Source organism: Oncorhynchus kisutch, linkage group LG17 (assembly GCF_002021735.2).
Source record: "Oncorhynchus kisutch isolate 150728-3 linkage group LG17, Okis_V2, whole genome shotgun sequence".
Lineage (NCBI taxonomy): Eukaryota > Metazoa > Chordata > Actinopteri > Salmoniformes > Salmonidae > Oncorhynchus > Oncorhynchus kisutch.
Genome location: NC_034190.2, coordinates 61,907,016 through 61,978,855, shown reverse-complemented (window position 1 = coordinate 61,978,855; position 71,840 = coordinate 61,907,016). Strand labels below are relative to the sequence as shown.

The following is a 71,840-nucleotide window of genomic DNA, read 5'->3' as shown; positions in this document are numbered from 1 at the left end:
CCCTTGGAAACAGCACCTATGACACCATTTTAAGGCACTTCCGGTTTACACAGGAAGCTGAAAGTGAACACATATCCTCCTTGGGGTAGGCAATTATAGAATTCTGAGTTTTAAGTATTTATGTTAAGAACTGACTTATTTACGGAGTGTTTAGTGAGTGTGTGTTATTTCAGAAAATCACAGAAATCTCGCAGAGCTCCGAAGCACACTTTAAAAAGATTAGTATGAACACGCTGCAACTGGATCTGTAACTGTTTAAAAAAAAAAAACTATTTTTGAACATCACCAATTTGACATTGTACGATTTCTCTTAAATGACGATAGATAAATGGCTGGTTCTTTTTTTATTGACACCGGAGGCTCCTTGACTTTGACGTGAAGCGGAAAAATTATTGCTCTATTTTCATTTTGGCCCTTTAATCCCAGAAAAATGGCCATAACTCAAAAACCGTTGATGCCTAGACGCCATCTTGTTCGGGGCCAACTGCCCATTATGCCAAACCTATGCATAATGACCAAAATTTGATTATTTTATAAAACGGAAACCGAATGTCCGAGAGAGTTCGTTTGATGACTTCCCGGAAGACCTGGCCCTGCCGCACGGCCCGACGCCATCAGCGAATTTTACAAACGTTTTCGGACGTCTAGTAAGGGACCGTACATTTGCAATATGGACTTTCTCACTAACCATATGGCGAATGTTAAAATGTTCCCTTAAGGTATGTAAGGCTGAGCAAGGGCCAGTGACAACTGTTAAATGGCATGGCACTTGGATCACTACACAAACAGGCTGAGAACAAGACTGAAAATAAGAGATCTGAAAGTAATGGCTGGATTGCCATAAAAATGTATTGTGCAAAATCAAGACCAAGTGCAAGAAACCTATTGATTTGGTGACCACTTGACCTTTCCGCCACCATCATGGCTTTTCATTTCCATTTTTACAGCTGCTTATTTTCTAGTTCTAGATTTTATTATATCATTCTATAGTTGTTCATTTATTTTAATTGAAGAGGTTAATGTACAGTGCCTTGCGAAAGTATTCGGCCCCCTTGAACTTTGCGACCTTTTGCCACATTTCAGGCTTCAAACATAAAGATATAAAACTGTATTTTTTTGTGAAGAATCAACAACAAGTGGGACACAATCATGAAGTGGAACAACATTTATTGGATATTTCCAAAAAATTTAACAAATCAAAAACTGAAAAATTGGGCGTGCAAAATGATTCAGCCCCCTTAAGTTAATACTTTGTAGCGCCACCTTTTGCTGCGATTACAGCTGTAAGTCGCTTGGGGTATGTCTCTATCAGTTTTGCACATCGAGAGACTGAATTTTTTTCCCATTCCTCCTTGCAAAACAGCTCGAGCTCAGTGAGGTTGGATGGAGAGCATTTGTGAACAGCAGTTTTCAGTTCTTTCCACAGATTCTCGATTGGATTCAGGTCTGGACTTTGACTTGGCCATTCTAACACCTGGATATGTTTATTTTTGAACCATTCCATTGTAGATTTTGCTTTATGTTTTGGATCATTGTCTTGTTGGAAGACAAATCTCCGTCCCAGTCTCAGGTCTTTTGCAGACTCCATCAGGTTTTCTTCCAGAATGGTCCTGTATTTGGCTCCATCCATCTTCCCATCAATTTTAACCATCTTCCCTGTCCCTGCTGAAGAAAAGCAGGCCCAAACCATGATGCTGCCACCACCATGTTTGACAGTGGGGATGGTGTGTTCAGGGTGATGAGCTGTGTTGCTTTTACGCCAAACATAACGTTTTGCATTGTTGCCAAAAAATTCAATTTTGGTTTCATCTGACCAGAGCACCTTCTTCCACATGTTTGGTGTGTCTCCCAGGTGGCTTGTGGCAAACTTTAAACAACACTTTTTATGGATATCTTTAAGAAATGGCTTTCTTCTTGCCACTCTTCCATAAAGGCCAGATTTGTGCAATATACGACTGATTGTTGTCCTATGGACAGAGTCTCCCACCTCAGCTGTAGATCTCTGCAGTTCATCCAGAGTGATCATGGGCCTCTTGGCTGCATCTCTGATCAGTCTTCTCCTTGTATGAGCTGAAATTTTAGAGGGACGGCCAGGTCTTGGCAGATTTGCAGTGGTCTGATACTCCTTCCATTTCAATATTATGGCTTGCACAGTGCTCCTTGGGATGTTTAAAGCTTGGGAAATCTTTTTGTATCCAAATCCGGCTTTAAACTTCTTCACAACAGTATCTCGGACCTGCCTGGTGTGTTCCTTGTTCTTCATGATGCTCTCTGCGCTTTTAACGGCCCTCTGAGACTATCACAGTGCAGGTGCATTTATACGGAGACTTGATTACACACAGGTGGATTGTATTTATCATCATTAGTCATTTAGGTCAACATTGGATCATTCAGAGATCCTCACTGAACTTCTGGAGAGAGTTTGCTGCACTGAATGTAAAGGGGCTGAATAATTTTGCACGCCCAATTTTTCAGTTTTTGATTTGTTAAAAAAGTTTGAAATATCCAATAAATGTCGTTCCAGTTCATGATTGTGTCCCACTTGTTGTTGATTCTTCACAAAAAAATACAGTTTTATATCTTTATGTTTGAAGCCTGAAATGTGGCAAAAGGTCGCAAAGTTCAAGGGGGCCGAATACTTTCGCAAGGCACTGTATATTTAAGTTATTTATTTTAAGTTATTCATTAATGTTAATAGAATTTTCCATTCAAGAATTTTACCATTAATTACATTTAGACTGTAAAAGATGGCCTTTAGCACATTTCTTATAGAGGGTATCAGTCTTGAATCAAATAGTGAATTTGACTGTATGCAGAATGTTGCATGCATGTCTGCACAGTGTTATATTTTCACAGCTCACTGTCAGTAAATATCGTACAGTAAATATTGGACTACAAGAGAGTTCCAAGCCTGCAAAGGTAGAGTTATTTAAAGCTTTGAATGGGTCGATTGCCTTCTGGAGGAGTGTGGTTACAGTAATTGCGCAGGGTTGGTGTGGCCTGTGGTGGTGGGGCCCAATGTGCTATCTTTTCGTGGTGTCCCAAAATCTCTGGCGGCACCCCTGACTGTACATAAAAGCACTGGAATCTTCTAGACTGTCTTTTTTTTCTCCCATGTGAGAAGTCTATTGAAAGGGACATGATTTACTTTTATTTTGTTGAAAAGATGTGTGATGGAAAATTCCGCAGTGAGTCATACTTTTTTCGCCCTGTGCCTTTTGCTCCCTCCTCCAGTTAGCTACCTGGATAATGGCGGACGGAAGACAGGGTGGTGTGGCAGGTGCCGCTTCTCATAGCAATGCTGTTATTTTACCTAAAACATCAGGTGTACGCCGACCCCAGCTAAGTAACTCATGCAAAGAGTTCAAGCTCAATTATGTGTTTTATCTCCAGTACTTTGCCATGATTGTCAGTTATGTAGCTGCTCTACTGATGATCTCAGTGCGTCCTTGCTGGGATGACACAATAAATCTACTGCCGGAGAATACCAACACCAAACACATTGGTTCACCGTTCCACCGGAGCGGACAGTACACAGCATACCATAATGTTCTGAAAATTGGCCGTCTACCTCGCTCCCTATTCCACTGAACCGTTTAGGCGTAACAAACACAAGTCCAACATTTATCGGAAACTGTTAAACTACCTGTTCACTATCCTCCTGCTCTCCGGGGATGTGCAACTCAATCCTGGGCCTAACATCACCGAGCCAGCGATACTCACCGGAGTGGAAAGTAGTGGATGGCCTCGTCCACTGATCGTTGCCGCTGTGGAAGTGGGTGAGTGCTATGGTCCCATGGTTTCTCTCGACTCACCCGGCTCCAGGATGGACTTTGACTCTTCAAATATACCCAAGTTGCTATATGCGATCCCTAACTCTGTTTCTGGTACGCAAGTTGTTTTAATTAGTTCCCCTCATCCAGTGCAGGCGGGAGGGATTGTTAATTGTGCTACCGAACTGTCCCTAATCAAAACTAAACAAAACGGCCTAAACCCAGCCGTCAGAAAACACAGAAAATGTCATTTCTTTCAATGTGTCAATCACTCTCGAGTCATCTGGGACCCACGAGCTAAGCCCAAGGGACTACTAGGGGGGCACTTGAACATTCGTCATTCCAAAAAGTGATCATATTCAACATCTACTCACAGACTCCAACCTTGACTTCCTCTGCCTCTCAGAGACATGGCTCCATAAAAACTCTCCATATGCTGCTTTGATTGTGCCTGGCTACAATGTTTTCAGGAGAGACAGGAGGGGGTGTGATGATTTACATTAAAGAACATATCCAATGTAAACAAATTGAGTGGTCATGTGATAATGAACTAGAATGTATTGACCTGAACGTTACACTGTCTCCCCAAATGTCTTTTACCCTTATTGGAATGTATAGGCCACCTTCCACCAAAAGTGTGTTTTTTGATCAGTTTAATAACATGCTTAGGGAATGTGATTTGGGGAAAGAGGTCATCGTAATGGGAGATTTTAATATGAATTATGAAGACAAGTCTTGTAGGAAAACCCTCAAACGGATCACTAATACATTTGACCTTACACAGCTAGTTAAAGGGCCAACCAGGGTGACTTGTTGCTCAGATTGATTTGGTGTTCAGTAATAAACCAGAGTGACTAAATCATTCAATATGGTTACTGGGCTATCTGATCATAATATGACACTTATAGCCAGAAAGCTGTCTAAGAGCAGGTTTAACCTCTACTGTTAGAAAGCCAGATCAACTAAGAATACATAAGAGTGAATTAAACTATTTTGAAAATGCAATTAAGGGAATTAACTGGAATGATATCTTGTCCTATACAGACGTGGAAGCTGATAGTCAGGTTTTTCTATCCACAATCCATACTACAATAAATGGTTTCCTAAAGAAAATCAAATCCAAACCTGGCCAAAAGAGCACTCTTCCTTGGCTAAATGGAGAAATCTGAAAATTTATGAAAGAACGAGATTATGCTCTAAAAATAGCCCTAAGATCCAAATTAGAGCATGACAGACGTAGGTTTACCATGTTGAGAAATAAGGTGACGAAAGAAATCAGACAGGCCAAGGCAAACTTTTTTATTAACATAATTGGTTAAAAAAGTTACAGTAACAGGGAGAGACCATAGTAATACTGCAAAAACACTAGAAATCATGGTGAATAACAATCTAACACAGGATGCAGTTGAAATAGCAATAGCCTTCTATTCCTACTTTATTGACTGTCAGGGTACTGACACAGAACCCCTCCACTGGTTTCTTGGGCTTAGTGCTAGTGAATTACGCTCAACCTGTCTTCGTCATAAGGGAGGTTACTGAGTCAAAGGTAAACAAGGTGATTAACTCACTAAAGAACTCTAAAGCCAAATATGTGTTTGGGCTGGACTCTACCTTTCTTAAAAACTACAAAGAGTCACTAATTGGCCCCATTACTAAGGTCACCAACACATCTATTGGTCTGGGGGTGTTTCCAAGGGTATGGAAGTTGGCTATAATAACGGTCATCTTTAAATTGTGCGACCCTACTGACGTGAGAAACTACAGGCCCATTAGTATACTACCTGTGGTGTCAAAGGTTGTTGAAAAGTGTGTAGCAGAACAACTGATTGCCCACCTCAAAAACAGCCCCTTCACATTACACTCCATGCAGTTTGGCTTCAGAGCAAAACACTCCACAGAAACGGCCAACTGCTTTCTTCTGGAAAATGTGAAGTCCAAGATGGACAAAGGGGGTGTTGTTGGGGCTGTGGTTCTGGACCTAAGAAAGGCTTTTGATACTCTTAACCATGAGATTCTCATCACAAAATTGACCAAGTTCAACTTTTCCCCCGATGCCTTGAGATGGATGAAATCATACCTTGAAGGTAGAACTCAGTGTGTCAGAGTGAGCAATGAGCTGTCGCCCACTCTTAGCTATGATGTGGGCGTGCCCCAAGGGTCAATACTGGGGCCCCTCCTGTTCAGCCTGTACATTAAAGATCTGCCTTCTGTCTGTACTGGGTGTGAAGTTCAAATGTATGCAGATGATACAGTGATATATGTGTATGCAAAGAGCAAACAACAAGCTGCACAAGAACTCATTACTGTAATGGTCCAGGTTACAAAGTGGCTCAGTGACTCGTGTTTGCATCTCAATGTGAAAAAAACTGTTTGCATGTTCTTCACAAAGAGGGCAACAGATGCTACTGAGCCAGATGTCTATGTGTCAGGGGAGAAGCTCCGGGTTGTATCTGATTTTAAGTGCCTTGGCATCATACTTGATTCCAACCTCTCTTTTAAAAAGCATGTGAAAAAGGTAATTCAAATAACCAAATTCAACCTAGCTAATTTCCGATTTATACGAAATTGTTTGACTACAGAGGTAGCAAAACTGTACTTCAAATCTATGATACTCCCCCACTTAACATACTGCTTGACTAGTTGGGCCCAAGCTTGCTGTACAACATTAAAACCTATTCAGTCTGTCTACAAACAGGCTCTCAAAGTGCTTGGTAGGAATCCCAATAGCCATCATCACTGTTACATCCTCAGAAAGCATGAGCTCCTGAGTTGGGAAAATCTTGTGCAATACATCAACGCATGTCTTGTATTCAAGATCCTAAATGGCCTGGCTCCCCCTCCACTCAGTATTTTTGTTAAACAGAAAACCCAAACATATGGCAGCAGATCCACAAGGTCTGCCATGAGAGGTGACTGTATAGTTCCCTTAAGGAAAAGCACCTTTAGTAAATCCGCTTTCTCTGTGAGAGCTTCCCATGTCTGGAATACACTGCCATCAGACACACATAACTGCCCCACATATCACACTTTCACAAAATGCATGAAGACATGGCTAAAGGTCAATCAGATTTGTGAACATAACCCCAAAGCTGTGTATTGCCGCTTTCCATATTGTCTGTAGCTTGTGAGGTGTGGAAACACTTTGTTGCTTTTATGAATTTTGTCTTGCTGCTTTTTGTTCTATGTTGCTTTGTCTGTATGCTATGTCTTGCTTGTCCTATGTTTCTCTGTCTGTATGCTATGTCTTGCTTGTCCTATGTTGCTCTGCGTGTGCTCACTGCTCAATGATTGTCTATATGGTAATTGTTTTTAATAACCTGCCCAGGGACTGAGGTTGAAAATTAGCCGGCTGGCTAAAACCGGCACTTTTACTGAAACGTTGATTAATGTGCACTGTCCCTGTAAAAAATAAAATAAACTCAAATAAACTCAAACTTCAATAATTTAGAGTTATTACTAGTTGAATTCAAGGCAGGTGGTTTTTCACAATGTTCATGGGGTTAATGACCTCTTGTTTGTATGGTGCCATAATTTTCTTGATCTCAGTGATTGCCTATCCTGGGTTGAGTCCCTGTGAAATGAAAATAAAATAAGAGGTAAATAAAAGTAGCCTGAAGCGCACCAAATTAGAAACATAACAGAGAGGGATTGGTGATGACTACTTCTGAGCTGCAGGAGTTGTATAAAATCAACTGTGCTGAACTCTACACTAGCCTAATTACTGTCTTATTACAGATGCAGTGTATTCAGATAGTGAGTGTACCTTGGGCCAGGTCTTAATCCAGATCATGGTACGACATCCAGTGCTTAATTTGAACCAGATCCGGCACATCTCAGATTTTACTTTGTTTGTTCCGGCACCTATTTGCCCGCACCGGTACCTCTCGCGGCATGATTTATTAATTGTTTCACTGTTCGCACTGTAGACATTCTAATAAAAGAGATCAGCGTTAAATCAAGTTGCCTCCTCGTTATTTCTCCCACCCCCCAGAAAGACAATCATGTAAAAGCACGGTGATCCTTCTGTGTAATCATCCTATCCTGCCACACTGATTCCAGACCTGCTTTCTTATTTGTACATAGAGGTTATGGGGAGGGCCGGTGGGGTAAGTAACTGATCTTGACACAGGTCTTGGTATTGGTGGTCAGCTGGTGAAGAGGTCCTTACCTAATCACGTTACGTAGCCTAGGCTAGTTGTCTCCCTAATGAATTTGAATTGTGGGAAAGACAAATAAAAAAAGAATAAGAAGAGGCAGTCGAGTTTGATTACATTTTTCAAGTCCACAAATCCAGAGAAAGACTGAATCCAACCCAGAACGAGCCAGATAACTGTCAGTGCCGGAGGAGAGGAGTGAGGGGCAAACTGTTCCTGATGGCGATGCCGTCGTAGCAGCGCTGCTAATCCCACCAGTTCAGCATCACCACCGGCACCTCCACTAGCGAGTCAGACTCAGTGGGAGAGAGACTGGGAGCAGTGCATCTACCGACAAAGTGGTGGATTTGCAGTTCAAGGACAATCAAACATATAACCAATGGCTTTTCATGCAGAATAAAAAATTGGACTGTACAACATACAAAAAGGTATGGCGTTTGGGTCCACGACTGGATGGATTAAACTAGCCAAAGAGTAGGTGGGATGTACAGTAAATTAACATCCTATGCCTCAGACGTAAACAAACAAAGAGCCCTTCAAAAAAAGTGTTTTGTACATGCCCGAACCAAGGTGCATTTGGTGCCAGTAAGCCTTGTAGACAAGGCTAGAGAGGACACCCAGGTTATATTTAACAATTAAAAATAGACACGACAGTCTTCAGAACATCCTTGAAATGAGGATAAACATCACAGCCACAAGCTCGCTCATGGCTTTGAGCAAGAAATGGACTCTCAGGAGTTAAGTGGACTTGCGTCAGACGACAACATTGACGAATACGCTGATTCGGTGTGCGAGTTCATTAGAACGTGCGTTGAAGATGTCGTTCCCATAGCAATGATTAAAACATTCCCAAACCAGAAACCGTGGATTGATGGCAGCATTCGCGTGAAACTGAAAGCGCAAACCACTGCTTTTAATCAGGGCAAGGTGACTGGAAACATGACCGAATACAAACAGTGTAACTATTCCCTCCACAAGGCAATCAAACAAGCTAAGCGTCAGTATAGAGACAAAGTAGAATCTCAATTCAACGGCTCAGACACAAGAGGTATGTGGCAGGGTCTACAGTCAATCACGGATTACAAAAAGAAAACCAGCTCTGTCACGGACCAGGATGTCTTGCTCCCAGGCAGCCTAAATAACTTTTTTGCCCGCTTTGAGGACAATACAGTGCCACTGACACTGCCCGCAACTAAAACATGCGGACTCTCCTTCACTGCAGCGACGTGAGGAAAACATTTAAATGTGTCAACCCTCGCAAGGCTGCAGGCCCAGACGGCATCCCCAGCCGCGCCCTCAGAGCATGCGCAGACCAGCTGGCTGGTGTGTTTACGGACATATTCAATCAATCCCTATCCCAGTCTGTTGTTCCCACATGCTTCAAGAGGGCCACCATTGTTCCTGTTCCCAAGAAAGCTAAGGTAACTGAGCTAAACGACTACCGCCCCGTAGCACTCACTTCCGTCATCATGAAGTGCTTTGAGAGACTAGTCAAGGACCATATCACCTCCACCCTACCTGACACCCTAGACCCACTCCAATTTGCTTACCGCCCAAATAGGTCCACAGACGATGCAATCTCAACCACACTGCACACTGCCCTAACCCATCTGGACAAGAGGAATACCTATGTGAGAATGCTGTTCATCGACTACAGCTCGGCATTTAACACCATAGTGCCCTCCAAGCTCGTCATCAAGCTCGAGACTCTGGGTCTCGACCCCGCCCTGTGCAACTGGGTACTGGACTTCCTGACGGGCCGCCCCCAGGTGGTGAGGGTAGGCAACAACATCTCCACCCCGCTGATCCTCAACACTGGGGCCCCACAAGGGTGCGTTCTGAGCCCTCTCCTGTACTCCCTGTTCACCCACGACTGCGTGGCCACGTACGCCTCCAACTCAATCATCAAGTTTGCGGACGACACAACAGTGGTAGGCTTGATTACCAACAACGACGAGACGGCCTACAGGGAGGAGGTGAGGGCCCTCGGAGTGTGGTGTCAGGAAAATAACCTCACACTCAACGTCAACAAAACTAAGGAGATGATTGTGGACTTCAGGAAACAGCAGAGGGAACACCCCCCTATCCACATCGATGGAACAGTAGTGGAGAGGGTAGTAAGTTTTAAGTTCCTCGGCGTACACATCACAGACAAACTGAATTGGTCCACCCACACAGACAGCATCGTGAAGAAGGCGCAGCAGCGCCTCTTCAACCTCAGGAGGCTGAAGAAATTCGGGTTGTCACCAAAAGCACTCACAAACTTCTACAGATGCACAATCGAGAGCATCCTGTCGGGCTGTATCACCGCCTGGTACGGTAACTGCTCCGCCCACAACCGTAAGGCTCTCCAGAGGGTAGTGAGGTCTGCACAACGCATCACCGGGGGCAAACTACCTGCCCTCCAGGACACCTACACCACCCGATGTCACAGGAAGGCCATAAAGATCATCAAGGACAGCAACCACCCGAGCCACTGCCTGTTCACCCCGCTATCATCCAGAAGGCGAGGTCAGTACAGGTGCATCAAAGCTGGGACCGAGAGACTGAAAAACAGCTTCTATCTCAAGGCCATCAGACTGTTAAACAGCCACCACTAACATTGAGTGGCTGCTGCCAACACACTGACTCAACTCCAGCCACTTTAATAATGGGAATTGATGGGAATTGATGTAAAATATATCACTAGCCACTTTAAACAATGCTACCTAATATAATGTTTACATACCCTACATTATTCATCAAATCAAATCAAATTTATTTATATAGCCCTTCGTACATCAGCTGATATCTCAAAGTGCTGTACAGAAACCCAGCCTAAAACCCCAAACAGCAAGCAATGCAGGTGTAGAAGCACGGTGGCTAGGAAAAACTCCCTAGAAAGGCCAAAACCTAGAAAGAAACCTAGAGAGGAACCAGGCTATGTGGGGTGGCCAGTCCTCTTCTGGCTGTGCCAGGTGGAGATTATAACAGAACATGGCCAAGATGTTCAAATGTTCATAAATGACCAGCATGGTCGTATAATAATAAGGCAGAACAGTTGAAACTGGAGCAGCAGCACGGTCAGATGGACTGGGGACAGCAAGGAGTCATTATGTCAGGTAGTCCTGGGGCATGGTCCTAGGGCTCAGGTCCTCCGAGAGAGAGAAAAAAAGAGAGAATTAGAGAGAGCATATGTGGGGTGGCCAGTCCTCTTCTGGCTGTGCCAGGTGGAGATTATAACAGAACATGGCCAAGATGTTCAAATGTTCATAAATGATCAGCATGTTTGAATAATAAGAAGGCAGAACAGTTGAAACTGGAGCAGCAGCACGGCCAGGTGGACTGGGGACAGCAAGGAGTCATCATGTCAGGTAATCCTGGGGCATGGTCCTAGGGCTCAGGTCCTCCGAGAGAGAGAAGGAGAGAATTAGAGAACGCACACTTAGATTCACACAGGACACCGAATAGGACAGGAGAAGTAGTCCAGATATAACAAACTGACCCTAGCCCCCCGACACATAAACTACTGCAGCATAAATACTGGAGGCTGAGACAGGAGGGGTCAGGAGACACTGTGGACCCATCCGAGGACACCCCCGGACAGGGCCAAACAGGAAGGATATAACCCCACCCACTTTGCCAAAGCACAGCCCCCACACCACTAGAGGGATATCTTCAACCACCAACTTACCATCCTGAGACAGGGCCGAGTATAGCCCACAAAGATCTCCGCCATGGCACAACCCAAGGGGGGGCGCCAACCCAGACAGGATGACCACATCAGTGAATCAACCCACTCAGGTGACGCACCCCTTCCAGGGACGGCATGAGAGAGCCCCAGTAAGCCAGTGACTCAGCCTCTGTAATAGGGTTAGAGGCAGAGAATCCCAGTGGAAAGAGGGGAACCGGCCAGGCAGAGACAGCAAGGGCGGTTCGTTGCTCCAGAGCCTTTCCGTTCACCTTCCCACTCCTGGGCCAGACTACACTCAATCATATGACCCACTGAAGAGATGAGTCTTCAGTAAAGACTTAAAGGTTGAGACCGAGTTTGCGTCTCTGACATGGGTAGGCAGACCGTTCCATAAAAATGGAACTCTATAGGAGAAAGCCCTGCCTCCAGCTGTTTGTTTAGAAATTCTAGGGACAATTAGGAGGCCTGAGTCTTGTGACCGTAGCGTACGTGTAGGTATGTACGGCAGGACCAAATCAGAGAGATAGGTAGGAGCAAGCCCATGTAATGCTTTGTAGGTTAGCAGTAAAACCTTTAAATCAGCCCTTGCTTTGACAGGAAGCCAGTGTAGGGAGGCTAGCACTGGAGTAATATGATAAAAATGTTGGGTTCTAGTCAGGATTCTAGCAGCCGTATTTAGCACTAACTAAAGTTTATTTATTGCTTTATCCGGGTAGACGGAAAGTAGAGCATTGCAGTAGTCTAACCTAGAAGTGACAAAAGCATGGATTAATTCTTCTGCATCATTTTTGGACAGAAAGTTTCTGATTTTTGCAATGTTACGTAGATGGAAAAAAGCTGTCCTTGAAAAGGATGCTCTCGATGGTAGAACCTTTTGAGGATTTGGTGACCCATGCCAAATCTTTTCAGTCTCCTGAGGGGGAAAAGGTTTTGTTGTGCCCTCTTCATGGCTATCTTGGTATGTTTGGACCATGATAGTTCGTTGGTGATGTGGACACCAAGGAACTTGAAATGCTCGACCCGCTCCACTACAGCCCCGTCAATGGTTATGGGGGCCTGTTCGGCCCTCCTTTTCCTGTAGTCCACGATCAGCTCACATTGAGGGAGAGGTTGTTGTCCTGCCAGTTCTCTGACCTCCTCCCTATAGGCCGTATCTTCATTGTCGGGGTGATCAGGCCTACCACTGTTGTGGCGTCAGCAAACTTAATGAGGGTGTTGGAGTCGTGTTTGGCCACGGAGTCGTGTTTGGCCAAGCAGTCGTGGGTGAACAGGGAATACTGGAGGGTACTAAGTACACACACCTGAGGGGCCCCTGTGTTGAGGATCAGCGTGGCAGACGTGTTGTTGCCTACTTCTACCACCTGGGGGCAGCCCGTCAGGAAGTCCAGAATCCAGTTTCAAAGGGAGGTGTTTAGTCCCAGAGTCCTTAGCTTGGTGATGAGCTTCCTGGGCACTGTAGTGTTGAACGCTGAGCTGTAGTCAATTAACAGCATTCTCACATAGGTGTTCCTTTTGTCCATGTGCGAAAGGGCAGTGTGGAGTGCGATTGAGATTGCGTCAGATCTGTGGATCTGTTGGGGCGGTATGCAAATTGGAGTGGGTCTAGGGTGTCCGAGAGGATGCTGTTGATGTGACCCATGGCCATCCACACTGCCCTTTCAAAACACTTCATGGCTACCGACATGAGTGCCACGGGGCGGTAATAATTTAGGCAGGTTACCTTCACTTCCTTGGGCACAGGGACTATGTTGGTCTGCTTGAAACATGTAAGTATTACAGACTCGGTCAGGGTGAGGTTGAAAAAGTCTGTGAAGACACTGGTCCGCACATGCTTTGAGTACACGTCCTGGTAATCCGTCTGGCCCAGCGGCTTTGTGAATGTTGAACTGTTTAAAGGTTTTGTTCACATCGGCTAGCGAGAGCGTTATCACACAGTCATCCAGAACAGCTTGTGCTCTCGTGCATGCTTCAGTGTTGCTTTCCTCGAAGCGAGCATAAAAGGCATTTAGTTCGTCTGGTAGGCTCGTGTCACTGGGCAGCTCGCGTCTGGTTTTCCCTTTGTAGTCTGTAATAGTTGTCAAGCCCTGCCACATCTGACGAGCATCAGAGACAGTGTAGTGGGATTCAATCTTAATCATGTATTGAGGCTTTGCTTGTTTGATGGTTCGTCTGAGGGCATAGCGGGATTTCTTATAAGCGTCCGGATTAGTTTCCCGCTCCTTGAAAGTGGCAGCTCTAGCCTTTAGCTCGATGCGGATGTTGTCTGTAGTCCATGGCTTCTGGTTGGGATATGTATGTATGGTCACTGTGGGAACGACGTCGTCAATGCGCTTATTGATGAAGCCGATGACTGAGGTGATGTACTCCTCAATGCCATTGGATGAATCCCGGAACATATTCCAGTCTGTGCTCGCAAATGGTTTGTGTGTTTTTTTCCCTTAGATGAACTGTCTAATAAGCCAAATATGATTACTATTTGAATCCATGCCATAAACCATACATACATTCATATAACCTATTGACAACTAGTAAAAACACATTGCATGGCCAGGCAGGCAGGGGGTATACCCATTCATAGGCCCTTTTTCATTCCCTTTTTTCTTAATGTTCTTCTTTAAAAAAAAACACTCTCCGTAACTTGTCACCATTGGCCAAGTGTTCAGTAATGCCACGATATTGCAGCCCATACAGGTGCAAACCACGAATACAGCGCGATGCCGGGTTCCAGCCTATATAACTTTTTGCTGTACACCTCAGGCATGACCTCAGATTATGTCAAAATCAGGAGGAGCCTACTGAAAGCTATGTATTATGTCAGAGCCTAATTGCTTATACAGGGTTCGGTTATAGAAGGACATTAGCATAGTTAGTAGGATAGCCATGGGAAGTTGGGGTGCTGAGTGTGCTGCAGCATCCCCTGAATAATCAGAATTAAAAATAATATATTTCTTCACAAAAGTAGTGCACTGGGCCTTTACTTGTCCTGTATTAGCGGACCGATATAGATGTCTGAAGCACAGGCAAAACAAAAAAAAGTAAGCTTTGCTGCTGTGTCAAAAAAGGTAGTTGTATACTTAAGAACAGAATCTTGAATGATTCAATAGGTGGAATTGTAAGACTTGTTGCCCCGTCCTTTTCTCTGTGATCGTCATTCTAATGGAATCCAGAAAGAACACGTTTCTTCATGCATAAGAACAGCCCTTAGCCATGGTATATTGGCCATATACCACATCCCCTCGGGCCTACAGCGGAATAAATGTAGTTGTATTACAATGGTGTAATACAGTTGCTACTGTTGAATTAAAACCATCTGACCATCTCCCTGCATGGGTATTCTGTGCCCACCCCATGTCTTACCATTTGTCAATAAAGATTACTTAAAGGATACTCATTACACTCTGGCTGGTCTGGAGAGGTTTGGTAGACTGTCATTGTAAATAAGAATTTGTTCTTGAAACTTCTTATGGCTTCAGGGGCAGTATTGAGTAGGAGAGGTATATCTATATTTCCATGTCTAACAATTGTATATATCGATATTTATAATGAGTATTTCTGTAAAATGATGTGGCTCTGCAATATCACCGGATGTTTTTGGAACTAGTGAATGTAACGCGCCCAATGTATACTGAGATTTTTTTATATAAATATGAACTTTATCAAACAAAACATACATGTATTGTGTAACATGAAGTCCTATGAGTGTCATCTGATGAAGATCATCAAAGGTTAGTGATTAATTTTATCTCTATTTGTGCTTTTTGTGACTTTGTGGCCGAATTTTTCTGTGAGTTGGTGGTGACGTAACATAATCGTTTGTGGCGCTTTCGCTGTAAAGCCTATTTCAAATCGGACACTGTGGTGGGATTAACAACAAGATTACCTTTAAAACGGTATGAAATACTTGTATGTTTGAGGAATTTTAATTATGAGATTTCTGTTGTTTTGAATTTGGTGCCCTGCATTTTCACTGGCTGTTGTCATATTGATCCCGTTAACGAGATTGCAGCCCTAAGAAGTTTTAACTGACTTCCCTAGTTAAATAAAGGTTAAATAAATAAAAATAAAAAGTAGCCCGAACCACAGCGGCCATATAGGCTACGCTGGGGTAGCAGCGTAGCCTAGTGGTTAGAGCGTTGGACTAGTAACCGGAAGGTTGCAAGTTCAAACCCCCGAGCTGACAAGGTACAAATCTGTCAAATCTGTCCCTGAACAGGCAGTTAACCCACTGTTCCTAGGCCGTCATTGAAAATAAGAATTTGTTCTTAACTGACTTGCCTAGTTAAATAAAGGTAAAATAAAAAAATTTAAAAAACACACAAGATGGTGATCTCCGTTTTGCTCTACCAATCCCACAACACGTACATGTCGGTTGTGTTGCTCTAGGATGCCCACAGGCCTCACAAGATTTGTCTGAAGGTCCTTTGGTACCAGTTTAAAAAATGAATGGAAGTATATATGGAGACTGTTCAGGGCCAAAATAAGGGGTTAAATACATGTAAAAAGTATATATACATAAAAAAATAAGTTTCCTGATCTTTCTTATATCTCTCAGATATAGGACAATCACTTCAGAACAAACCTCCTGTTCCTTGTAATGAATCTGTTGAATCTGTCAATGCGTTCGTATGGGCCAATAGCAGTAAGGTTAAAAATAATGGTTTAATATTGAATATATTGATACTTCAAAGGGTCTTAAAATTCTAAATCAAATAACAAAATTAACCTAGGTAGGACCTTCTTAAAACAATTTCATATAGCTTTGTAGAATTAGACAGGGTTAGATTGTTATGGGTTAAACATTGTGTGCATCCATAGATACCAACCATTAATCTGTGTGATTAAAGGGGGCTGAGTTAGAACGGTGTTTGTAAGACAAGGGCTGACACCGAAGGGCCCGGGGCTGGGTCTTTTGACAGAAACGTCAGCAGTGTCTGAATGGTTTGATCAACAAACCTATCTATGAAAAGCTGAGACTCTCGTGAACCCGCACATTTAAAATGTTTTGCTCTATGACGCTCACAAGTTACACAAGACTCGCTGGAAGATAAAGGGGTTATAGAATATCATAGGAAATCCCAGGACATTGTGTATATAATGCTGTAATAAGCTCACATAGTTGCTGTCGCAAGCTCCACACAGTTGTCACTGACTCGTTGGATATTTGTTTCCCAGTGAGTAAAAGTGTTTTGTACTTACAACATTCATATAAATTCATTTTCACCAGGTTTTTGCTTCGGTGGACCTTATTAATTGTATTGAAATTTGTCAATAAAATGTATGAATGCAACTGTTTATGTCAAAGTGTTTTGTGTTCTATTTGTAGCCCTGTTTGTCCTGAAAATAAAATGGTAAAACACTTCATTGCGAGGCAAAATCTAAGGGCTGGACATGCAGATCGATGAAAGTCAGATCAATGAAAAACAGATTTTTGTTGGGGTCTTGGGTTGGATTTGTAGAATCAGGTGTGTTACTGCTTGGCTGGAGCACAAGTGACTGTTTTGCAAGGTGGATGATAAAATGTACATATATCCAATGCATAATACGTTTTTGACTGTTATGCCAATTGCCTACTATCTAGCTCACACACTGGAAAGTGTATGCAAGGCTTCATTTCTCTGATAAAAGTTTAGAAATTAGTCTAGAAATTTGAGGAATGGGTGGCTTTCATGCACCTGGCAATGTCCTTGTATGGTGTCGTCTACCATTTATATTTTTCTTTCAATGGTACTTGATGTTTTTATGTAATGCAATGTTGGTTAACATAGGTAGTGTGTTCTATTATGCTTCCTGATTTTTTGGGGCATAATTTTGAAGTTGTCCCTAATCTATTCAAAATGTGATGTGCGCAATGGACACTCAGGCAGTTCAGGACATTTGGAATATAGCTAACCGTAGCATCCGATGCTGTCGAGCAGGAGAGAACCTCGTCAGTGTAGTAACCAATAAGGATGCAGTATGTTATATATAGTCCTCCCCACCACACGTCGCGCTTGCTTGGAAGAGTCTACCCGACACACATGGAGCTATAGTGGTGTTTAGGGTCCTGTGTATAATAGTGGCGGCAGAAGAAACTGGACCCTTCAGTCCACTGCAGCACGGGGAGTTAGAAGACGAATCCATTTGAGTAATCATGTCGTGGCTCTTCGGCTGGGGAAGGGGGCCCAGCAAACCCCCGACAGATGAAGCAGAGACCCCTGAAGGAGAAGGGGGATCTTCTGATAAATCGTTCGGAGAGAAGCCCAAGGACAAATGGAGTAACTTCGACCCGACCGGGCTTGAACGAGCAGCAAAATCTGCGAGGGAACTTGACAGATCACGTTCGTACAATAGTTATCACATTGTCATGTCATTTGTTAAAGCTTCTTATTCTTGTCGGAAGTTACCTTTTTGTTTTGTGTGAGTTCAGTATCGCATGCAACTGTACGATATCGTTGCAGAATATGAGCAATTAACCGTTCTGACAACTGCAACAAAGTATCAATTGAAAATGAATCAACTATAGAATGTATGTAATGAACTGGACTCGACTGTATCAACAAAGACTGTCTGCAACAGGCTTTGGTGGGCGTGACAGTGATCGAAAGAACAAAGTGTTCTTCATGGGGATGTTTTCTGACCTGCCACTTGTTCTAGATAACATTCCCGTTCGATGTTTGCAAGCGAGCATGTGGCCTGCATAGACGTATGACCTGCTGTTGCATATATGGGGTTATAAATTTAAGCAGTAAGGCACGAGGGATAGTGGTATATGGCCAATATACCACGGCAACGGGCTGTTTTTTGCCTGGACACAGCCCTTAGCCGTGGTATGTTGGCCATATACCACAAACCCCCAAGGTGCCTTGTTGCTATTATAAACTGGTTACCAACGTAATTAGATAAGTAAAAATACATGTTTTCTTATACCTGTGGTATATGGTCTGATCTACCACGTCTGTCAGCCAATCAGCATTCAGGGATCGAACCACCCAGTTTATAATTAACCATGAACGTCACTTTGGCGCATGCTTATGTATGCCATGACAGTGAAAGTGGTATTATTTGTGAATTAATGGCAATTAATGTTAAATAATTTATCCTGTTCCCCAAATGAACATCTAAACTCATAGTATCAAGTGACCAATTGACATTGAAGTGTCTTAATTTTGTTTCCACCTCAACTCTATAGGCCATGCGAAAGAGGCGCTTGATCTGGCTCGCATGCAGGAGCAATCGGTACAGCTGGAGCATCAGAGTAAAGTGAAGGTGGGACACTTTCAAATGTCTGGTTATGAGGTTTACCCATTGAAATGTTGGGAGCATAAAAAGTGTGCAATTTTCTGATTGAAAAAAAAATACAGTTTACCTAGTCTACTGCTACAAACATTTATGGGTGTGCATTAGCTCATGCTTTTTACTTTTAGTTTTCAAGTGTCAGCCTTCTTCTATTTAGCTGCAGCATTTGTTTTTGTAGAAGAAATCAAGTGTTATCCACTATTGCCTTATGATCTTCCCTGTCCTAGACATTCCGGTACTGTCACCTACATTTCAAAACGGGAACACATGGGGTTCTCATTTCTATATATTCATCCACTTTCTCTCAATCCTCCCTTGATTTTTTTCTTTGGGTCCATATACTTGGCATCTATGATGCTCGGAATAATGAGATTAGGGTTTAAGTATAACAGTTGTCTGTCCTTCAAATTTACTACCTATTCCTCTCTGAAAACATGCTTTAATCCCATTCACTAACAGGAACATGAAGCAGCCTTGGAGCAGCTGAAGGGGGAACAGATCCGTCTCCAGGCCGAGGAAAGGCGGAAAACACTGACAGAGGAGACCAAGCAAAATCAAGCGGTATGGGAGTGGTTGAGAGTTGCTGACAAGTAGTCCTTGACTACATTCCGCTGATGTAATTTACCAGTCAAGTGTAAATAAATCTAGTGTTGCGCTAAGTATGTTGTTATGGGGATAATGTACATTATTTGTCTTTATTGTATTGCATCCTTAATGTTGGCTCATGCTTCAAATGGCGCAAAGGTGTTTTCTGTCTTGTTTCCTCTAGAGGGCACAGTATCAAGACAAACTTGCCAGACAGAGATATGATGATCAAGTCAGGCAGCAGGTAAGCTCTCTGTTCTGATTTCTGTTGAATCTCAGCCATAGCTATAGAGATACCCGATTGGGACCCATGCTGATAGAAACATGACAAGAATGAGAAATATGGCTAAGTGTATGTTCAGCATGTGTTTTGTATTTGCAGCAAGCCCTCAATGAGGAGAACTTGCGCAAGCAAGAGGAATCAGTAACAAAGCAGGAGGCTATGCGAAAAGGTGCAGGAAAATTCCCCATGTCATTATGACACACAGGAGAAGGTTTACTAAGCATTTGCACCTGTTCTTCATCAAGGAAAATTAAACATGAAGAATAGTGAACTGAGACCATTTCATGTTTTTGTCATTGTTTACAGCAGGGGTAGGCAACTCTGTTCCTGGAGTGCCACAGGTACTGCCAGATTTTGTTCCGTCTAGGAATCACACCTGACCAACTGAGCTAATTGATCAGTTCAACCAAGCTGGCCTTCCGGGTCAGTAAATCAAAAACATGAAGTGCCTGCGGTTGTCTACACCTGGTTTAGAGTATATCTGTAGTTCTCTTCTGACAGAAACTGGTGCAAATGCTTTGTAAATCAGTCCCACAGTATGTTTACTAATAGCAGACTCAGTCAAAAACATATTTGAACTTACTTTAGTTCCACTCTCTTACCTAGCCACTATTGAACATGAAATGGCTTTGCGGCACAAGAACGAATTGCTTCGTGTAGAGGCAGAGTCTGCAGCTCGTGCCAAGGTAGAGCGGGAGAATGCGGACCTCATCCGTGAACAGATCCGCCTTAAAGCAGCCGAACACAGGCAGACGGTCCTGGAATCCATCAGGTGAGATGGGAAGGGTCAAAATGCTTCTACACTCTACAGCAGTGTCCCATTATTGGGTCGGGCCCAATGGCGGGTTGCACTTGCAGTTGCTTTTTAGAGGGTCACAGCTTGAGACTGGGCTGTGGAAGACAATCAGTTGTAAATAGCTTTATACATTCCAATTCTTATCACATCTCATATTATGTAATACATTTAATTTGTTCAGCCAGTATTCTGTTATGTTTGGATAAGAACCCAGGAATGCTGTGAATGTTTGGTAGTCATAATGGGAGCAGTCACTGTAATAATTATGTTTTTGTTTTTCTCAGGACTGCAGGAGCAGTCTTTGGGGAAGGGTTCCATGCCTTTGTGTCCGACTGGGATAAACTCACTGCCACGGTAAAAAGTCTCCCCCTTACTACCAATCTTCTATCACACTTTCACCCTACAAGCTGCGATATAGCTTGAATTTCACATTGTGGTTGCTTACCATATCTGAGTCATTGACACACACTGTTTGGTGAATGCCCTGCAGGTGGCTGGGTTCACACTGCTGGCAGTGGGGGTGTATTCAGCGCGGAACGCCACCGGGGTGATTGGGCGCTACATAGAGGCTCGTCTGGGAAAGCCTTCGCTGGTTCGAGAGACCTCCAGAATCACTGTTGCCGAGGCCATCAAACACCCTGTTAAGGTATCTAAAGACGAGATAAAATAGTTCCCTTTCAGGACATAACAAATTGATATGGGATATTTGTTGTCCCTGCTCTTTGAAGTGCACTGAACAAAAATATAAACACAACATGCAACAATTTCAAGGATTTTACAGAGTTACAGTTCATATTAGGAAATCAGTCAATTGACCCTGATCTTTGGATTTCACATGACTGGGAATACAGATATACTTCTGTTGGTCACGTACCTTAACTAAAAAGGTAGGAGCGTGGATCAGAGAACCAGTCCATATCTGGTGTGACCACCATTTGCCTCATGTAGCACGACACATCTCCTTCACATAGAGTTGATCAGGCTGTTGACTGTGGGCTGTGCAATGTTGTCCCACTCTTTTAATGGCTGTGCAAAGTTGTGGGATATTGGCGGGAACTGGAACATGCTGTTGTACACGTCGATCCAGAGCATACCAAACATGGTCAATGGGTGACATGTCTGGTGAGTATGCAGGCCTTCCAGGAATTGTGTACAGATCCTTGTGACATGGGGCTGTGCATGATCTTCCTGAAACAGGAGGTGATGGCGACGAATGAATGGCACGACAATGGGCTTCAGGATCTTGTCACAGTATCTCTGTGCATTCAAATTGCCATCAATAAAATGCAATTGTGTTCGTTGTCCTTAGCTTATGCCTGCTCATACCATAACCCCACTGCCACCATGGGGGGCACTCTGTTCACAACGTTGACATCAGCAAACCGCTCGCATACACAATGCTATACACGTTGTCTGCCATCTGCCCGGTACATTTGAAACCAGGATTCATCCATAAAGAGCACACTACTTCAGTGTGTCAGTGGCCATCGAAGGTGAGCGTTTTACCACAGAAGTCGGTTATGACGCCGAACTGTAGTCTGGTCAAGACCCTGTTGAGGACAATGGGGACGCAGATGAGTTTCCCTGAGACGGTTTCTGATAGTTTGTACAGAGATTCTTCTGTCTTCTGTTGTGCAAACCCACAGTTTCATCAGCTGTCCAGGTGGCTTGTCTCAGAAGATCCCTCGGGTGAAAAATCCGGATGTGGAGGTCCTGGCCTGGCGTGGTTACACGTGGTCTGCGGTTTTTAAGCCGGTCGGACCTACTGACAAATTCTCTAAAATGACGTTGGAGGCGGTTTATGGTAGATAAATTAAAATAAAATAAACTGGCAACAGCTCTGGTTGAGACATTTGTGGCATAGTGTTGTGTGAGAGAACTGCACATTTTAGAGTGGCCTTTTATTGTCCCCAGCACAAGGTACACCTGTGTAATGATCATGCTGTTTAATCAGCTTCTTGATATGCCACAACTGTCAGGTGGATGGATTATCTTGGCAAAGGACAAATGCTCACTAACAGGGATGTAAACAAATGTGCAAAAAATTTGAGAGAATAAGCTTTTTGTGTATATGGAGCTCATGAGACCAACACTTTACATGTTGCGTTTATATTTCTGTTCAGTGTAGTTAAAATGATGCCCATTATACAGTGAATTCGGAAAATATTCAGACCCCTTGACTTTTTCTACATTTTGTTATGTTACAGCCTTATTCTAAAATGGATTAAATTACTTTTTTCCCTCGTCAATCTACACATGATACACCATAATGACAAAGCGAAAACAGGTTTTTAGAATTTGGGGCAAAATGTATTAAAAGTAAAACAGAAACACCATATTTACATAAGTATTCAACCCCTTTGCTATGAGACTCGATAATTGGGCTCAGGTGCATCCTGTTTCCATTGATCATCCTTGAGATGTATCTTCAAATGGATTTGTGTCCACTTGTTGTAAAGTCAATTGATTGGACATGATTTGGAAAGACACACACCTGTCTATATAAGGTCCCACAGTTGACAGTGCATGTCGGAGCAAAAACCAAGCCATGAAGTCGAAGGAATTGTCCGTAGAGCTCATAGACTGGATTGTGTCTCGGCACAGATCTGGGGAAGTGTACCAAAACATTTCTGCAGCATTGAAGGTCCCCAAGAACACGGTGGCCTCCATCATTCTTAAATGGCAAAAGTTTGGAACCAGTAAGAATCTTCATAGAGTTCCCCAATGGTCACTCTGACAGAGCTCCAGAGTTTATCTGTGGAGATGGGAGAACGTTCCAGAAGGACAACCATCTCTGCAGCACTCCACCAATCCGGCCTTTATGGTAGAGTGGCCAAGTTGAAGCCACTCCTCAGTAAAAGGCACATGACAGCCCACTTGGAGATTGCCAAAAGGCACCTAAAGGACTCTGACCATGAGAAACAAGATTCTCTGGTCTGATGAAACCAAGATCAAACTCTTTGGCCTGAATACCAAGCGTCCTGTCTGGAGGAAACCTGGCACCCCCTACGGTGAAGCATGGTGGTGGCAGCGTCATGCTGTCGGGACATTTTTCAGCGGCAGGGACTGGGAAGCTGGTCAGGATCGAGGGAATGATCAACGGAGCAAAGCACAGAGAGATCTTTGACCTCCGACTTGGGAATTCAACCTACAGAATGCACTTTAGGTTGAATATCATATTAACTGTATTATAATACATGTATGAAGTGTTTAACTGTATGTATGTGAACTCTGAACTCTTTTCTACCTTCAGACAACGAAGCGTCTGAGAAGTAGACCACAGGATGCTCTGGAGGGAGTAGTTCTTAGTGTAAGTACACAGTGTACATTCAGTATGGTTCCATACACAGCATGGAATCATTCTTTACATTACAATAAAAGCAGATATTCCTACACACTGATGTCACTGCTAAAGTTAGTTGACCTCCCTTAAGTTGACATTTCTCCTGCCCTCTCTCTGTTGTGTAGCCATCCCTGGAGGAGCGTGTGCGGGACATTGCCATTGCGACTCGTAACACTCGACAGAATAAGGGGCTCTATAGAAACATCCTTATGTATGGACCCCCTGGGACTGGCAAGACCCTCTTTGCCAAGGTATTACATGGCATGCACTATACATGTTAGTATAGTTTAGCATGTACTTTACTAGAATAAGGAAAACATTTCAAAATTGTATTGGTTAGGTGCAGGGTGGCAAAACTGGAAAATAATGTTTTGCTATTAACTTTACACCGGTGTGTATAGTACAGTCGTCACGAGCTGTCCATTGTCAACAGGGTCACACTTAGCCAATAGTTGCTGCATCCACTATTTTACTGAATGATGGTCTGTTACGTTGCCCTGCAGAAACTGGCCCTCCATTCTGGGATGGATTATGCCATCATGACAGGTGGAGATGTAGCCCCTATGGGCCGTGACGGCGTGACGGCCATGCACAAGGTCTTTGACTGGGCCAGTACAAGCCAGCGCGGGTAGGACATTCATTCACTGTGTTGTGTTAAATGTCCAAAATTAAATGTACAGATCCTCTTTGGCACAAATCTTATGGGTGTTTATGTAAAATCAGAGCCATACACTACCTGTCAAAAGTTTTTAGAGCACCTACTCATTCAAGGGTTTTTCTTTAATTTTACTATTTTCTACATTGTATAATAGTAGTGAAGACATCAAAACTATAAACAAACAAATATAGTGGCAAGCAAAAGTATGTGAACCCTTTGGAGTTACCTGGATTTCTGCATAAATTGGTCATAAAATTTGTCAAAGTCAAAACATCTAAGTCATAACAAGACGAACACAGTATGCTTAAACTAATAACACAAACAAATATACGTTTTTATGTATTTATTGAACACACCATGTAAACATTCACAGTGCAGGGTGGGAAAAGTATGTGAACCCTTGGATTTAATAACTGGTTGACCCTCCTTTTGGCGTTTTCTGTAGTTGTAGATCAGACCTGCACAACGGTCAGAAGGAATTTTGGACCCTCCCTCTTTACAAAACAGTTTCAGTTCAGCAATATTCTTGGAATGTCTGGTGTGAACTGCTCTCTTGAGGTCATGCAACAGCATCTCATTCGGGTTGAGGTCAGGACCACTTCAAAAGGCGTATTTTCTTCTGTGGAAGCCTTCTGTTGTTGATTTACTTCTGTGTTTTGGGTCATTGTCTTGTTGCATCACCGAACTTCTAGGTGATGTCCTGTTGAGCTTCAAATGGCCTTACATTCTCCTGCAAAATGTCTTGATAAACTTGGGAAATCAGACTGATAGCAAGCTGTCCAGGCTCTGATGCTCCCTCCACCATGCTTTACAGTTGGGATGAGGTTTTGATGTTGGTGTGCTGTCTTTTTTTACTCCACACAGTGTTGTGTGTTCCTTCCAAACAACTCAACTGTAGTTTCATCTGTCCGCAGAATATTTTGCCAGTAGCGCTGTGGAATATCCAGGTGCTCCTTTGTGAACTTCAGACGTGCAGCAATGCTTTTTTAGGACAGAGGTGGCTTCTACCGTGGTGTCCTCCCATGAACACCATTCTTGTTTAGTGTTTTACATATCGTAGACTTGTCAACAGAGATGCTAGCATGTTCCAGAGATTTCTGTAAGTCTTTAGCTAACCTCAATGAGCATTCTGCGCTGTGCTCTTGCAGTCATCTTTACAGTACGGCCACTCCTAGATAGGGTAGCAACAGTACTGAACTTTCTCCATTTATAGACAATTTGTCTTACCGTGGACTGATGGACATTAAGTCTTGTAGGGATACTTTTGTAACCCTTTTCAGCTTTATGCAAGTCAAGAATTCTCTTTTTTTGTTTGAGGCATGGTTCACATCAAGCAATGCTTCTTGTGAATAGCAAGCTCATATTTTGTGAGTGTTTTTGATAGGGCAGGGCAGCTCTAACCAACATCTCCAATCTCGTCTCATTGATTGGACTTCAGGTTAGCTGACTCCTGACTCCAATTATCTTTTGGAGAAGTCATTAGCCTAGGGCTTCACATGCTTTTTCCAAAATACACTGTGAATGTTTAAATGATGTATTCAGTATAGACAAAAAATATAATAATTTGTTTGTTTTTAGTTTAAGCACACTGTTTGTGTATTGTTGTGACTTAGATGAAGATCATGTAAAATGTTATGGCCAATTTATGCAGAAATCCAGGTAATTCCAAAGGGTTCACATACTTTTTCTTGCCACTGTATGTAATCATGTAGTAACCAAAAACAAATAGACAAATATAAATATATTTTAGATTATTCAAATTGCCACATTTTCCTTGATGACAGCTTTGCACACTCTTGGCATTCTCTCAACCAGCTTCACCTGGAATGCTTTTCCAACAGTCTTGAAGGAGTTCCCACATATGCTGAGCACTTGTTGGCTGCTTTTTCTTCAATTTGCGGTCCAACTCATCCCAAACCATCTCAATATGGTTGAGGTCGGGTGATTGTGGAGGCCAGGTCATCTGATGCAGCACTCCATCACTCTCCTTCTTGGTCAAATAACCCTTACACAGCCTGGAGCTGTGTTTGGTCATTGTCATGTTGAAAAACAAATTATCATCCCACTAAGCCCAAACCAGATGGGATGGCGTATTGCTGCAGAATGCTGTGGTAGCTATGCTGATGGTGTGCCTTGAATTCTAAGTAAATCACAGACCTTGTCACCAGCAAAGCACCTCCACATCATAACACCTTCTCCATGCTTTACTGTGGGAAATGCATTCAGAGATCATCCGTTCACCCACACCGCATCTCACAAAGACACGGCGGTTGGAACCAAAAATCTCCAATTCGCGCTCCAGACCAAAGGACACATTTCCACCGGTCTAATTATCAAAATTTTCCGTATTGACTGACTTTCATGTCTTAAAGTAATGATGGACTGTCATTTCTCTTTGCCTATTTGAGCTGTTCTTGCCATAATATGGTCTTGGTCTTTTACCAAATAGGGCTATCTTCTGTATACCCCTCTACTTTGTCACAACACAACTGATTGGCTCAAACGCATTAAGAAGGAAAGAGATTCCACAAATTAACTTTTAAGAAGGCACACCTGTTAATTGAAATGCATTCCAGGTAACCTCCTCATGAAGCTGGTTTGGAGAATGCCAAGAGTGTGCAAAGCTGTTATGAAAGCAAAGGTTGGCTGTTTGAAGAATCTCAAATATAAAATATATTTGGATTTGTTTAACACTTTTATTGTTACAAATTATTCTATGAGTCCATAGTTTTGTTGTCTTCACTATTATTCTACAATGTATAAATAAATAAAAACCCTTGAATGAGTAGGTGTTCACCGGTAGTGTGTATATAAAGATCATCTGCAGTTGAAGTTGGAAGTTTACATACACCTAAGCCAAATACATTTAAACTCACAATTCCTGACATTTAATCCTAGTTAAAATTCTCTGTCTTAGGTCAGTAAGGATCACCACATTATTCTAAGAATGTGAAATATCAGAATAACAGTAGAGAGAATTCTTTATTTCAGCTTTTCTTTATTTCATCACATTCCCAGTGGGTCAGAAGTTTACATACTCAATTAGTATTTGATAGCATTGCCTTTAAATTGTTGAACTTGGGTCAAACGTTTCAGGTAGCCTTCCACAAGCTTCCCACAATAAGTTGGGTGAATTTTGACCCATTCCTCCTAACAGAGATGGTGTAACCGAGTCAGGTTTTTAGGCCTCCTTGCTTGCACATGCTTTTTCAGTTCTGCCCACACATTTTCTATAGGATTGATGGCAGGGCTTTGTTATGGCCACGCCAGTACCTTGACTTTGTTGTCCTTAAGCCGTTTTGCCAGAACTTTGGAAGTATGCTTGGGGTCAATGTCCATTTGGAAGACCCATTTGCAACCAAGCTTTAACTTCCTGACTGATGTCTTGAGATGTTGCTTCAATATATCCACATAGTTGTACTTCATCATGATGCCATCTATTTTGTGAAGTGCACCAGTCCCTCCTGCAGCAAAGCACCCCCACAACATGGTGCTGCCACCCCTGTGCTTCACGGTTGGGATGGTTCTTCAGCTTGCAAGCCTCCCCCTTTTTCCTCCAAACATAACGATGGTCATTATGGCCAAACAGTTCTATTTTTGTTTCATCAGACTAGAGGACATTTCTAAAAATTTAAAATTAAATTTAAAAAAAGAAATACGATCTTTGTCCCCATGTGCAGTTGCAAACCATAGTCTGGCTTTTTTATGGCGGTTTTGGAGCCGTGGCTTCTTACTTGCTGAGCGGCCTTTCAGGTTATGTTGATATAGGACTTGTTTTACTGTGGATATAGACACTTTTGTACCCGTTTCCTCCAGCATCTTCACAGGGTCCTTTACTGTTGTTCTGGGATTGATTTGCACTTTTCGCACCAAAGTATGTTTATCTCTAGAAGACAGAACGTGTCTCCTTCCTGAGCGGTATGACGGCTGCGTGGTCCCATGGTGTTTATACTTGCGTACTATTGTTTGTTCAGATGAACGTGGTACCTTCAGGCATATGGAAATTGCTCCCAAGGACGAACCAGACTTGTGGTCTACAATATTTTTTATGAGGTCTTGGCTGATTTCTTTAGATTTTTCCCATGATGTCAAGCAATGAGGCCCTGAGTTTGAAGGTAGGCCTTGAAATACATCCACAGGTACACCTCCAAATGGCAAAGGCTAATTGACATAATTTATCAGAAGCTTCTAAAGCCATGACATAATTTCCTGAAATTTTCCAAGCTGTTTAAAGGCACAGTCGACTTAGTGTATGTAAACTTCTGACCCACTGGAGTTGTGATACAGTGAATAATAAGTGAAATAATCTGTCTGTAAAGGATAAATTACTTGTGTCATGCACAAAGTAGATGTCCTAACAGACTTGCCAAAACCTTAGTTTGTTAACAAGAAATTTGTGGAGTGGTTGAAAAACAAGTTTTAATGACTCCAACCTAAGTGTATGTGAACTTCCGACTTCAACTGTATCTATGTGCGTGTCAGATTCAAATAACCATTGTGGGTCAATAGTAAAAATAAAAAATACAAATTTTCTAATAAAGCCATTAGATTTGCTAATCTATTTCTCTTCATTTGCCTCAACTTCTGTAGCCTCCTGCTTTTTGTAGATGAAGCAGATGCATTCCTACGCAAGAGATCCACAGTGAGTCCAGTAACAGAACTAAGCGCATGTTCTGTTTTCAAGAGTCAACATGTCGGCTATTTTGATCACATCAATGACTTTGTTGCAGGAGACAATCAGTGAGGACCTCAGATCCACCCTTAACGCATTCCTTTATCGCACTGGCGAGCAGAGCAACAAGTTGGTACCAACCTAAATAAAAAAACTATGTTCATTTTAAGTGATTTTACACTGGCTAGTTACCATAGTGATTTTTTTTCCTATGTATATTATTTGAGTTTTGAGAAAGTGCATGAAAAAGTTGACTTGACTAAAAAGATCATGGTCTCTCTCCCCAGGTTTATGCTAGTGTTGGCCAGTAACCAGCCTGAGCAGTTTGACTGGGCCATCAACGACCGTATTGATGAGATTGTAAACTTTGCCTTGCCTGGGCTGGAGGAGAGGGAGAGACTGGTGCGCCTGTACTTTGACAGATTTGTACTGGAGCCTGCCACATTAGGGAGACAGTGAGTACACCATTCTCCACTTGTACTACAATGCCACTATCTATGTGGCATAATGATTTGGGTAATCTCTACAATCAATATTCATTAGATGTATTTTTCAACTAATGACTGCTCTGACGAAACAATAGTGTGTTGAGTTGAAGGTTTATTTCACTAACATATATCCCCCTGCAGGAGAATGAAGTTGGCCCAGTTTGACTATGGCCAGAAGTGTTCGAACATTGCAATTCGTGCAGAGGGCATGTCGGGCCGTGAGATCTCTAAACTGGGTGTGGCCTGGCAGGTTAGTACATGTGACCTGTCCAGTTAGTTGTCTTTAGATAACGGGACACAGGATAACATTCAATCCCTGTTTTCTCATCAGGCTGCTGCATACTCCTCAGAAGACGGCGTCTTGACAGAAGCTATGATCGATGCACGTGTTGACGACGCTGTCCATCAGCATGCGCAAAAAATGGACTGGCTCCACATGGAAAGGGGCGCGGAAAGTGCAGGTAAGCACGGGGTGGTGGTGCCAAAGGAGGCGGCAGCAGCGAGTGTAATAGGATTCACACTGGTGCAAGAGGCTGTACCACAGGCCCTGGATTCAGTCCCCACCATCCAAGTGGTGCTCCCTGTCATGGAGGCCATCATCTCGAACGCTCAGGCCGCAGCGGAAGCTGAGCCAGTGAAGGTTAACGAGGCAGCTGCCATTATTGAGGAGGCAGTTACCCTAGTTAACGAGGCAGAGGGTGTTACCCCCATTGTCACTGAGACTGTTGCAGCATTTCCAGCACTCAAGGAGGCAGAAGTGGTGGAGGATCCTGTGGAAACTGCTACTGCTATACCATTGGTGCAGGAGGTAGAAATAATCAAGGATGTGCCCGAAAAGGCTACAGCATCTCTTGTTCCAGAGACTGTAGCAGTGCCTAAGGTAGAGGTCTATGTGACAGCAGAGGTGTCTGTACCCAAGGACACAGAAGCAGAGGTACTTGTAGACACAGCCCCTATCATTAAAGAAGAACCAGCTCCAACTAAAACCACCCAAGAGTTGGATGCTGCAGAAGCAGTCAAGTATTCAGAAGCCATTGTAGTAGAGTCGGAGGCCACAGCAGTTCCTGTTGCCCAGGAGACAGAGGCCGCGGCCACCCCCGTTGTCGCGGGGGCTGCGGCCACCCCCGTTGTCGCGGAGGCCTCTGATTCTGAAACTAAGACCACAGCAACCTCTGTTGCCCAGGAAACTGAGACCCCTGTAACCAAGGAGACAGAGGCCACAGTAACCCATGTAGCCCAGAACACAGAGGCCACTACAGCAAAGGTTGACACAGAAACTGCAGCTGAGGTCCCTGCAACGGTTGTGGCCAAGGAATCTGAGGCGACTGAAACTACAGTTGCCAAGGAAGCAGTGGACCCTGAAATCCCTGTCACCCCCGAGGCAGATGCTAGTAAAGTTAAAACACCTCAAGTAAAGGACCAGGAAGGTTGACGACTTAACCAAACCAAAAGACCCTCCTAAAAAAATTGAATAAATGGTGATGCTACTGAAACACTTTGGTAGGGAGCAAGTAGGTTAAATATTTTGAAGCAAAAATATGTACTGTACTGAATAATGGGTATTTTGTCGTGATTAAACGGCTATTGATCATTCTATCTCAATGGTGTCTTATTACACTTATCTATTGAACTATTTGTTTTTGTTTTTCAAAATTGCATGCCTTTATTTTTCAATTAAAGCACTTTGAAATTGTAATGAAAAGCGGTATAAAAGTTTCCTAAATTATACTTTCAGTTTAAGTTGGATTTGCAAGTTCTTAAGTATATGGGAAATGTAATGGTTACAGGGGTGACCGGTTGTCTGGAAGATTGGAAACAATAAGAAAATGGCAACAGATAAGACTTTAGGCCTGTATACATCTCATTAGCAAATGAACTAGGTTGGTTGAGCACCATGTTACATCAATCCCTCTTAACATGTCTGGGAAAATATCTTTCCCTTACATTATTTTCCATGTGAGGCGCAAAGGCTCACAAAGCAACATCCAGGTATTTTAGTATTTGCAAGTGCAAAATCAAAAAAGAAAAGGAACAGGTGCCCATAAGGTAATAATATATAACCACACAGCATGGTCTCATAGACTAGATGTAACATAGTAAATCTGGGACACTCAGATTAGTATATGTTACATTTGGTATGGTTACTTAAGGCAAAAACTAAAATAGGCTGGCTGGTCGGTGTGAATGTGTGGGTGTATAATGTGAATGTCTAGTGCATTGGAATCTCATCACGGACAATTTTAGCATTTTTGCAACTTTTCAACTACTTACTACTTATTAGCTACTTTGCAACTGCTTAGCATATTAGCTAACCTTAACCCTTTTAGTTTAACCTAACTCCTAACCTTAACCCCTAGCCTAGCTAACGTTAGCAACATATACGTTTTGAAAATGTGTAGCATATTCTTAACATGTAATACGAATTGTAATTCGGGAACATATCATACAAAATGAGTGATGGATATCCACAAATTAATACATACCATGTGAAACATAACATCATACTAAATGGAGTGTCTCGGATTTACATACAGAATGATACAAAATGCTCCGAGACCAGGTTGAACCACAGAGGAAATAAAAGCTACAGATTGAACCTCTACTTGCAAAGTTTTTACATTCATCAACATCGAACTTATTTTGTAGATCATGGTGTCCCGAATATCTGCATATAAAATATAGGATGAGAGGATTGACCACTGACTGATTTCAAATGTAATTCATATACAAATTTCAATGCGTAATTATACAAACCACAAACATGTGTAACAGTTAAAGTCTGTAACAATGTGTAACTACACTGTAATTACTGTACCTGCCTATGTAAGCACAACGTTTAAATACCTAGATATCAAGAAAGTGGTGTTGATCATTCAGCAAAATGGACAAATGTCACACTATCCCTTTAATCTTATTTTTAAAAGTCCCAGACATACCAGAAGTAGCCTCTCTGAGGTTAATTGGTGTTCATGAAATCACATTTCTATTTCTTGATTAATTAAACCACAATTAGGTTTACTGCATGTGGATGGCATATACTAAAATATTCAATTGAACTGAACAGTTGATTTACATTCCATATTTCCTGTTTAAAAACATAACCGCTCACAAGTACAACCTCTAGGAATATTTTTTTTCTCTCCATACATACACTGTTCAATGGTATGGTTACCAATGTTGAGGCAATGACACATTCAAACGTCAGGGGTCACTGTTGTGCTTCAATGGCACTTTTAATAAAACAGACATTTTATCTTCACAACAGCAATGTCTGGACAGAGAGGGAGAGAGGGACTGGGTGAGGGTTCCCACTGCTTCTAGGCTGGTTGCTTTTGAGTAAGTATGAAGGAATTGGATGTAGCAAAGTGGGAAGTGCTATTGGACACAATATTGGGAAGACGAGGGAAGCACTGAACTGTCTCCGTCTTATCTTGACTGGCATTCATTTTCTACCTTCTCATAAATAATAACAGTGCAGAAAACCCTAACCACAAACGTATGCTCCCCTCCCCCTCTTATATTTACAGGTAAGATTAATACATTCATTTAATTCACTAGGTAACAAAACAAATTAATCTGTTTTTAGCAGACATCACACTGTTCACTTCCAGACGGCTGTCATCCTCCTCTTTCCTACGCTCCGTTTATTCTTCCATACAGTCCATCAGCTCTACTCGTAACACTTGACTCACCACACTCACGAACAAACCTACCCTGTGTTCCCACTTCCCCATATTTAGAAGTATTTACAGAAGCAGCAATCTAAACTTCCCATCATAAAATCTTGAAACCCACCCCTATCCATTTACCTCCCTCCCACTTTAGAGAAATACCCTCCCCATAGAGATTATTTTAAATAAACACTGTGCCCCCCATCATCATACCCTGTTCTAAAAGATCATGCCAAGTTTCAACAATGAACACAGAACATTTTTCTATACAGAAAGCACCCTTAAAAATGCTTGTTTTTCCTTCCTACCTAAATGGTGGACATGGACATAGACAAGATTTCAGTGACGACTATCTTCTGCTCGAGTTTGGATTGGTAGGTGCTGACTTGTGTCAGGGTCATCGTAAGAAAGTTTCGGGCCAGGTGTATTATGAACAGTCGGAGGGCAGTTTTCCAGTGTCTCTGAGGCAGCAGTTGGCCTTGGGGCAGTTTGAGGGGCTGGAGGGGGGATTCTTGTTTCAGAGTCAGAGGTGGCGTGGGCTGGGGTGGCCGTTGTGGTAGAGCTTCTGCTTGATGTGGACCATGTTGCCAGTGGAGTCCTCCAACTGTCTGAGCTGGGCGCGTCGACGCAGATCTCGAAGGTTACAGAATGAGGGGAGCCATGACCAGGAAGGGGTGTCTGGGGGACAAGAGGAGAGAGGGAGGTTGTTAGAGGAGTGAAGAAACTAGAGAAGTGAAATAAATGATTAGAACATGTATCGTGGGGTAATAAGAGAATGGGAGTGCATTTGGTTAGGTTTATTAGATGCCCAAAATGTCCTTGATGCTCCCAACAACCTAATCCTTGGTGGTACAATAGTCCAAATACAGAAACACATTTGTTGCCCACACATTCATCTGCCAAACATAGAATTTTACCCATACTGTATGTGGTACACTATATATATAAAAGTATGTGGACACCCTTTCAAATTAGTGTATTCGGCTATTTCAGCCACACCTGCTGGCAGGTGTATAAAATCGATCACACTGCCATTCAATCTCCATAGACAAACATTGGCAGTAGAATTGTTACGTTCGTTGAAAGGATCGGAAAAAGGCGCAGTGTGGTATGCGTACATTCTCTTATTTAAAAGAATGAACACCGAACAAACCAACAAAAATAACAAATGAAACGTGACGCTATACAATACAGTGCTGACAGGCAACTACACATAGTCAAGATCCCACACCAGAAAGTGGGAAAAAGGCCTGCCTAAATATGATACCCAATCAGAGACAATGATAAACAGCTGTCTCTGATTGGGAACCATTTCAGGCCAACATAGATATACAAAAAACCCTAGAGTACCCACCCTAGTCACACCCTGACCTAACCAAAATATATAGAAAATAGAGATATCTAAGGTCAGTGCGTGACAAGAATGGCCTCAATGAAGAGCTCAGTGACTTTCAACGTGGCACTGTCATACAGTGGGATGCCACCTTTCCGACTAGTCAGTTCATCAAATTTCTGCCCTGCTAGAGCTGCACCGGTCAACTGTAAGTACTGTTAATGTGAAGTGGAAATGCGTAGGAGTAACAATGGATCAGCCGCAAATTGGTAGGCCACACAAGTTCACAGAACTAAATCGCGTAGCGCGCGAACATCGTTTGTCCTCGGTTGCAATACTCATTACCAAGTTCCAAACTGCCTCTGGAAACTTCACCATCTGTCAGTCCGATGGACGAATCTGGGTTTGGCGGATGCCAGGAGAATGCTGTAAAGTTTGCTCAAGGAGGAATAATGGTCTGGGACTGTTTTTCATGGTTCGGACTAGGCCCCTCAGTTTCAGTGATAGGAAATGTTCATATTACAGCATACAATGACATTCTAGACGATTCTGCTTTTCCAACTTTTTGGCAACAGTTTAGGGAAGGCCCTTTCCTCTTTCCGCATGACAATGCACCCGTGTGAAAAGAGGTTCATACAGAAATGGTTTGTCGAGATCGGTGTAGAAGAACTTGAGTGACCTGCACAGAGTCCTGACCTCAATCCATCAAACACCTTTGGGATGAATTGGAATGCCGACTGCGAGCCAGGCCTAATCGCCCAACATCAGTGCCCGACCTTAGTAATGCTCTTGTGGATGAATGGAACCAATTCCCCGCAGCAATGTTCCAACATCTAGTGGAAAGCCTTCCCAAAAGAGCGGAGGCTGTTATAGCAGCAAAGGTGGGACCAACTCCATATTAATGCCAATGATTTTGGAATGAGATGTTTAACGAACTGGTGTCCACATACTTTTTCTCATGTAGTATATGTACGTTTCAATTTATATATCCTGTTATACATTAATAATAGCGACTTGAAAAAATAATTTTGGATTTCTTTCCCCAAGCATATGAGTGTGAGGTAAAATTTGTGGAGGGATTTGTCCCTATCAGGCTTAGATGGTGAGGCCCGCTGAGATTGGAGAGAAACAGGAGGGAGAGCCCCAGACAGCACTAGCAAATGTCCCTGAAAAAGGTTGGGGGGGGGGGGGGGGGGAGTAGCTGGAAGAAGGGAGGGAGGAGGGAGTTATTTATAACTGTGAATGGGTATGAAATCCACAAGGACTGTTCTGAAGGGTATCCAAAGGAAACGTCAGAACGAGACAGGTCCTTCTCATTTCAATAAAAGGATGGAGAGATGGAGATGGAGTCAGGAGAAAAATGTAAATGATAATGTAATGCGGAAAGTGGGGTGAGGGCAGAAATGTTAAGGTCTTTCTACGGAGGGAGGGAAGGGGGCGATGGTTTTGCCAAGTCATAATTTTCCCCTTTTGTTATCATATTTTGTTACCCTATTTTGCTAAATCAAATGTCTTTCCACCGATGTCACTGGTGCCAAAGAATATGAATCAGTTATTCATGAGAAATAGACAATAAGAAAGGAATCATCCCTTTCCAAAAGGATGCTGTATAAAGAAAATGGATAGAAAAGGGATTCAATAACTGAATGGAGAGCATATAGGGTATATAGATATAGGGTATATAGATGGAATTAGAAAAAGCAAAAGGAATCAATGTGCACCTCAATGTAGTGTGTGTGTTTGTGTGTGTGTATGGTGTGCATGTTTCTACCTCGCCCGCCATTCCAGCTGCTCTCTTTCACTCTATTAATAGCTCCCAAGAAGAGAGGGTGTGTGTGTGTGCGTGCGTGCATGCATGCGTGTGTGCGTGCGAGAGAGAGAGTGTATGTGGGGGTGGGGATGTGACAGTATCTGCACCCCCCCTCCTTCCTTCCCGCTCCATCAGCCTTACCTTCACTCCCCTTCTCAGGGAGGCTAAACGAGTCTGACCCGCCATCAACGTCACAGCCAAACACCGGTGAAGGGGCATTCCTTCCATGCACAAGGATTCCAGCACAAAGTAAAGCCTAGAGCCACCCTTCTATACCTTGAGGGAATCATTTGAATGTATAATCTGGGTATATTTTTTATGTTGATGTTATGCACAGAATATCAAATGGGTTGATTCTGTGCTGCAAAGCTAAACCAGTTGTTTCTTGCCTAATACTACTAGAATCACAATCTAAGACTGGCAATATATGTATGCTTCAAACTACCAAATTCTCTTTTATCATCAAGAAAAATATGACATGCATCGAAAAAATATGGCATTACTACTTTTAATTTAGTATTTTCAGGACAAAAAATAATGTAATACTGTTGTTTAGTACCCCATCTTTGTGTACTGGTTTCATATTAATCAAAGGTAATTAATTGGCCATCTCTTTCATTTACACTCACTAGACATTTTACACCTATTTTCTGACCGTAAAAGCAGTCATCCAAGTCACATCACCTACATTAGCATTGTCTTATATCTAAAGGATCCATGCCAGCTACAAAAATAGGCCTGTTCTGACATTGAGAGCTGCACAAGATTAAGCTTAGCTGACATAATTGGAATATTCCAACACTTATATAAGAACACTGGATAAATGATTGAATCAGGAGTAGGAGTATGGACAAGAAGTCCTCTAATATGTTCACATTGGCATAGCCTCACCCCCAGTGAGGTCTGGCTTGCTAATCTAACATTGGCAAGACTTGAGACATTGTATATCTTTGTGGTGTGCCCTCTGTATTACGGGTAGGGAATCTTTGTCTCAGTCAATCAGCATGTACTAAACACATGACATCTGAGGGCAGCAATATTTCCACAGCAATATTCATATTAGTTTCACTATGCCTGTACTTTACACACATAATTATTCCCCCTCAATGGAAACAATGTAAGCTTTTTCCAATTTCCTTCACCCACTAATTACCTGCATAACGTCTTAATTCCAATCCATGACCACAACACACTGCATACAGTACTGTACATTAAATATCTTGTGAGACAATTCATTTAGCCTGGAACACACTTTTCCCCTATTAAATTAAAAAACAACTTTGAAAAAACAACTGAGCCCTTATGTCCTCAAGTTCTGTAACGTTTCCCATAACCATCACTTATAGCCAGGTGGGTTGGGCTATCCACCCACCCAAGGAAGCCTGGTTTCAATGAATGGTACGGTGGTCAACAGTAGCCTGTATGTCAATTCTGGCCATTTGCACACCCATGTCACATCCCCACGAAAATATGTAGGAGTAACACTGATCAACCTCATATAATGTAGCAGTCAAAATATTAACGTCAATACCACTTCACTCACCATCTCTCTTTTCACGGAGGTGGGAATCAACAAAACAATACTTCTCTCATCAGATTATTGAAAACATTTCTGCTCATTCTGAGGCACATTTGTCAGGTCATGTCAAACTTTTCCCAGTCAACCGGACCAAGTCTCTTGTTGACTCACCATAGTAGCGGCTGGCCCTCCATGCCCTGACAGCACAGTGCAGCACTCCATCCAGCCACAGTAGGAGCCAGCTGATACAGAAGCCCAGCAGCAGCCCCAGCATCAGGTCCATCTCCTGCTTGGTTACGCTGTCACTGACAAAGTAGTTCTCCGACGAGTCCACCAGAGAATGGTCCCCATCGTATGGGATCACATAGTGGACATGATGCCTGGAAGAGACCAAGCTGGAGGTTAGAAGGTGTTAGTGATGGAGGGAAGGACAAGGACAAGATGAGATGGGGCAAGGGAGGTGAAATTAGGGGGGTGGGTGATGAAATTGGATAAATAGCAGGAATTATCATTACTAGTTTGGTACAAATTGGAGAATAGAAAGGCATGCTGGTGAATAGAGATGAATTAATATCTAGAAACATACTCGAACATCAGTGTAAACAGCTGCGATATGAATATAAATGTCTCATTCCCATTTCCAATTCCAAATAAACACCAGAGTATTATCAAAGCCTTACATAACAGCATACCTAACGTTGCTCTCAAAGGTAGCCTGCATCACATACAATGAGAACCTGTGGTTCACAAGCAGTGATCTGACAAGCTAGCAATTGCTGGTGCCAAATGAAATTACTGTGGATGTGGCCTCAGGCCTGATCCTCAACACAGGGGCCCCTCAGGGTTGCGTGGTTAGTCCCCTCCTGTACTCCTGTTCACCCACGACTGCATGGCCAAACATGACTCCAACACCATCATTAAGACTGCTGACGACACAGCAGTGGTAGGCCTGATCACTGGGCAACGATGAGACAGCATATATGGAGGAGGTCAGAGACCTGGAGGTGTGGTGCCAGGACAACAACCTCTCCCTCAACGTGAGCAAGACAAAGGAACTGATCGTGGACTACAGGAAAAGGAGGGCCGAACAGGCCCGCATTCACATCGACGGGGCTGTAGTGGAGTGGGTCGAGAGTTTCAAGTTCCTTGGTGTCCACATCATCAACAAACTACCATGGTCCAAAAACACAAAGACAGTTGTGAAGAGGGCACGACAACGCCTTTTCCCCCTCAGGAGAGGGAAAAGATTTGGCATGGGTTCCCAGATCCTCAAAAAGTTCTACAGCTACACCATCGAGAGCATCCTGACCAGTTGCATCACAGCTTTGTATGGCAACTGCTCGGCATCTGACCGTAAGATTCTACAGAGGGTAGTGCGTACGGCCAATACATCACTGAGGCCAAGTTTCCTGCCATCCAGGACCTACAGTATATACTAGGCAGTTTCAGAGGAAGGCTCAAAAAATTGTCAAAGACTCCAGTCACCCTAGTCATAGACTGTTCTCTCTGCTACTGCAAGGCAAGTGGTACCAGAGCGCCTAAGTCTAGGTCCAAAAGGCTCCTCTACCACAAGCCATAACACTGCTGAACAATTAATCAAATGGCCACCTGGACCATTTGCATCGTCACTTGACCCCTACCTATATGTACAAATTATCTTGACTAACCTGTACCCCTGCACATTGTATCCCCTGTATATAGCCTCGTTATTGTTATTAATAATATATATATATATATTTTTACTTTAGTCTATTTAGTAAATATTTTCTTAACTTTATTTTCTTATAACTGCATTGTTGGTTACGGGCTTATAAGTAAGCATTTCACGGTAATGTCTACTACACCTGTTGTATTCGGGGAATGTGACAAACACAAATAGATTTCATTTAGTTTGATTCCACATGCACTTAAGGTAGGCTCGGGCAGCATTCAAGCTCAGGTGGCATCATCTGTCTATCTGTTCCATTAAATGTTTATGCTGAGAGGATAAACATTTTACATAAAATTAGTAGCTCTTATTTAAGAGCATTTCCATTGCAGTAAAAGACAACGTAGGCTGCGTCTCAAATGGCACCTTTTCCCTACATAGTGCACTACTTTTCACCAGAGCCTGAATGCAGCCACTGTGTCACTCACTTTCCATTGGCTTAATTCAGGGGAGTCATGCACCCCCAAAATCTGACAGGCCACAAAGTAATTGAGGATATCTGGGGGTTGATCCGGAGAGAGGCCTCCCGTCCTGTAGTTGGAGAATATTGGATTTTTAAAAGACCTGAAATACTGTAGCTTTTTCCTGCAATCTAGAGCCATAATCATTATGCTTAATTCTATGTAAAAACAATTATGTATATTTTTTTGCATATCTAAGCATATCTCTTGGGCTGTCTGTATCCGCCTGACTGAAATAAAATTGTGGCTAGTAGTATTACAGAGAAACAACGACAAAAAAGATTATACGGTGCATTCTGAAAGTATTCAGACCCCTTGACTTCTCCACATTTTGATACTTTTGTTACAGCCTTATCCTAAAATAGATTAAATACATGTTTTCCATCATTAATCGACACACAATACCCCATAATCACAAAGCGAAAACAGGTTTTTAGATTTTTTTGCAAAAATATAAGATCCTATTGTTGACAGTGCATGTCAGAGCAAAAACCAAGCCATGATGTCGAAGGAATGTCCGTACAGCTCCAAGACATGATTGTGTCGAGGCACAGATGTGGAGAAGGGTACCACACAGTGGCCTCCATCATTCTTAAAAGGAAGAAGTTTGGAACCTTCCTAGAGATGTCCGCTTGTCCAAGCTTAGAAATCGCGTGAGAAGTGCCTTGGTCAGAGACATTGCCAAAAACCCATTGGTCACTCTGACAGAGCTCCAGAGTTCCTCTGTGGAGATGAGATACCCTTCCAGAAGGACAACCATCTCTGCAACACTCCACCAATCAGGCCTTTATGGTAGAGTGGCCAGACGGAAGCCACTCCTCAGTAAAAGGCACATGACAGCTCGCTTGGAGTTTGTCAAAATGCACCTAAAAGACCATGAGAAAGAAGATTCTCTGACCTGATGAAACCAAGATCAGACCTATTTGGCCTGAATGCCAAGTGTCACGTCTGGAGGAAACCTGGCACCATCCCTACGGTGAAGCATGGTGGTGGCAGCATCATGTTGTGGGGATGTTTTTGAGCGGCAGGGACTGGGAGACTAGTCAGGATTGAGGCAAAGATTAACAGAGTAAAGTACAGAGAGATCCTTGATGAAAACCTGCTCCAGAGCGCTCAGGACCTCAGACTGGGGAAAAGGTTCACCTTCCAACAGGACAATGACCCTAAGCACACAGCAAAGACAACACAGGAGTGGCTTCGGGACAATCTTTGAATGTCCTTGAGTGGCCCAGCCAGAGCCCGGAATTTAACCTGATCAAACATCTCTGGAGAGACCTGAAAATAGTTCTGCAGCAATGCTCCACATCCAACCAGAGTTTGAGAGGATCTGCAGAGAACAATGGGGGAAACTCCACAAAAATACAGTTATGCCATGCTTGTAGCTTCATACCCAACAACCCTTTAATTGCTCACAAAGGTACTTCAACAAAGTACTGAGTAAAGGGTCTGAATAGTTATGTAAATGTGACATTTCAGTTTTTATTTTTAATTAAGATCAAGGGGTCTGAATACTTTCTAAATGCACTGTGATATATATATATACAGTATATACACTGAACAAAAATCTATAAACGCAACATGCAACAATTTCAACAATTTTAATGAGTTATAGTTCATATAAGTAAATCAGTCAAATTAAATAAATTCATTATGCCAGAATCTATGGATTTCACATGACTGGGCAGTGGTGCAGCCATAGGCCCACCCACTAGGCAGCCAGGCCCATCCACTGGGGAGCCAATCAGAATGAGTTTTTCCCTACAAAAGTGCTTTATTACAAACAGAAATACTCCTCAGTTTCATCAGCTGTTTGGATGGCTGGTCTCAGACGATGCCCCAGGTGAAGGAGCCGGATGTGGTGGTCCTGGGCTGGTGTGGTTACACGTGATCTGCGGTTGTGAGGCTGGTTGGAAGAACTGACAAATTCTCTAAAATGACGTTGGAGGTGGCTTGGAGGTGGCTTAACGAGAGAAATTAACATAATTGTATCTGGCAACAGCTCTGGTGGACATTCCTACAGTCAGCATGCCAATTGCTCACTCCCTCAAAAGTTGAGACATCTGTGGCATTGTGTTGTGTGACAAAACTGCACATTTTAGTGTGGCCTTTTATTGTCCCCAGCACAAGGTGCACCTGTGTAATAATCATGCCGTTTAAATCAGCTTCTTGATATGCCCCCTGGCAGGTGGATGGTCCCGTGCGGCTCAGTAGGCATGGCACTTGAAATGCCAGGGTTGTGAGTTTGATTCCCACAGGGGATCAGTATGAATGAAAATGTATGCACTCATTACTATAAGTCACTCTGGGATAAGAGCGTCTGCTAAATGACAGGCAAAGGAGAAATGCTCACTAACAGGGATGTAAACAAATTTGTGCACAAAATATGAAAGAAATAAGCTTTTTGTGCATATGGAACATTTATGGGATCTTATATTTCAGCTCATGAAACATGGGACCAACACTTTACATGTTGCATTTATATTTTTTGTTCAGCATATACAGTACCAGTCAAAAGTTTGCATCAACACCATTATCCCAGAAACCCTAGACCCACTCCAATTTGCATACCGCCCAAACAGATCCAGAGATGATGCAATCTCTATTGCACTCCACACTGCCCTTTCACACCTGGACAAAAGGAACACCTATGTGAGAATGCTATTCATTGACTACAGCTCAGCGTTCAACACCATAGTACCCTCAAAGCTCATCACTAAGCTAAGGAACCTGGGACTTAACACCTCCCTCTGCAACTGGATGCTGGAATTCCTGACGGGACGCCCCCAGGTGGTGAGGGGTAGGTAGCAACACATCTGCCACGCTGATCCTCAACACTGGAGTTCCCCAGGGGTGCGTTCTCAGTCCCCCCCTGTACTCCCTGTTCACCCACGACTGCATGGCCAGGCACGACTCCAACTCCATCATTAAGTTTGCTGACGACACAACAGTGGTAGGCCTGATCACTGACAACAACGAGACAGCCTATTGGGAAGAGGTCAGAGACCTGGCTGGGTGGTGCCAGAATAACAACCTATCCCTCAACGTAACCAAGACCAAGGAGATAATTGTGGCCTACAGGAAAAGGAGCACCGAGCACGTCCCCATTCTCATCGACGGGGCTGTAGTGGAGCAGGTTGAGAGCTTCAAATGATCCAAACACACCAAGACAGTCGTGAAGAGGGCACGACAAAGCCTATTCCCCCTCAGGAAACTAAAAAGATTTGGAATGGGTCCTGAGATCCTCAAAAGGTTCTACAGCTGCAACATCGAGAGCATCCTGATCAGTTACATCACTGCCTGGTACGGCAATTGCTCGGTCTCCGACCGCAAGGCACTTCAGAGGGAAGTGCGTACGGACCAGTACATTACTGGGGCAAAGTTGCCTGCCATCCAGGACCTCTACACCAGGCGGTGTCAGAGGAAGGCCCTGAAAATTGTCAAAGACCCCAGCCACCCCAGTCATAGACGCTACTACCTCATGGCAAGCGGTACCGGAGTGCCAAGTCTAGAACAAAAAGCCTTCTCAAACAGTTTTTACCCCCAAGCCATAATAAGACTCCTGAACAGGTAACCAAATGGTTATCTGGACTATTTGTATTGTGTGCACCCCCCCCCCCCCAACCCCTCTTTTACGCTGCTGCTACTCTCTGTTTATCTAATATGCATAATCACTTTAACTATACATTCATGTACATACTACCTCAATTGGCCCGACCAACTAGTGCTCCCACACATTGGCTAACCGGGCTATCTGCATTGTGTCCCACCACCTTCCAACCCCTATTTTTACGCTACTGCTACTCTCTGTTCATCATATATGCATAGTCACTTTAACCATACCTACATGTACATTCTACCTCAATAAGCCTGACTAACCTGTGTCTGTATATAGCCTTGCTACTCTTATTTTGTCTTTTTACTGTTGTTTTATTTCTTTACTTACACACACACACACACACACACACACACACTTTTTTTCTCCACACTATTGGTTAGAGCCTGTAAGTAAGCATTTCACTGCAAGGAATACCTGTTGTATTCAGCGCACGTGACAAATAAACTTGATTTGATTTGACTTTGACACCTACTCACTCAAGGGTTTGTCTTTATTTTTACTATTTTCTACATTGTAGAATAATAGTGAAGACATCAAAACTATGAAATAACACATATGGAATCATGTACAGTAATAACCAAAAAAGGGTTAAACAAATCAAAATATATTTATATTTGAGATTCTTCAAAGTAGCCACCCTTTGCCTTGATGACAGCTTTGCACACTTGGCATTCTCTCAACCAGCTTCACCTGGAGTTCCCACACATGCTGAGCACTTGTTGGCTGCTTTTCCTTCACTCTTCGGTCCAACTATCTCACTTGGGTTGAGGTCGGGTGAATGTGGAGTCCAGGTCATCTGATGCAGCACTTGATCACTCTCTTCTTGGTCAAATAGCCCTTACACAGCGTGGAGGTCTGTTGGGTCATCCTGTTGAATTACAAATGATAGTCCCACTAAATGCAAATGGGATGGTGTATTGTTGCAGAATGCTGTGGTAGCCATGATGGTTAAGTGTGCCTTGAATTCTAAATGAATCACCGACAGTGTCACCAGCAAAGCACCCCCACACCATCACACCTCCTCCTCAATGCTTCACAGAGGGAACCACACATGCAGAGATCATCAATTCACCTACTCTGCGTCTCACAAAGACGCGGAGGTTGGAACCAAAAATCTCACATTTGGACTCATCAGACCAAAGGACAGATATCCACCAGTCTAATGTCCATTGCTCATGTTCCTTGGCCCAAGCAAGTCTCTTCTTATTATTGGCGTCCTTTAGCAGTGGTTTCTGTGCAGCAATTTGACCAGGAAGGTCAGATTCACAGTCTCCTCTGAACAGTTGATGTTGAGATATGTCTGTTTGTAACGTTCGTCTAATAAATTAACGGACCAAGGTACGTAGAGTTCCACTACTATTTGAAGCTCCTTTGAAGAATCTCAAATATAAAATATATTTGGATTTGTTTAACACTTTTTTGTTTAGTACATGATTCCATATGCATTATTTAATAGTTTTGCTGTCTTTCACTATTATTCTACAATGTAAAAAATAGTAAAAATAAAGAAAAACCCTTGAATGAGTAGGTGTGTCAAACTTTTGACTGTTCCCCCTATGGGCATGACGCCTCTGGCTTAATTAAAGACAATGACATGCAGACGTGTGTTGGAAACAAAAGTGCAATTGTTGGGGTCTAGTTTAGGACTAGATGTACTGTATGTCCCCGGGTACAGAAAGCTAACAAGCACAAGTATGAAAATATATAATTAATTCAAAGTTAAGAATATTATATGCATTGCACATTGAATATTGAGTAGCAGAGGATTTATCAATATTTAAAAATGACTTAAAATAAACCACACAAAAAACATTGCAATGATAAATGGCATAAATTATGTCACTAGACATAATTGGCATATATTTTTTACAAATGTGTCTCTACAATTCTTCTAAATGCATATATAGGCCTAATATAGCATTACTATGAGAATTTCTTGAAATTAGAGGGAGTGAGAGAGAGGCCCTTCTCCAAATTTTGGCCAATATTATTTTATGATGACAATCCTGATCTTAGTGACACTTCATGACCCATATCTCAGGTTGTTGAACTGTAGGCAGTCAAAAGAACAGTATTCATACAGGGCCAAGACCTGCTACAATGTGACTATGCAGTGATATCACATCAGCGGGGCAACTCAGAACAGATTTTCCTGTCCTCAGTGAATATATTAGATCCAAGCAAGTTAGGAATTCATTTGACTAAGATTCTGCACTGACCAAGAATAACCCAGCACTTACAAAATGTTGCAATATGTATGTGTTCAGACTCAGGCCTCAACTTGCCTTTATCCAGGGCGTAATATCCTAATGAAGTCGATAGGTGTGTATCTATTGGATCAGAGGGCTCTTATTTTAAAACCTGGCACAACACTGTTGCCATACCCTTGGGCAAGCTACAGCACTTAACAGAAATAAAATAAAACTTCCAAGACCAAGGGCCCAATTTTGGTTTACAGTTCCTGTATGTGAGTCAGTCATGTAAAACCTGTACCAATCACATTGCCATTATTTAATGTTTTAAAACACACTAATTGAAGTAGTAAGGAGCCTAGACCACCAATCGACAAAATATGAGGCTACATATAACTTGTATAGGCCTAATCACAACAGTAATAGAAAACCTGGCCTAATTATCATTAAACTAGGCCTAGTTGTTTTATGTTTCATTCCATTTTCAGCCTTCATAATACGGGTTATAAGTAACTGGTTCAATATAGGTATAGGCTAGCCCTAATGTCCTCTCTCCAACAACATTTCCTCATATCTAAATATTTAAAATTATTCCTTAGCCCATTCCTCATAATTCATAACATATTTATGGCTCACGTATGCAGTAAAAGCCAAATAACTGAATAAATCTTAAAAACACCGTCACAAGCTAGGCATCGCAAAAATAAGGCTATCCTTCGGTTAGACACACGCATACTCGAATAAAACCATAGTCGACATCCATTAGGTACATTTTCAAGAGATTAGGCCTATGCATGGAGCATGTTTGGAGGCTTATTAAAACGAACAGTTCAGGAGGAGAAATCATTCGAGAGGCCTATTGATCGAGTATGAGCCTATGATTAGACGGGTAACATAGCAGCTATCTTGACTCTATAGGCTACGCTTTCATTTCAGATGTTTGTATACATCCAAACGAATCACTGTATGCTATTTTTTTTTTACCTTCCACAGTTGCAATGACAGACGCGGTCTTCCCCTCGTAGATGCGGTAAGATGTAGTTGTGAAAGCGATCCAGTAGTGCGTTCATGTCCATTAAACAGGCAATCGCCTGCAAATAACCATTCGAGTCAACTCACATGACAAGCACCATTTCCAACACAGCACCGTTATATGACCTGGCATTAGGCTACAGTCCATATAAGAGAAATCGAAAATACATTTGGAAACCTACTTTACAACCCTCGTTCTAAAATGTTCTTTAGATTGTTTATTTATGATAGCCATGGTATGTATGTAGGCTACTGTCTCAAGTCATCATTATTTTCAGTGATATCAAATGTGATCTGTATGCTATTTGTAATAGCTATAGCTACATTATTAGTCTATAGACTACATACGTTAAAAAAAAATTGTAGGCGTTTAACACACACGATGGGGGGCACAATAAAAAGCAAATATCTTACCATTACAACTGAAGCGCCAAGAATCATAAAAATCATGGTGGTTGTGATCATATGCATCAAAACTTCCAAACACGCCGCCGTTCTCTAGCCTTCTCTACCTGTCCCGGGATGAGACGGTCATTGAGGCGCCCTTACTGCACCGGACTCTCCGTCCCTCCAAACTTGCCAGATTACAGCGCAGTTAACCGGTGCAGGGGGTTGAGCTGGCCCGGTCTCCCTCTGTCCCCCTTTTGACACACGCACTCACGGTCTTCACAGTCTATGCTACTCCCCATCCAGTAATGCGTCGATTTGATGGCGCGGACCGGGTCGTGGATGGGTTTGCGTTCGGTGCCGCGTTTGCTGCCCCTGGAACGGCGAAAATAGGGTGCTGGTAGAGAGGGTGTCCTGGCCTGATTACTAATGCAATTATGTTATTTTCACGGCAGCCTACGTACCGATCTCATATTTAAAACATCGCAGCAAACAGGAGAACGGGTGAGCCGGTCGTCTCACGGGGATGTCCCTGGTTATTTCCCTTCCTCCAAGACAGCACTTCATTAGTTATTATAAATAAGATCCCCCTCCATCGATGGTAGCATTTAATTACTCCATTCAGATGTGTTCAATAATTGCGGTTGCGCTTTTTAGGCTACATCAGTCGTTGTCTTCTTACATGTAAATCGCTTGATAACATCGATGTCAAGCCGAATCGAGATGAAGATCCAGTCGGAACCGGAACAACCCTACCCTCAGCCCAGTAAAGATCAGGCAACGGCAGCTGCATCAACGCCCGGGGCCAGACACGCATGATTATCCCACCTCGTCTTAGCCATCGAGTCAGGAGCATCCACCATCCCTTTTCGTGTGTGGTGTGTGTGTGTGTGAGAGAGAGAGAGAGAGAGAGAGAGAGAGAGAGAGAGCGGGGGGGGGGGGGGGGGGGTTCTGTGTCATTTCTCTGTGAAACACTCAGAGACATTCAAGCAAATCAGTCCAAGAATATGCGCTATGGTTTAACATATATATTTCACCCGCTTTACTGATCACCCCCTCCCCTTCTTCATACCGGTCTCTCGCTCAATAGTCTCTCCCCCCTCGACGTTGCAGTTCATTTTCGGATTCTGTGCCATTTCGCTTTGCTGAATTCCTGATTGCGGCCAACTTCTCATTGGCTGGCACTGTGTGATACAAGATTGCACCTTATGCGCTTTTTGTACCAGCCTTTAAAAAACGACGGCTTTTTTTTAATTTACCCGCATTACAACGGGTAAATAAATGAAGGTTGGGTTTTGATTGGTGATGTCCATTTGCCCACTAAGGGGGTGAACGACTGCGGTCATTGCTCTCTATCCAATATCACAAAAAGTGAGACAGACCTACCCAGTAGCTCCAACTGTTTACATAAGACAACACGTTGCACATTTTTTTACTGGATAAAAATGGCACCAAACACCTTAGTTAGATGTGAAACGGAACAACTCAAATATACTCGAAATTAATTACAGATTTCTTAAATGATCTTTGATTCATTTCGGAGATTTTGAGGAAATGAAATAGGCTTCAACTTCTCATGGGGGACAAATATCATTAACCAAACCAGGAATCGGTCAAGATACACACCTTGAATCTCGTTTTTCTACTGAGCAACATAAAAACACGTGTCAATCGGCATGTTCTGTGGATCTTCAAGGCAAAAACGCGAACTTCTAGCAACACAAAGATTGCAAGTTCGAATCTCATCTCAAACCATGTTTCCATCGACAGTTTTGATGTGAGTAAAGTCATACTGTAAATGCCAATTTATAATTTGTTCTTTTGACATGGTGGGATCTTTGTGTGTTGGTCAAATTAATTATACAACAAATGGTGGTGGAAACACCTTTATGCATAAACACTGATATAACCATCAAAAGTCTTGGAAAAACGTGTCAATAATCAACTGACTGGCTTTCTTGATGTCTATAGTATTGTCTCAGGTATGCAATCTGGTTTCCGCTCAGGTTATGGATGTGTCACTGCAACCTTAAAGGTTCTCAATGATGTCACCATTGCCCTTGATTCTAAGCAATATTGTGCTGCTATTATTATTGACTTGACCAAAGCTTTTGATACGGTAGACCATTCCATTCTTGTGGGCCGGCGAAGGAGTATTAGTGTCTCTGAGGGGTCTTTGGCCAAGTTTGCTAACTACCTCTCTCAAAGAGTGCAGTGGATAAAGTCAGAAAATCTGCTGTCCCGGCCACTGCCTGTCACCAAGGGAGTACCCCAAGGCTCAATTCTAGGCCCACGCTCTTCTCAATTTACATCAACAACATAGCTCAGGCAGTAGGAAGCTCTCTCATCCATTTATATGCAGATGATACAGTCTTATACTCAGCTGGCCCCTCCTCAGATTTTGTGTTAAATGCTCTACAAGCTTTCTTAGTGTCCAACAAGCTTTCTCTACCCTTAACCTTAACCAACAAGCTTTCTCTACCCTCTACCCTTAACAGCAGATATAGCCTGCAGAGGTCTGTTATACTATCCAGGTCTGTGCCCAAACAATTCGAGCTTCTGCTTTAAAAAAAAAACAAGTCTCTCACCGTTGCCGCTTGTTATAGACCCCCCTCGGCCCCCAGTTGTGCCCTGGACACCATATGTGAATTGATCACTCCCCATCTACCTTCAGAGTTCGTACTGTTAGGTGACCTAAACTGGGAAATAGCCGTCCTACAATCTAAGTTAGATGCCCTCAATCTCACACAAATCATCAAGGAACCTACCAGGTACAACCCTAAATCCGTAACCATGGGCACCCTCTTTGATATCATCCTGACCAACCTGCCCTCTAAATACACCTCTGCTGTCTTCAACCAGGATCTCAGCGATCAGTGCCTGCGTGCGTACTGGGTCCGCGTTCAAACGACCACCCCTCATCACTGTCAAACGCTCGCTAAAACACTTCAGCGAGCAGGCCAAGAACCAATATACTCAGTCAGTTAGGAAAGCTGGGAAAGTTAGGAAAGCTGAGGCTAGCCTTTTTAAACAGAAATTTGCTTCCAGGAGCTCTAATTCCAAACCGTTTTGGGACACTGAAGAGGGGAACCCCTCTAGACCCAAACTGTTATAGACCTATATCCATCCTGCCCTGCCTTTCTAAAATCTTTGAAAGCCAAGTTAACAAACAGATCACCGACCATTTCGAATCCCACCGTACCTTCTCCACTATGCAATCTGGATTCAGAGCTGGTCATGGGTGCACCTCAGCCATGCTCAAGGTCCTAAAGGATATCATAACCGCCATCGATAAAAGACAGTACTGTGCAGCCTTCTTCATCGACCTGGCCAAGGCTTTCGACTCTGTCAATCACCGCATTGTTATCGGCAGAACTCAATAGCCTTGTCTTCGCAAATGACTGCCTCACCTGGTTGTCTGGACCTCTGGCAGTCTCTATGGGGGTGCCACAGGGTTCAAATCTTGGGCCGACTCTTTTCTCTGTATACATCAATGATGTCGCTCTTGCTGCTGGTGATTCCCTGATCCACCTCTAAGCAGACGACACCATTATGTGTACATCTGGCCCTTCTTTGGACACTGTGCTAACAAACCTCCAAACGAGCTTCAACACCATACAACACTCCTTCCGTGGCCTCCAACTACTTTTAAATGCTAGTAAAACTAAGTGCATGCTCTTCAACCGATTTTTGCCCGCACCCTCCCGCCCAACTAGCATCACTACTCTGGACAGTTCTGACCTAGAATATGTGGACAACTAAAAATACCTAGGTGTCTGGTTAGACTGTAAACTCTCCTTCCAGACTCACATTAAGCATCTCCAATCCAAAATTAAATCTAGAATTGGCTTCCTATTTCGCAACAAAGCCTCCTTCACTCATGCCATCAAACATACCCTCGTAAAACTGACTGTCCTACTGATCTTTGACTTCAACTATGTCATTTACAAAATACCCCCAACACTCTACTCAGCAAACTGGATGTAGTCTATCACAGTGCCATCCATTTTGTCACCAAAGCCCCATATACTACCCACCACTGCGACCTGTATGCTCTTGTTGGCTGGCCCACACAACATATCCGTTGCCAAACCCACTGGCTCCAGGTCATCTATAAGTCTTTGCTAGGTAAAGCCCCGCCTTATCTCAGCTCACTGGTCACCATAGCAACACCCACCCATAGCACGCGCTCCAGCTTTGCGTTCCTAGGAAACTATGCAGTATTTTGTTTTTTTACGTGTTATTTCTTACATTGGTACTCCAGGTAATCTTAGGTTTCATTACATACAGTCGGGAGGAACTACTGAATATAAGAGCAATGTCAACTCACCATCATTACGACCAGGAATATGACTCTCCCGAAGCGGATCCTGTGTTTTGCCTTCCACCCAGGACAATGGATCGGATCCCAACCGGTGTCCCTAAACAACAACGCCGTAAAAGGGGCAAACAAGGCGGTCTTCTGGTCAGGCTCCGGAGACAGGCACATCGCGCATCACTCCCTAGCATATTACTCGCCAATGTCCAGTCTCTTGACAACAAGGTTGACGAAATCCGAGCACGGGTAGCATTCCAGAGAGACATCAGAGACTGTAACGTTCTTTGTTTCACGGAAACATGGCTCACTCGAGAGACGCTAGCGGAGTCGGTGCAGCCAGCTGGTTTCTTCACTCATTGTGCCGACAGAAACAAGCATCTTTCTGGTAAGAAGAGGGGCGGGGGGTTATGCCTTATGATTAATGAGACGTGGTGTGATCATAACAACATACAGGAACTCAAGTCCTTCTGTTCACCTGACTTACAATTCCTCACAATCAAATGGCGACCGCATTATCTACCAAGGGAATTCTCTTCGATTATAATCACAGCCGTATATATTCCCCCCCAAGCAGACACATCGATGGCCCTGAACTAACTTTATTTGACTCTATGTAAACTGGAAACCACATATCCTGAGGCTGCATTCATTGTAGCTGGGGATTTTAACAAGGCTAATCTGAAAACAAGCCTCCCTAAATTCTATCAGCGTATCGATTGCGCAACCAGGGCTGGTAAAACCCTGGATCATTGTTATTCTAACTTCCGCGACAAATATAAGACCCTCCCCCACCCTTCTTTCGGAAAAGCTGACCACGACTCCATTTCGTTGCTTCCAGCCTACAGACAGAGACTAAAACAAGAAGCACCCATGCTCAGGTCTGTTCAACGCTGGTCCGACCAATTTGATTCCACGCTTCAAAACTGCTTCGATCACGTGGATTGGGATATGTTCCGCATTGCGTCCAACAACAACATTGACGAATACGCTGATTCGATGAGCGAGTTCATTAGAAAGTGCATTGACGATGTCGTACCCACCCACGATTAAAACATTCCCAAACCAGAAACCGTGGATTGATGGCAGCATTCGCGCGAAACTGAAAGCATGAACCACTGCTTTTAACCAGGGCAAGGTGACCGGAAACATGACCTAATACAAACAGTGTAGCTATTCCCTCCGCAAGGCAAAAAAACAAGCTAAGAGTACATAACTATAGAGAACATACAAAAATGCTATAGTAATAACAGATTTAAGTTTACACACTTCCAGAAATGTAATACATGATGGATTATTAGCTTCCCTACAGAAAATACACTAACCTTCACACATCTAGATGGCCAGACAGGGTAGGTGTGGAGCCAGAGACAGAAGTGGGGTCAAACTGTAGACCCCAGTTCCTACATTTGAGTAAAACATTTATTTTATCAAACAAAACTATGCTACATTTAATCTCTGGGACCCTCAGGATGACAAATCAGAGCAAGATTACTGAATGTCAGTACATTATTTACCTTCAGAGGTTAATCAAATCAAATTTTATTTGTCATGTGCGCCGAATACAACAGGTGTAGGTAGACCTTACAGTGAAATGCTTACTTACAGGCTCTAACCAATAGTGCGAAAAAAAAGGTGTGTATGTGTGTAGGTAGGTAAGTAAAGAACTAAAACAACAGTAAAAAGACATTTGAAAATAAGAGTAGCAATGCTATATACAGACACCGGTTAGTCAGGCTTATTGAGGTAGAATGTACATGTAGGTATGGTTAAAGTGACTATGCATATATGATGAACAGAGAGTAGCAGTAGCGTAAAAATAGGGGTTGGCGGGTGGTGGGACACAATGCAGATAGCCCGGTTAGCCAAAGTGTGGGAGCACTGGTTGGTCGGGCCAATTGAGGTAGTATGTACATGAACTTATAGTTAAAGTGACTATGCATATAAGTTAAACAGAGAGTAGCAGCAGTGTAAAAGAGGGGTTGGACAAAGACTATCTGCACCCTATGCAGATAGTCCGGGTAACCATTTGGTTACCTGTTCAGGAGTCTTATGGCTTGGGGGTGAAAACTTTTGAGAAGCCTTTTTGTCCTAGACTTGGCACTCCGGTACCGCTTGCCATGCGGTAGTAGCAGAACAGTCTATGACGGGGGTGGCTGGGGTCTTTGACAATTTTCAGAGCCTTCCTCTGGCACCGCCTAGTGTGGAGATCCTGGATGGCAGGCAGCTTTGCCCCAGTGATGTACTGTGCCCTACGCACTACCCTCTGAAGTGCCTTGCGGTCGGAGGCCGAGCAATTGCTGTACCAGTCAGTGATGCAACCGGTCAGGATGCTCTCGATATTGCAGCTGTAGAACCTTTGTATCAAACCAGTTGCTGTGATAAATGCTCTCGATATTGCAGCTGTAGAACCTTTGTATCAAACCAGTTGCTGTGATAAATGTGTTTTGTCATTGTGCACTATCCTCAAGCAAAGGATATTTTTTAGCTACTGTAATAGCTACTGTAAATTGGACAATGCAGTTAGATTAACAAGAATTTAAGCTTTCTGCACATATAAAACATGTCTGTGTAACGCTTGTCTGATGAAGAAGGAGTGGACCAACACGCGGTAAGTGTTCAAGATTTATTTTCCAAACACTTGAATAAAATAACAAAGAGCAAAACGACATCGAACAGTTCTGTCAGGTGCAGAAACACAAAACAGAAAATAACTACCCACAAAACACAGGTGGGAAAAAGCTGCCTAAGTATGACAACGATAAGACAGCTGCCTCTGATTGAGAACCACACCCCGCCAAACACAAAGAAATAGAAAACATAGAAATAAAGAAACTAGAATACCCACCCTAGTCACACCCTGGCCTAACCAAAATAGAGAATAAAAGCCTCTCTTTGGCCAGTGCGTGACACTATGTCCCGGAAAGTTGGCTGATGTTTACTTCATTCTTGTCACATTATCACATATTGAGCAACAGCTGTCCCGGTTTAGGGACACCAATCCCGCAGAGGTTAACTAGTTCAGTACCATGGAAAGCACCACATCCAACGGATTTCTCCCTCTTTCTCTCTTTGCTTTTTGTGTTGGACCAACTTTCCTGTTCGAAAATGTGTCTTTGAATAGATTGACTTTGCTGAATAATAAATAGTGGCCTATGTACTTAAGAAGAACAACACAATCTAACACTTTTCCTCAATGATATGTATCTGTTCATCCCCTATTCATTCAACTAACTCCCTGCTTTTCGCACTATCCTCTGCTAGGAGCCTGTGAGCCTCCTTCACACGGTCCAGGATCCAATGTCAGTCAACCCATTGACCCACCCTGCAAAGTGTATTGAGACTTTATGAAATGGACTTTAAATAAATTGTGACTTGACTTAAGTCAACTTAACTAATGATTGTACTTGTGTCTTCTTCGGTAATGTACACTATTTGCTGAGATGAGGGTTTTAAATGAACCATTTAAAAAAAATGGTGAATGACTTCACCTTAATTTAACCAGGTAGGCCAGTTGAGAACAAGTTCTCATTTACAACTGTGACCTGGCCAAGATAAAGCAAAGCAGTGCAACAAAAACAACAACACAGAGTTACAGTCAATAACACAATAGAAAAATGGAAAAATCTATGTACAGTGTGTGCAAATGTAGAAGAGTAGTCGAGGTAGACAATAAATAGGCCATAGAGGCAAAATAATTACAATTTAGCAGTAATACTGGGGTAATAGATGTGCAGATGATGATGTGCAAGTAGAGATACCAGGGTGCCAAAGAGCAAGAGGATAAATAATAATATGGGGATGAGGTAGTCGGGTGTGCTATTTACAGATTGGCTGTGTACTGGTACAGTGATCGGCAAGCTACTCAGACAGCTGATGCTTAAAGTTAGAGAGGGAGACATAAGACTCCAGCTTCAGTGATTATTGCAATTCATTCCAGTCATTGGCAGCAGAGAACTGGAAGGAAAGGTAGTGTTGGCTTTGGGGATGACCAGTGCAATATACCTGCTGGAGCGCCTGCTACGGGTGAGTGTTGTTATGGTGACCAGTGACCTGAGATAAGGCAGGGCTTTACCTAGCAAAGACTTATAGATGACCTGGAGCCAGTGGATTTGGCAATGGATATGTAGTGAGGGCCAGCCAACGAGAGCATACAGGTCGCAGCGGTGGGTAGTATATGGGGCTTTCGTGACAAAACGGATGGCACTGTGATAGACTACATCCAGTTCGCTGAGTAGAGTGCTGGGGGTATTTTGTAAATGACATCTCGAAGTCAAAGATCGGTAGGATAGTCAGTTTTAGGAGGGTATGTGTTACGGATACAGGTATCCTGTGTTCTTTTCTCTCCTTCTCCCCTCACAGGTGAAAATCATCACTCCCCAATCAGTCACCAATCCAATCATCAATCAGAAGACACACCTCCTCCTGTTTCCTACCCTATCACAGTTCCTTCTCCATGGTTTAAAAACCCCATCAGTTGTTTGCTCTAGAGCTCAATCTCTCTGTAAATGCCATGTCTGTAGGTCTCTGTGTTTCACTCTCTCTTTGTGTATTAACCTCTCTTTTGTTTGAGCACCTCCATAGCACTTTGTCCTCACCTGTGAGTATTGTTTTTGGTTATGGTGTTTGTGTTTGATTGCTAGTGGGAAAAGGGGAAAACAAGACAAGTCGCCCATGGGCATACACTACCCGTAGGTAGACTTTGTTAAATACACTAGTTAGAACTGGGCGGACCACCCACTGTATTTTTGGTTAGTTAGTTAGCTGTTGTTAAAGTAGGCTAGTCTAGCTTAGTTTTTTTTTGAATACTTATTGTTTCTTTCCTTGGGTCCAGCTCAGCCCCTTTTCCTGCTCACCCCATTACCGTGTGTTTATTAATAAACCCTGAGTTTGACGGTAGATTTCAGTAGTCGTGGTTATTTCGTTCTCACTTTTACTTTGTCACAATTATAATTTGCATGAGTTATGTTACGGGTCTCATTACCATCCCCCCCTAGACTGTCGGGCCAAAAGGGATTCGTAACAGTATGTTAGACAGCAAGAGTGAAGAAGGCTTTGTTGCGAAATAGGAAGCCAATTCTAGATTTAATTTTGGATTGGAGATGCTTAATGTGAGTCTGGAAGGAGAGTTTACGGTCTAACCAGGCACCTAGGTATTTGTAGTTGTCCACATACTCTAGGTCAGAACTGTCCAGAGTAGTGATGCTAGTTGGGCGGGAAGGTGCAGGCAGCAATCGGCTGAAGAGCTTGCACTTAGTTTTACTAGCTTTTAAAAGCAGTTGGAGGCCACAGAAGGAGTGTTGTATGACGTTGAAGCTCATTTGGAGGTTTGGTGTCGCACAGAATGGTGTCGTATGCGTAGAGGTGGATCAGAGAATCACCAGCAGCAAGAGCGACATCATTGCTATAAACAGAGAAAAGAGTCGGCCTGAGATTTGAACCCTGTGGCACCCCCATAGAGACTGCCAGAGGTCCGGGCAACAGGCCCTCCGATTTGACACACTGAACTCTATCTGAGAAATAGTTGGTGAACCAGGCGAGGCAGTCATTTGAGAAGCCAAGGCTATTGAGTCTGTCGATTTAGAATGCGGTGATTGACAGGATGCCTGGTTTGAGAGAGTCGAAAGCCTTGGCCAGGTCGATGAAGACGGCTGCACAGTACTTATTTTTATCGATGGCGGTTATGATATCGTTTAGGACCTTGAGCGTGGCTGAGGTGCACCCATGACCAGCTCGGAATCCAGATTGCCTGGAAGGTACGGTGGGATTCGACATGGTCGGTGATCTGATTGTTAACTTGGCTTTCGAAGATTTTAGAAAGGCAGGGCAGGATGGATATAGGTCTATAACAGTTTGGGTCTAGAGTGTCTCCCCCTTTGAAGAGGTGGATGAACGCGGCAGCTTTCCAAACTTTGGGGATCTCAGACAATACGAAAGAGGTTGAATAGGCTAGTAATAGGGGTTGCAACATTTTCGGCAGATCATTTTAGAAAGAGAGGGTCCAGATTGTCTAGCCCAGCAGATTTGTAGGGATCCAGATTTTGCAGCTCCTTCAGAACATCAGCTGTCTGGATTTGGGTGAAGGAGAAGCGGGGGGGCTTGGGCAAGTTGCTGCAGGGGGTGCTTAGATGTTGGCCAGGGTAGGGGTAGCCAGCTGGAAAGTATGGCCAGCCGTTGGAAAAATGCTTATTGAAATTATCGATTATCGTAGATTTATCAGTGGTGACAGTGTTTCCTATCCCCAGTGCAGTGGGCAGCTGGGAGGAGGTGCTCTTATTCTCCATGGACTTTAGTGTCCCAAAACTGTTTGGGACAAAGCAGTGAGTGCTCCAGGATCAAAAAATGAGGATCAAAAAATGAGTGCTCCAGGATGCAAATTTCTGTTTGAAAAAGCTACCCTTAGCTTTCCTAACTGAGTATATTGGGTCTTGACTTCCCTGAAAAGTTGCATATCGCAGGGGCTATCCGATGCTAATGCAGAACACCACAGGATGTTTTAGTGCTGGTCAAGGGCAGTCAAGTCTTGGGGCATGCTTATTTAAGATGAAGAGGAAAGTACTTTTGAAGAGCAACCAGGCATCCTCTACTGACGGGATGAGGTCAATATCCTTCCAGGATACCCGGCCCGGGTAGGCCAATTAGAAAGGTCTGCTCGCTGAAGTGTTTTAGGGAACGTGATGAGGGGTGGTCGTTTGACCGCGAACCCATTACGCACGAAGGAAATGAGGCAGTGATCGATGAGGTCCTGATTGAAGACAGCAGAGGTGTATTTAGAGGGCAGGTTGGTCAGGATGATATCTAAGAGGGTGCCCATGGTTACGGATTTAGGGTTGTACCTGGTAGGTTCCTTGATAATTTGTGTGAAATTGAGGGCATATAGCTTAGATTGTAGGATGGCCGGGGTGTTAAGCATGTCCCAGTTTAGGTCACCTAACAGTACGAACTCTGAAGATAAATGGGGGGGACGATAAATTCATATATGGTGTCCAGGGCACAGCTGGGGGCTGAAGAGGGTCTATAACAGGCGGCAATGGTGAGAGAATTGTTTCTGGAAAGGTGGAATTTTAAAAGTAGAAGCTCGAATTGTTTGGGAACACACCTGGATAGTATGACAGAACTCTGCAGGCTATCTCTGCAGTAAATTGCAACTCCGCTCCCTTTGGCAGTTCTATCTTGATGGAAAATGTTACAGTTAGGGATGGAAATTTCAAGATTTCAAGATTTTCCTAAGACAGGATTCAGACACGGCTAGGACATCCGGGTTGGCGGAGTGTGCTAAAGCAGTGAATAAAACAAACTTTGGGAGGAGGCTTCTAATGTTAACATGCATGAAACCAAGGCTTTAACGGTTACAGAAGTCAACAAATGAGAGCGCCTGGGGAATGGGAGTGATGCTAGGGGCTGCAGGGCCTGGGTTAACCTCTACATCACCAGAGGAACAGAGGAGGAGTAGGATAAGAGTATGGCTATAGGCTAAAAGAACTGGTCGTCTCGTGCGTTCAGAACAGAGAGCGAAAGGAGCAGATTTCTGGGTGCGGAAGAATAGATTCAAGGCATAATGCACAGACAAGGGTATGGTAGGATGTGAGTACAGTGGACGTAAACCTAGGCATTGAGTGATGATGAGAGGTTTTGTCTCTAGAGGCACCATTTAAGCTAGCTAAGGCATATTGAGCAGGGCTGGAGGCTCTACAATTAAATAAGACAAAAATCACTAACCAAAACAGCAGTAGACAAGGCATATTGACATTAGGGAGAGGCATGTGTAGCCAAGTGATCATATGGTCCAGTGAGTAGCTAGGCGAGCTGGAGGCACGGCGATTCAGACAACTAGCAGACCGGGGCTAGCAGGCTAGCAGATGGGCCTCAGGGACGTCGCAACGGACGAGCCTGTTGAAACCCCCTCGGACGGTTACGTCGGCAGACCAGTCGTGATGGATGAGGCTTCGTGTCGGCAGCAAAGGGTCCAGGCCAATTGGCAAAAGAGGTATTGAAGCCCAGGAATTGTCTGATGGATTTCTTCAGCTAGCCGGGAGATGGGCCTAGCTCCAGGCTAACTGGTGCTTTCTTCGGGACAGAGACGTTAGCCAGGAGTAGCCTCTTGGATAGCAGCTAGCTAGCTGAGATGATCCGGAGTAAAGGTTCAGAGCTTGCGGTAGGATTCCAGAGATGTGGTAGAGAAAAAGCAGCCCGATATGCTCTGGGTTGATATCGCGCTGTGCAGACTGGCAGGAATTGACCGGGCTGAGGCTGGCACATGTCTGAGTTAATGGTGATGACTGCTAGCAGTGGCTAACTGACTACTAGCTAGTAACAATGAACTGTATAGGCTACACATAGTAAAAGGGGCATCATGTTAACCTTGTTGATCCTTACCTTCTCATATAGGGCTACGGTAATGAGTAGAGCAGGTATAGTACATCCCTTTACACTTTAAACAAAGCAGATAGCTACTTTATGTACAAGATGTCAATGCATAAACAAATACACAAGAAAATACATTCCTAGCTTGTAAACCAGAACACATCGTTTTAGTTTCTAATGCCAATCTCTAATACACCTAATACACCTGGGAAGGTTATTGTTATATAGACCGTCTTCTTTCATTCCAATGCCTGCTGATGCACTTTTTGGTCCAGAGGCTACATCTGTGACAATGTCTGATGGTATTCTCCACAGCAAACACTCTCTGTCCTCCTCAACCCACTCCTCCTCCACAAGACTCGTTCCAACTGCAATCTGTCATAAGGAGGAGAGGACTGGAAATTAGGGCCTGCATTGTGGGGCATCAAAATATAAGACATTTTCACTTTATCCTGAGTCATACACTGTAACACACAAATTTCTGACATTAACATGATTCAGAGCTTGTTCGTTTGATGACTGTTGACCGTCATGTACCAACCAAATTTTCATATCTCAGTTGGTAGATATGCAAAGTTGTTTTATAGCACAGAAAGCTTGATCTGAACTTAACCACAACTTTAATAAGTAGGCCTAGCCTACACAATGACCAAAGATATGTAACTGTTGTAAAGATGATTGCCAAGGGGTTGTCTTTCCCTGTTATTGTGCCCCACTCTATCCCCAATTTCTCTACATCAACATTAGCTAAACCATTCTTGCTTAGTGAAAATCAAGTAATTCATATTTATCAACACAGTTGAAGTAGGGGTTTTATTGTTAGCTGAACGTTTTACGAACAGGTCATTTTCAATAAAATGTCACAAAAAGGTGTAGTGGTCGATTTCTCTGTTGTGAAACAAGGAGACCCATAGCTTTTCTAAAACCATTGACAACTGCGTGCTGTTTTCAAGGGATTGTCAAATACATGTTAACTATTTGGTTGTAATATCATCACCTCCTGAAGAGCATAGTCAGACCTACACATTTCTGATTATTCCATGCAAAACAATTGCACACATTTAGCTCTATCATCAGTTATACAACATCAATTGATCATGTTATTTCAGACATGTAGGGTAGCCTCATGATATCTCTTAATATAGGCCACCATTAATTGGATATTTGAGTGATATTTAATACAAGTGAACTATACCTGACAACTATGAGTGGTTTAGGTTCATTTCACATATTTTGTGGGCTCTGCCCATCAAACAGCAGAAGGGCCATTTACCGTGGTACATAGCCGCGGGAAGTAGGGGTGCTGAGGGTGCTACAGCACCCCCTGAAAATCATAATTTAAAACGTATATTAATATAAAGATATATATTTTTCTCACAAAAGTAGTGCACTGGGCCTTTACTAGTATCAGCGGACCAATAAAGACATTTGCAGGATTCAGTAGTTGGAACTGTACGAGTTGTGGCCCTGTCCCTTTCTCTGCTATTGTCATTCTAATAGAATTCAGAAATAACAAACCCCAATCCTCAAAGGTGCAAAGTGATGGACAAAGACACAAAACATCCACATCAAATTAAATAATTTCTTGATCAAATAACATGGAAAATATTACTATAACATCCTTACAAACCACTTAATGTACATTACTGTATTGTACATAGGCTGGTCATCTAGGTTTGGTACCTGTAGACCTGAGTACGTTGAGACATCAAGTGGATTGTGATGATATGTGGCTCAGTTGGTAGAGCATGGTGCTTGCAACACTGGGGTTATGGGTTTGATTCCCATGGGAGACCAGTACTAAAATGTAGGCCTTACTACTGTAAATTGCTCTTGATAAGAGCACCTACTAATATGTAAAATAATTGAATAGACCGTTTCAGTTAACACATAGAAATAAGTTTCAATTGCTAAATATTTAAAGGAAGTGGAAAACATATCAAGCAAATATTTTTTATATTCCACAAATATTATCAGATTAACTGTTTAGTACAAATAATTATCAGACTCAAATTACAAATGCTGGTAAATACTCAAATACATTTAGTAAAAAACATTTTCACAAAAGTAGTTGTTTTAACAGACCAATATTGACATCTTCAGTGCGGGCATTTTCTATTATGCATCATTGATGTTTACTCATCATGAAAAGCATGCAATTACTTGCAGTATAACTCTGATGATACAGCTAAATGTGCGCAATTGTTTTGCATTGAATAATCGGACATTTGTCGTTGCTGATTATGCTCAATAGGTGACGATATTAAAACCAAATAGTTATAACATGTATTTAACAATCCCTAGAAAACGGCAAGTAGTTTGTCAATGGTTTTAGTGGAGCTGGGGGTCTACTTGCAGCCAAATCAAACGTATTGTGACGTTTTATTGAAAACGACCTGTTGATCTGATTTGATGCACTCACACTTCCGTACTCGGAGATGGTGGCGCTGAACACCAATTGTAAACAAGCTCATGAGTCAGATCTTATTTAGGTAAAAATAACGTATTACAGGACGTTCGTTGAGTATCATCGGGTGTTCTCTGTGGAATGTGAGTAACTTGTTGTTTTCTGATGGCTTGACATGTATTCACTGTTGTGGTTAACTCGAAATCAGCGAGAACGAGACTGGAGCTAGCCAACTGGCTAACAAACCTATCCAGTAGTATTAGCAGCTAACGTTTGCAAACTAGTTACCTAGCTAAAAAGTCGGCTAACCTAGCTTTCTTGCAGTCATATCCAGCTGACATAACAGTTGCTCGTAAGCTAGCTAGTTGCCGATCAGCGAATGCAATTAGCTATATCTAGCTACGGCAACGCGTCAACTGGCCAGTCCACTAACGTTAGGCTGAACACATGAAATTTTTAACACCGCTTTTTTATTGATAACTTGTTCATTACATCCGCCGTGCAGCCCAGTTTCACAATATTACCATATGTCCCAGCTGCTTGAAGTAATCACGAAAAAACAGGCCTTATTTTGGTGCATTTTTCACCCTGCCAGCTTCTATTAGTTCTATTGAACACCGTGGCACCAGTTCGCCTCCTGAACGTTCTATTCAATTAATTTGCTATGGCCTCGCGCTAGTGTTCCAGTTTAGCCAACGTTCTTTTGACGTTTTTTCAGCCTTGGGTGAATTTAGACTCGTTCTATTGTCCAGCCTACTGACGCAGCCGTAGGCTCGCTCAAGCTTGTCGAAATCAACCCGTCACAGAATTAGGCATTAGAATATAATATATACTAATATAATTAGTAGTTTAATAGGATCTCTATGCCCTGTCAGCTGTTGCTGTTATCCAGGATGCCAGGTCTACCAGCTAGCTAGCATGACAGGTCCTTGATCATGACTCTCTCCATTACATTACACATACTTTTGGTCATGTAGTGTATGTGGGCACCTGCTCCTCAAACCTCTCATTCCAAAATCATGGGCATTAATATGGAGTTGGTCTCCTTTTGATGCTGTAACAGCCTCCACTCTCCTGGGAAGGCTTTCAAATAGTTTTGCAACATTGCTGAGGGGACTTGCTTCCATCAGCCACAAGAGCATTAGTGGGGTCAGGCACTGATGTTGGGCGATTAGGCCTGGCTCGGAGTTGGTGTTCCAATTCATCCCAAAGGTGTTTGATGGGGTTGAGGTCAGGTCTCTGTGCATGCCAGTCAAGTGTTTCGGCACAGATCTCTGACAAACCTTTTTTGTATGGACCTCGCTTTGTGCAAGGGGGCATTGTCATGCGGAAACAGGAAAGGGCCTTCCCCAAACTGATGCCACAAAGTTGGAAGCACAGAATTGTCTAGAATGTCATTGTATGCTGTAGCGTTAAGATTTCCCTTCATTGAAACTGAGGGGCCTAGCCCGAACCATGAAAAACCACTCCAGACCATTATTCCTCCTCCACCACCAAACTTTACAGTTGGCATAATGCCTTGAGCCAGATTCGTCTGTCAGACTGCCAGATGTTGAACCGTAAATCGTCACTCCAGAGAACGCGTTTCGACTGCTTCAGAGACCAATGTTAGCAAGATTTACACCACTCCAGCCGACGCTTGGCCTTACACATGGTGATCTTAAGCTTGTGTGCAGCTGCTCGGCCACGGCAACCCATTTCATGAAGCTCCCAGCAAACAGTTCTTGTGCTGACGTTGCTTCCAGAGGCAGTTCTGTGAGCTTGTGTGGCTTCCCACTTCGCAGCTGAGCCATTGTTGCTCCTAGATGTTTCCACTTCACAATAACAGCACTTACAGTTGACCTGAGCAGCTCTAGGAGGGGAGAAATTTGACGTACTGACTTGTTGGAAACGTGGCATCGTATGATGGTGCCACTTTGAAAGTCACTCAGCTCTTCAGTAAGGCCATTCTACTGCCAATGTTTGTCTATGGAGATTGCATGGCGGTATGCTCTATTTTTATACACCTGTGAGCAACAGGTGTGTCTGAAATAGTTGAATATGCTAATTTCAAGGGGTGTCCACATACTTTTGTATATATAGTGTAAGTCATTTTGATGAAGGTGTCTTCTCTATGGAGTAGTTTTGTTAACCGCCCAACGCATCGCTTGCGGTATGGTTTTGGAAGCATAAGAATCTTATCTTTTTAGATGGGGAACTGATTGCCCCCCATCTATCTTCAGAGTTCGTGCTGCTAGGCGACCTAAACTGGAACATGCTTAACACCCCAGCCATCCTACAATCTAAACTTGATGCCCTCAATCTCACACAAATAATCAATGAACCTACCAGGTACCTCCCCAAAACCTTAAACACGGGCACCCTCATAGATATCATCCTAACCAACTTCCCCTCTAAATACACCTCTGCTGTCTTCAACCAAGATCTCAGCGATCACTGCCTCATTGCCTGCATCCGTAATGGGTCAGCGGTCAAACGACCTCCACTCATCACTGTAAAACGCTCCCTGAAACACTTCTGCGAGCAGGCCTTTCTAATCGACCTGGCCGGGGTATCCTGGAAGGATATTGATCTCATCCCGTCAGTAGAGGATGCCTGGATATTTTTTAAAAATGCCTTCCTAACCATCTTAAATAAACATGCCCCATTCAAGAAATTTAGAACCAGGAACAGATATAGCCCTTGGTTCTCCCCAGACCTGACTGCCCTTAACCAACACAAAAACATCCTATGGCGTTCTGCATTAGCATCGAACAGCCCCCGTGATATGCAGCTGTTCAGGGAAGCTAGAAATCATTATACACAGGCAGTTAGAAAAGCCAAGGCTAGCTTTTTCAAGCAGAAATTTGCTTCCTGCAACACTAACTCAAAAAAGTTCTGGGACACTGTAAAGTCCATGGAGAATAAGAACACCTCCTCCCAGCTGCCCACTGCACTGAAGATAGGAAACACTGTCACCACTGATAAATCCACCATAATTGAGAATTTCAATAAGCATTTTTGTACGGCTGGCCATGCTTTCCACCTGGCTACTCCTACCCCGGACAACAGCACTGCACCCCCAACAGCAACTCGCCCAAGCCTTCCCCATTTCTCCTTCTCCCAAATCTATTCAGCTGATGTTCTGAAAGAGCTGCAAAATCTGGACCCCTACAAATCAGCCGGGCTAGACAATCTGGACCCTTTCTTCCTAAAATTATCTGCCGAAATTGTTGCCACCCCTATTACTAGCCTGTTCAACCTCTCTTTCGTGTCGTCTGAGATTCCCAAAGATTGGAAAGCAGCTGCGGTCATCCCCCTCTTCAAAGGGGGGGACACTCTTGACCCAAACTGCTACAGACCTATATCTATCCTACCGTGCCTTTCTAAGGTCTTCGAAAGCCAAGTCAACAAACAGATTACCGACCATTTCGAATCTCACCATACCTTCTCTGCTATGCAATCCGGTTTCAGAGCTGGTCATGGGTGCACCTCAGCCACGCTCAAGGTCTTAAACGATATCTTAACCGCCATCGATAAGAAACATTACTGTGCATCCGTATTCATTGATCTGGCCAAGGCTTTCGACTCTGTCAATCACCATATCCTCATCGGCAGACTCGACAGCCTTGGTTTCTCAAATGATTGCCTCGCCTGGTTCACCAACTACTTCTCTGATAGAGTTCAGTGTGTCAAATCGGAGGGTCTGCTGTCCGGACCTCTGGCAGTCTCTATGGGGGTGCCACAGGGTTCAATTCTTGGACCGACTCTCTTCTCTGTATACATCAATGAGGTCGCTCTTGCTGCTGGTGAGTCCCTGATCCACCTCTACGCAGACGACACCATTCTGTATACTTCCGGCCCTTCTTTGGACACTGTGTTAACAACCCTCCAGGCAAGCTTCAATGCCATACAACTCTCCTTCCGTGGCCTCCAATTGCTCTTAAATACAAGTAAAACTAAATGCATGCTCTTCAACCGATCGCTACCTGCACCTACCCGCCTGTCCAACATCACTACTCTGGACGGCTCTGACTTAGAATACGTGGACAACTACAAATACTTAGGTGTCTGGTTAGACTGTAAACTCTCCTTCCAGACCCATATCAAACATCTCCAATCCAAAGTTAAATCTAGAATTGGCTTCCTATTTCGCAACAAAGCATCCTTCACTCATGCTGCCAAACATACCCTTGTAAAACTGACCATCCTACCAATCCTCGACTTTGGCGATGTCATTTACAAAATAGCCTCCAATACCCTACTCAACAAATTGGATGCAGTCTATCACAGTGCAATCCGTTTTATCACCAAAGCCCCATATACTACCCACCATTGCGACCTGTACGCTCTCGTTGGCTGGCCCTCGCTTCATACTCGTCGCCAAACCCACTGGCTCCATGTCATCTACAAGACCCTGCTAGGTAAAGTCCCCCCTTATCTCAGCTCGCTGGTCACCATAGCATCTCCCACCTGTAGCACACGCTCCAGCAGGTATATCTCTCTAGTCACCCCCAAAACCAATTCTTTCTTTGGCCGCCTCTCCTTCCAGTTCTCTGCTGCCAATGACTGGAACGAACTACAAAAATCTCTGAAACTGGAAACACTTATCTCCCTCACTAGCTTTAAGCACCAACTGTCAGAGCAGCTCACAGATTACTGCACCTGTACATAGCCCACCTATAATTTAGCCCAAACAACTACCTCTTTCCCAACTGTATTTAATTTTAATTAATTTATTTATTTTGCTCCTTTGCACCCCATTATTTTTTATTTCTACTTTGCACATTCTTCCATTGCAAAACTACCATTCCAGTATTTTACTTGCTATATTGTATTTACTTTGCCATCATGGCCTTTTTTGCCTTTACCTCCCTTCTCACCTCACATTGTATATAGACTTGTTTATACTGCATTATTGACTGTATGTTTGTTTTTACTCCATGTGTAACTCTGTGTCGTTTTATCTGTCGAACTGCTTTGCTTTATCTTGGCCAGGTCGCAATTGTAAATGAGAACTTGTTCTCAACTTGCCTACCTGGTTAAATAAAGGTAAAATAAATAAAAAATAAATAAAATATCAGCGAGAAATAATAATACAAGGAAAGGTTAAATAGATAACCCTAAGCCCTGTAAAAAGGTGTAACTCAGTGTTCCCACATGACCATATCTCCATGTTACAGTGCTTGTTTAATGAAAAAAGACGTGCTAATTAGCTATCTAGTGTGCTCCAAACACTTGTTTCTAAGCATAACTCGGGAAGTTTATCAGAAGTGTAGTTTTGTGGATTGAGGCACCCATAGATGTATGGATCTGTGCAAAACTGCTACAGTAAGTATATATATATATATATATATATATATATTCATTTTAAGGATAGTTTCTCGCTTATGAAAGATAAAGGCCATATGTTTTGAAAGCTATATCACAAGCGATGACTATTGACGTTTCTAAACCATAAACAGCTTTGGGATTGTAGTTCACATGAGCCAGTCGTGGGTGAAGCAGAAGGCTGAAAACAGTTAGAAGGCAGAAGGCTGCCTACAGTTTGAGAGCTAGACAGCTACATCATAATTAGCTAACTCATTTGGAATTGCAATTGCCTGCTGTGCCACGTATCAACTGACTAACTAGCTAATATGAACCATCTTTTTGTAGCTGGCTACTATCCCAGTTAGTGTATGTGAAATGTGGAAGTAACTGAGTTGTTACACGTTGTAGCTCATTTTCTAAGTTGCATTCAAACTCTCATCTCTATTCTTTCCCTCCTCTTTCTGAAACACAGGATTCCACCTCTGTGGAAGTAACCCAACTGCATGTTCCAGTGAATGACTGAGAGATCTACTGCATCTGTAAAGATCTGTGTCTGTAGGCCCGGCAGCCATGTCTCGGAAGCAGACAGGAAAGCCAGTGCGTGGTGGAAACAGGAAGTGTGACGCGGAGCGTAAGCGGGATGAGCGGTCCGCGCGCAGGGCAATCGCAAAGGACCGTAAGAACCGGCCCCAGGACAGGGATGATGGAGAGGAGTTCGTCAGCTTCTCCAACCAGCTCCATGCGCTGGGGCTCAAACTGAGAGAGGTGCCTGGAGATGGGTAAGATTCAGAGAAGGACCACGTTCCAGGCTGACTACATTGCAGACACTTGCCAGACCTCACAACGCAATAGGTATTTAACATATCAGCTAACCACATATCATATAGCATTCTGATGCCAGACTGTAATTGATGATGTGGCATGTAATCATTGGTTGATGCAATGCAAAGTCTGAAATGTAGTCAGCCTGGAATGCCACCAAAGTGCTGTTATAAATGTCTGTTATAACGTTGACTAATACGGTGTCTGTCCTGTAGTAATTGCCTGTTCCGGGCTCTGGGTGACCAGTTGGAGGGACACTCTCGGGGACACCTGCGCCTGCGCCAGGAGACTGTGCAGTACATGATGTCACACCAGCAGGACTTTGAGCCCTTTGTGGAGGATGATGTGCCCTTCGCACAGCATTGTAAGGAAATGGCCCAATATGATAGAAACCAAATACTATTTGCATGTGAAAATGTTGTTGGCTGCCCAAGTTTCTGATAGCATGCAAGTCAACCTAAATATTGTCTTTAAAGGTCTTGTCACTAATGTTTCTCTCTGTTATGTTGTTCTCTTCCTCTTAGTGTCAAACCTCTCCCAGCCTGGCACTTTTGCTGGCAATGATGCCATCGTGGCGTTCGCCCGTAGCCAACAGCTTAAAGTGGTCATTCATCAGCTCAATACCCCACTGTGGGAGGTAGTAACCTCAATGACACCCTATTACCCATATAGTTTACTACTTTTGGCTAGAGATATTAAGCTGTATAAAGGGTATAGCAATGCACAATTGGGTAAGCACTTTATTTGACTTTGTTTGTTTTTAAAGGAGATCCCAATCTCATTAAGTAGGCCTATTTTTTTCTTTTTTTCCTTTTTTCTGAAAGAACAATAGGAAAGTAAATAAGGGCGTAGTACAAAATAGAAGGGTATATATGAAAAAGTCAGCGAGGAGAGGTATGAATCCCCTGTTGCGAGGTGGTATATATGGTCCTACCATGAGACCACATTCTGGCACACTACTGCTTTTTTAAACTGAAGTCCTCTTCTAATGAAACAGAATGTACGAAATACCCCTATTGATAGTTCCTACTCATTATGTTTCCTCAATTCAGATAAATGGCTCTGAGAAGCTGGTTGGCCGAGAGTTACACATTGCCTATCGCTATGGAGACCATTACGACAGTGTAAGACCATTCGGTGACAACTCTGAGAGCCCTGCTCAGCTGTGTATAGAGGTACGGAAACGACCCTTTCAGCTAAAACACACTACCAAATACTTTTACCTTTGGATTAGTCCTATTCTCACAATATCCTTTACCCCCCCACCCCACTCTTGTCCCTTCAGAATCTACATAATTCGAGTGGGCAGCGTGAGTTTGGTGACAGACAGACAGACAGACGGAAAGCCCCCTCGCCCACCTCCTCAGATGAGGACAATGTGATCCTAAATTCCCTGAAGAACATGGGCCCGAACTGTGAGTGTCTTCTCCCCCAGTGCATTCTGATTATCAGTGTCTACTAGCTGTTTGGGGTCCTTTTCTAACCCCAACTCCCTATCAAACTTGAGTTTGTCTGCAGTCTTAGCCTACCTCTTATAATAAACATTGCTAATAAATACAACTGATGTTTATTGGCTGTTTTGGGGATTTCCATCTTTTAGAGGGAGCTACCAACCAAAAACCTCTTGATAATGATCAACAGGAGCATCTGATATATTCACTGCAACTGACCCCATGTGTTTTGTGTGCTATGTCTCTCAGGTGAAGAGGAGAATCTGTTTCAGCTGAGTGTCGCCACAATCAACGCTGGGTGGCTGTTGGATTCTGAGCTATCAGCCCAAGTGTGTCACGGCCAGTGTGCCTCGGGATCATGCTCTGCGTGTAGAGAGGCAGCGACAGAATGCAGTGATCACAAACTTCCACCTGATGGAGGCAACCTACACAAATCCAAGGTAAGATGCTCAAATTCTAATTATTAAAAAATATATATTATTTTGTAATTTAACACATTCTATTCAGACAGTAAGGAAATTAGATGGGGAGACAGGCAAGTTGGAGAAACAGTGGGAAAGGTGAACAGATAGATTGAACCCTGGTCTCATGTGGGGAGTTGTAATAGTATATGTGACGTGCCGGAGAGTGTTATCGCTATACGACGGCTCTGCACTCAAATCCAGTTCTGTATCAGTATGAGTCTGTGCGACTATTTCGATTCAAGTTTCAGATTAAATAGACCTGCATTTCTCAATTTAATTCAGAACGGACATGAAGTCGCTCCCCCTTTTCATCTTGACCCCCTGATTTTCAAACCCTCTCTCAGGCTTCAAACAAGCAGAGGAAAGAGCAGCAGCACTTGCTGAAGAAAAAGCGACAAGAGGAAAGGCATCGACAGAAGGTTCTTCAGAGCAAAGGAGCACCTGACCAGAACCTCTCAGAACCGGTCACTCTAGTGCCAGCTCTAAATACACTTAGGATATAGACAGAGCATAGCCAAATAAAGCAGCGGTTGACAATGTTTTGCACACAGAATCAATCTCAATCACATTGGATGACTTTCATATACCCGTTAGTTTCTTTGCAAATGTATAGTGCCTGCGATAGGGTGTGTGTGAATGTGTTCAGGGTTGTGGTTGACTATGAGGATATTGGTGTACATAGTTTCCTCTGTAGAGTCAATACAGTGTGTCTCTTTCTATGCTGGTGAATGGGGGATGATGTTGACATTGACCATGCAGTACATCTTGGCCTCTTGAGTTTGTTTTGTGTTGAATTTCTCTGATTACAGCCAAAGAAGAAAGGGAAGAGAGAAACATCATTGTAAACAGAATGAAATGTTTTGTGAACAATACTGGAAAAGTTTAGGTGACTTGTAATGAATTTATATTTTATCTGGTTAATGGCAGTTCCAGTATTATTGATCAGGTTTAAAGAAATGCTTCATTTGGGAGATTTGCTTATGAATGATTGTGAAGCTCTCTGTCTTGTATGACATGTTATGTGGCAATAAATGAACATCTTTACAGTATTTGATTTCATTAATATTTTGAAATTTCTCATCTTAAATGTATATATTTTTTTACTTTTTGATTAAGTACAGTATATCAATGACTGAATCAATAGATATCTTCAATAGCTGATACAAGATAGCATATTACATTCTGGTAGGCTGCACTGTTATTTTCTGTGATAATTTGGGCAATATTTTGGCCAATGATCTCAAATTACAAGTATGTTTTATAAAACTGATTTATTATTTTACCATGGATAATGTA

General features: G+C 43.1%; 3 protein-coding genes across 5 annotated transcripts; 2 read left to right on the top strand and 1 right to left on the bottom strand.

The window, feature by feature from the left end:
- The first annotated feature begins 17,576 nt into the window (after nt 1-17,576).
- LOC109908060 (ATPase family AAA domain-containing protein 3) lies at nt 17,577-31,296 on the top strand. The gene is made up of 16 exons (XM_020506483.1): nt 17,577-17,917; nt 18,769-18,845; nt 19,335-19,436; nt 19,645-19,704; nt 19,843-19,912; nt 20,350-20,515; nt 20,824-20,893; nt 21,030-21,185; nt 23,793-23,849; nt 24,008-24,133; nt 24,386-24,510; nt 29,131-29,182; nt 29,271-29,341; nt 29,500-29,667; nt 29,842-29,950; nt 30,032-31,296. The coding sequence occupies exons 1-16, from the start codon at nt 17,731-17,733 to the stop codon at nt 31,130-31,132; spliced, it is 2,697 nt and encodes an 898-aa protein (XP_020362072.1). The 5' UTR covers nt 17,577-17,730; the 3' UTR covers nt 31,133-31,296.
- A 1,612-nt stretch (nt 31,297-32,908) lies between these two features.
- On the bottom strand, nt 32,909-48,412 carry LOC109908614 (transmembrane protein 240). The gene is made up of 4 exons (XM_020507279.2): nt 47,457-48,412; nt 46,995-47,101; nt 38,205-38,413; nt 32,909-34,049 (listed from the first exon to the last, which is right to left on the bottom strand). Exons 1-4 carry the CDS (start codon nt 47,511-47,513, stop codon nt 33,895-33,897), a joined length of 528 nt encoding a protein of 175 aa, XP_020362868.1. The 5' UTR covers nt 47,514-48,412; the 3' UTR covers nt 32,909-33,894.
- Nucleotides 48,413-56,233: 7,821 nt separating this feature from the next.
- On the top strand, nt 56,234-71,593 carry otud3 (OTU deubiquitinase 3). 3 transcript variants are annotated; one of them, XM_031794317.1, is made up of 8 exons: nt 56,234-56,344; nt 68,280-68,586; nt 68,845-68,993; nt 69,154-69,266; nt 69,682-69,804; nt 69,915-70,044; nt 70,330-70,520; nt 70,889-71,593. In XM_031794317.1, the coding sequence occupies exons 2-8, from the start codon at nt 68,378-68,380 to the stop codon at nt 71,045-71,047; spliced, it is 1,074 nt and encodes a 357-aa protein (XP_031650177.1). In that variant the 5' UTR covers nt 56,234-56,344; nt 68,280-68,377; the 3' UTR covers nt 71,048-71,593. The 3 variants fall into 3 exon arrangements, with proteins under 3 accessions (XP_031650177.1, XP_020362070.1, XP_020362071.1); XM_020506481.2 differs by lacking the exon at nt 56,234-56,344 and adding an exon at nt 62,293-62,658; XM_020506482.2 differs by lacking the exon at nt 56,234-56,344 and adding an exon at nt 62,501-62,658 and having other exon boundaries at nt 68,280-68,659.
- The last annotated feature ends 247 nt before the right edge of the window (nt 71,594-71,840 follow it).

What these genes read in the sequence shown, in the direction of transcription:
- LOC109908060 (XM_020506483.1), top strand. Translation starts at nt 17,731, where the DNA reads ATGTCGTGGCTCTTCGGCTGGGGAAGGGGGCCCAGCAAACCCCCGACA. An exon ending in AGCATCAGAGTAAAGTGAAG is followed by an intron (nt 18,846 to 19,334) that starts GTGGGACACTTT and finishes ATTCACTAACAG; the next exon opens with GAACATGAAGCAGCCTTGGA. An exon ending in TGGAGGGAGTAGTTCTTAGT is followed by an intron (nt 23,850 to 24,007) that starts GTAAGTACACAG and finishes TCTGTTGTGTAG; the next exon opens with CCATCCCTGGAGGAGCGTGT.
- LOC109908614 (XM_020507279.2), bottom strand. Translation starts at nt 47,513, where the DNA reads ATGCATATGATCACAACCACCATGATTTTTATGATTCTTGGCGCTTCA. An exon ending in TTGGCGCTTCAGTTGTAATG is followed by an intron (nt 47,102 to 47,456) that starts GTAAGATATTTG and finishes GGTTATTTGCAG; the next exon opens with GCGATTGCCTGTTTAATGGA. An exon ending in GAGGGCCAGCCGCTACTATG is followed by an intron (nt 34,050 to 38,204) that starts GTGAGTCAACAA and finishes CTTGTCCCCCAG; the next exon opens with ACACCCCTTCCTGGTCATGG.
- otud3 (XM_031794317.1), top strand. Translation starts at nt 68,378, where the DNA reads ATGTCTCGGAAGCAGACAGGAAAGCCAGTGCGTGGTGGAAACAGGAAG. An exon ending in TGTGCCCTTCGCACAGCATT is followed by an intron (nt 68,994 to 69,153) that starts GTAAGGAAATGG and finishes TCTTCCTCTTAG; the next exon opens with TGTCAAACCTCTCCCAGCCT. An exon ending in GAAGAACATGGGCCCGAACT is followed by an intron (nt 70,045 to 70,329) that starts GTGAGTGTCTTC and finishes TATGTCTCTCAG; the next exon opens with GTGAAGAGGAGAATCTGTTT.